The sequence below is a fragment of the Pempheris klunzingeri genome, chromosome 13 (assembly GCF_042242105.1).
Source record: "Pempheris klunzingeri isolate RE-2024b chromosome 13, fPemKlu1.hap1, whole genome shotgun sequence".
Taxonomy (NCBI): Eukaryota; Metazoa; Chordata; class Actinopteri; order Acropomatiformes; family Pempheridae; genus Pempheris; species Pempheris klunzingeri.
The window spans coordinates 15,266,341-15,338,429 of NC_092024.1; the positions used below are offsets into that span (position 1 = coordinate 15,266,341).

The 72,089-nt window shown below is 39.3% G+C and overlaps 3 protein-coding genes across 3 annotated transcripts; all 3 read left to right on the top strand.

Annotated features, from left to right (window-relative positions):
• The first annotated feature begins 22,137 nt into the window (after positions 1–22,137).
• Positions 22,138–46,881, top strand: LOC139212263 (uncharacterized protein C14orf132). The gene is made up of 2 exons (XM_070842773.1): positions 22,138–22,223; positions 44,732–46,881. Exons 1-2 carry the CDS (start codon positions 22,197–22,199, stop codon positions 44,966–44,968), a joined length of 264 nt encoding a protein of 87 aa, XP_070698874.1. The 5' UTR covers positions 22,138–22,196; the 3' UTR covers positions 44,969–46,881.
• Positions 46,882–59,212: 12,331 nt separating this feature from the next.
• On the top strand, positions 59,213–62,761 carry LOC139212041 (B2 bradykinin receptor-like). The gene is made up of 2 exons (XM_070842485.1): positions 59,213–59,301; positions 60,799–62,761. Exons 1-2 carry the CDS (start codon positions 59,261–59,263, stop codon positions 61,835–61,837), a joined length of 1,080 nt encoding a protein of 359 aa, XP_070698586.1. The 5' UTR covers positions 59,213–59,260; the 3' UTR covers positions 61,838–62,761.
• A 2,192-nt stretch (positions 62,762–64,953) lies between these two features.
• LOC139211985 (uncharacterized) lies at positions 64,954–69,950 on the top strand. Its single transcript, XM_070842421.1, has 3 exons — positions 64,954–65,968; positions 66,692–66,723; positions 68,838–69,950. Exons 1-3 carry the CDS (start codon positions 64,954–64,956, stop codon positions 69,948–69,950), a joined length of 2,160 nt encoding a protein of 719 aa, XP_070698522.1.
• The last annotated feature ends 2,139 nt before the right edge of the window (positions 69,951–72,089 follow it).

The window sequence follows — 72,089 nt, forward strand, 5'->3', positions numbered from 1 at the left end:
TTGCTGTGCAATGGAAAGAGCACTTTCAGGAACTCCTGAACCCAACCAACAACTCCTTTTGTGTAGGAGGCAATATCTGAAGACTCTGGGGAAGCCTCACCGATATGCCTGGTATAGGTTTCTCAGGTAGTTAAGAAGCTCCTCAGTGGCAAGGCACCCGATGTGGATGAGATTTGACCTGAGATCCTGAAGGCTCTGGACATTGTTGGGGTGTCTTAGCTGACAGGCCTCTTTAGGGGTTGATGAGGAGAGGCAGACCAGCGTGGCAGATCCGATTTTCAAAAAAGGGGAATGGAGGGTGCGCACCAATTATCGGGGTATCACACTGGTCAGCCTCCCCAGGAAAGTTTATTCCAGGGTGCTGGAGAGGAGGTTATGACGATTGTTGGGAGGACCGATGCAGAAGTGGAGGGGCAGAAAGGGGTTATATATCTCATCTGGCCTGGGAATGCCTCAGGATTTCCCAGAAGGAGCAGGAAAACTTTGCTGTGGAGAGGAAAATCTGGAATACCTTGCTTAGCTTTCTGCTACTGTGCCTGGACAAGAGGGAGAAAAAGGATGGATGGATGGATGGAAAGATAATTTTAGAAAGAATTACATGCGCAGTCCAGTCATGAGTAAACAGTAATCTGTAAATGTTACGTTTCCTCTCTAGAAGGATGTGAAGCATCTGTGTTCAGTGCAGGCTGACCTTGGCTTTAATACACTCTGTTCCATTAAGAATAAAGAAGCAGGGTGTTGAAATCACCCTAAGAAAACTGTTTACATCAATTTCACAGCAGCTCTTTGACCACAAGTGATGTTCTGACTATGATTAATTATGTTAATATTTACTCAGGGTCTGGTGTTACAGAGCGGCATGATTAAGTAGCTCTCTTGTCAACTGTCAGCCAACTTTTGCTTTTTAAATCCAGGCTGATCTTCCTAAGTATTATGTTAGCCGACTGGAAAGTCTTAGAGTAAGTTGGAAGATTTTCACTTGTGGTTTGGAGATCACGCTACGTCTCAGCTTACTGTGCTGCAAGTTTTAGGGTTTATACTTCCAGCAAATAAAATATAAGTCATTGCTTATGAGCAATTAATCATTTACAATCTATATATAAAATATATAAACTCTGACTTAACAGAGTTGTCTCATTTAATGAGTGACTGTAAAAGAATGTACAAACTTTGGAGTAAAGACAGAGAAATGAATGCCTGCATGGGAAAGGACAGATCACAGCAAGCAGTTTTTTTTAATGGGCAGAGGAGAAGAAAAAGTGAAGGGGGGGGCAGTTGCGTTGTCTCAAGCTTAGACTGGACGACTCAGCTTCCAGTATCTGTCACTGTTGTCTAAACAAAGACTGCTGAGCTAATCGATAGAGTGCAGACCACAGGGTTTCAGGAAAACTGACTATTAAGGTGAAATGTCTGTTTATGAGCACAGCGTGTTTGAAAGACTACTGATTCAAATAAAATCTCCTTTACTTTTTGCACTGGATCTTCAGCATTTACTGCAAAGACTGCTGGTCAGAGAGTACAAGCTAGATTTGATCTGGTTTGAAATCAATGCTAGCTAACTACTTAGTTTGTAGTGGATAAGATCAGAAGAATGGGTTTTGCTCTTACTGTACTTCTCACTTTGAGTCTGATTTGTACCCAGAGGAGAGGAATAGATGACTCCCTGGCCAAATGATTAAGGCCGGGTAGACGTGAGGTTTAAGGAGAAAAAAGCCACCGACCAGACACAGTCGTATTCAAGGGCTGAAACACCCCAGTGCACTTCAATCAGTCCAGTTGTTGAGGTGGCACACACGCTGTGCAGTTGCTGAATGTACATTCACTCATTCCTGCTGTTTGAAGCACATCTCTGGTACATCCAGGGAGCATCTTATGTGTGTATGATTTCTGTACTGGTGCCACATCTTCATGTGAAAATGGAGGACAACATATGTGCACAATTACTATAAGATCACTGTAATCAGCCTAGTGAAACAATTTAGCTTTTCAAAACAAAGCATTTATTAAATAGATCCTCAATATGTTATCATTTAGTCCCACTTTCTAATAAGGCACCTTGACGTGACTTTGTTACTTTGTTTGTTCAATAAATATTTTATTATTTCTATATAGATCAGTTAAAAGATGTTAATAAAAACAACTTCACAGTTTGCCAGTTGTGTTGTTGCTACCCCTAAAGTTGTTCTTAGTAATAACTTATCACTAAATTATAAAGCATTACTAGATAAACAATATATACAATATAAACACTAGCCGTTAGCTGTAACTTAGAACAACTAATAAAGGAGAAAGTGGAACCAAGAATCAAGTGATTTTTCTTAACTCACATTAGTTCATGCAGTATGAAGCTTTGATAAAAGTGAATACTTAATAATCAGCTGAATTTAAGTGACAAAACAGAGCTAAATTGCCTGGCAGACTTCAGTGAAGATAAAAATGACAGGCTGATGTAAGCCTAACTTGAAGAACTACCAACACTCTTCCCACAGAAGGATGAATTATATAAAAATGTAAACCATGTTTCAACTTGTAAATATGCTAAATGGTGCTGCACTGCAAGCAATATGTCAAAAATAAAATGTGCTTTAAAGTTTTTTAATGGCAGCAAAAGGGATAACAAGGCTAATATCCTCACCACAGAAAGCCAGAGCACGCAAGCTCACCAGCCAAGGTTAAGGTAAAAAAACAGTGAACCTTACTAATACTACTTAATAGTTTAAAATATATAGAAAATAATACTATATTGAGAGTTTACATGTCTAATTGTCATCTAGACTTTATCAGTGTTTGCAATAAAGGAGTCCACTCATCAGGTGTTTGAGCAGCAGCAGCAGTAGCAGCAGTCCAGTCCAGCTTTGGCACACAGTCACATTTTAATGGGGTCACAATCATCACAGTTGCTGTCTGCTCGTTGGACTCAAGCACCTTCCTCTGTCGAGCTGAAAACACAAAGCTACGCCTGCTTTGTTCGACATTGGACAGTGGTGTAAGGATAGAGGCAGACAAAACAAGCATGCAGATGAATGCCAAGGAACAGGGGGACAGGAGGGGATGTCTTCATTTGAGCCGCCAGAGTAATTTCACAGCTCCAAAGACAAGTCTGTTTTAAAGAGGAGGGGAGAGAGATGAGAGTGAAGAGACACACTGCCCTCTGCCGATGCACACTGGAAGTATTTTTGGATATTCTGCACATTTATTCTACAAAACGCATATTAAAAGCTGTTCTAACATGTTAATTTTATTCAATGTATTCAACACTATTAAGGACCAAACAATGTACAGTTTAATCAATGGAAGAGTCATTAATCAGCTACAAAATACATTATAATCAGTATGAAATTATGCAACCCCACAAAATCAACTTAAGATTGTAAATTTGCCTTTTATTTTAAGCTTGGTTTGCCTTAGATTATAAATTGCTAATGTTTGATATTTTGTCCACCCCCAACACATGAAATGCTAAATAAAATATGAGGTCATCCCAACATTTCACTGTAGTCTTCTAAAATATGCGACCAAAGTTTGCCAGCTGCTGACATCTAGCTGACACAGACGGTAACAACAAAGTCTCCAGACAAAAATGTTTTTCCATTGAGGACACAAACAGTGAAACCTACAACATGACAGGAGTAATTTAAAGTATAATACTTTTTTTGACTTGAGATTTTGGTGACTTCCTTCACCGATTTATATTCTGTTCAGAGCTGTAAACTCTGCTACTGATCTATATTCAGTCTGCTGCTCATGTTGTCCACTCCTCTTGGCATTGATATTCAACAGGGTGAGTGTTTGATTTAAACAGGTGGTGCTCTACTCAGAACAAATCTGCATTCTCAGTGATATTAAACTTCAGGTGGGGATTTGAAAAATCAAACCGTCACACTACACTGACAGCTAAGTGTTTCTATCCACTGGGATGTGGAGAAAAACACATTAAACTGTGGTTTTACCGAGGTTAGGTTCTCTTAACAGAATTGTTTATCACTAAACCAGAACACTGAGGAGAGTGTAGCTGTCCATCTTTTCAGGCGATCATGTCAAGACACCAGCTTACTCAGCCGCCCCTGCTGAACTCATCCTGCAGGTAATCTGTTTTTTTTTTCTTTTTTAATCCACAACAACTCACACATAAACCAGGGGATATAGCCTTTACTGCAAGACCCGATTATTAGTTTGATTGAGGTAATTGAAGAACCAAGCACAGAGCCACCTAAGCTGCAACTTAGCGTTGTGAAATGAACATGTTTTATCTAAAAGTTGTCACAAAATAAAAGGATTTAGGACATGCAGTATTTATGCAAAGCTAAATTAAGCTGTTACACAGACTGAAGACTAACACACACATCAAAACATCATTTAACAGGCAGTTCCCATGTTAATAACACTCAGTGCTATGCAGGATACAAATGAAAAGAAAGACATCAAACATTCAGGAGCTCCAGCATTATAGAGTTTTACACATAAATACCGACAGTAAATATGTCATTGATACCGAGCATTTAGCACCTGACCAATTTCTTAATGAGTCTAAAAAGGATATGACCTTGTTGTTGTCCTACTTTCTCTCTAAGATGTCTGCTAAAATATGAGTTTGACATGAATTACAACCTTTGGAGTCGGCAATTTTCAAGTGTCTGTTCATTTGACTCTACTGACAAAATTAGAGGAGACAATTATTCCATTAGCTTGGGCAGAGAATGTGTCACCTTCTGGGGATGAACAGCTAATGTATTGCATCTTCTTGTACACATGAATAATTCATAATTGTTAATTGCACCCACTGCACAACCTTATCCAACCCCCCAAATGAAACCACATTATTATGTTTAATCTTGGACAATGTACGCTCATGTACTTGGAATAAGGACAGAAGTTATCGTCACAAAATCAGTCTAGAGTAAAGTGTAAAACTTTTTTTACTCAGTGATATTTTTGCACTTGTAATTGCCATAAATTTCTTAACTATCAATCAGTTTAGTGCCATTAAGCAGTGATTTACGAGTTCCTGTCGGTGGTATTTGCTTAGCCACCTAAGTCACCACTTGTCAAACTAGCTATGCTCTGTTTAATCCAAATAAAACTGTTGCTCTGAAGCACAGGATTTCTCCAAGGAAAGTCCTAGACAGTCATAGTATTAGACACAGAGTGATTCAAGGAAAAAAAATTTATGAACTTGATTCAAATCGATTTTTTTCCCACTCCTGTTATGTTTCACTTGAGCTCTTTTAAACATTTTTAGTGTTAATTAAAATTGTGAAAACATCATGTCCTGAGGAGTTAGCGTATACACAGACTGTGAAATAAATGACAAGAATTCTCTAGACCTATGAAGAATAATGACATTTGTAGGTTTTTGCTTGATAACAAACACTATTCACACTATGTTAAACATTTAGACTAAATACCAAATTTAAAATTAAATGTATAATTATTTTTTGTATAAAAAAAACAAAAATAAGAAGCCCTCAGAAAATTTGTGATAATTAAAAGTGGTCATGTGGTCATGTGTACATTACGTTAAATTGTGCATACACACAGTACATACGATGATACAATATCTGATCACATTAGAAAAATGATGAACAATATCTTTCATAGCTTTAGAGCACTGATAACTGGATGTTTTTGAGAGATAATCCAATTAACAACGTGAATACACTTTATGGTTTGGTCATATCTCAAAACACATAATCTCCTTTTCATCTGTTACACACAGCTCAGACAAACCTGCCACTGTTTGAAATGATAGAAGGATTCCTGAGCCTAGTTACTTGACTGACATCCGTGCTCTCTCCATGTTGTGTCTCTCACTCCATGTTGTCCTTGCTTGAGGGAATGGCAGGCGAGGGATGATTGTTATGTTTGTGTGTGTGTGTGTGTGTGTGTGTGTGTGTGTGAACAGACAGGGTTGATGACCTTTTCAGAGAGCTATCATTTAATAGACACTGACAGCCTTTTAGAGACCACTTACCATTCATCTGGTCTACAACATTAGGCCCTCCAGTGAAACTACACAGTGATCGAATCATTTTCCCCAGACAGCATAGTGACAGCAAGAAAACACAAAATCAATATTTCAGTGGTGAGGATTCATATTTTAGGAATTCTGGCAGCAACGTACAGCAGACCTCCATCCATCCATCTATCCATTTTCTTTACCTGGTTAACGACATAGTATCAGAGGGGGCAAGACTCCATAATGCATTTGGCAAGTGGTGGCATACATTCTTGACAGGATACCTGATACCTCCGTCTTTAACAGGCCTAACGCACATGAGCTCCGTCACATTTCAGAGCCTGAACTAAGACGTCTGCCCTCACAGAGACCGTTGTGACAGCCCTCAACTTATGAGGCAGATATTTCAAAGCTCAAGAAGCCACTGAAAAGCCAGGCAAAGCTTAAATGATACATGAGTTTACAATACGAGTTGTCACAAGTCAACATCTGGCAAAAAGTACAACACGTTAAAAGTGTATTTAAATGATTTTACACAAGCTCAGATCACTTGTAGGTACTGTACGGAGTAGGCAAAGTATTCAACTTGTGAAAACAGTTTTCTAATGTCTACTATGGCTCTGGAGGAGCTTTGTCATGAGGGGAAAAAAACCTCTTGATGTTACTGGGGTCATCATAGCTTTGAGTTTTAAAAACATTTTAAGTGCAAAGCGTGCGATACAAATTGGGGATGTGCGGATCAAAAGATGCTGGCATCCATCAGGCAAGGGATGATTCAAAGTTGCATTGTGGGAAGTGTAGAATCCAGTGCTCTGGGGGCTTGACTCATACGAGGGACTATTAAAGTAAGGATATCACATCCTCTGATGCATCAATCTTGACCTCTCTTTTTAAAGCTCACTCTCACAAGTCCTATTAACTCTTAAATGGTAAATATATCAAAATAACTTTGAGTAACCGTGTGATTAACAGCACACTATTTAAAGAAACAGCTTAACATTTTGGAAAACACGTTTCTTTGCTTTCTTTCCTGAGTGCTAAATGAGAAGACTGACACCAGTTACATGTCTGTGCATTAAGTCTGGAGCTGGAGCCAGCATGCAATTATCCTTGCTTAACATATGTAAAACAGGGGGAAAAAGTTAGAATGCTCTGTCCAAAGTTTAAAAATCTGTCTAAGTGCAGCTCTAAATCTAAATGATTACCACAATATATCTTACTTAATCTGTACATAAACAGAGACTAGTTTTCCAAGAGGTTGCCAAGCAACCTGCAAGGAAGATGCACAGAAGTTTTGGGGCTGATGGTTTAACTGTTGGTTGTCAAGAAATCACATCTCCTCTTTCTTGGCCTTCTTGTGTAATTCTCGGCATGAAAGACACAAATATAAAATTAATACACCACGCAGAAAGGTCCCAACTGGCTGAGGAAAGTTTGAACCAAGGATCTTCTTGCTATGAGGCAACATAGCTGCTAACAAATAAACACCAACAGTCCTGCAAACAGACTTCCAGCGTATGGAAAAGGGACACGAAACTGAGATTCAGAAAAAAATTGAATGTTATGTTTTCATTCCATCTTCCAAAAATAGTCAAAGTACATTTCGCTAGTGCAACAAGACAAGACAGATTTTACATGACCAACCCACTACAACTAAACACACACACATTCACACACACACACACACACACATGTTCACACATACACGCCAATGAGACAAGTTCACTGTGAGTGCTTGGCCACAGTCATCCGGTGACACGTTTCATGCACCGCTGCAGCAAACACGAGAAGTGCATACCGGAAACAGGCTGACAAGCATAAAAGCAAGAGCACCAGCACGGGCACGCAACTGCTGCTTTTGTCTGAGGCAGACTCTCACCCACCCGGCTGCATGTTTGTCATATTAAATATGAAGCAATTACACGGCCTTATACAAGCCACACTGCCTCTCAATCTCGCATTTGAAGTGAAAAAACTCCTTCTCTTTTCCCATGTTTCCCTGGGAGGAAAAACTTCGGCATCTCATGGTGGAATCAAACGTTTCTCTCCCCTCTTTTCTTCAGGTCGACTTTTGCAGCGTGTTGAAAGCGAGATGAGGGATAAATTGATGAAGTAACACTTGGATGAATAAATTAGTGGGCCAACTTGTACCAGAATACATTTACATCTAGATGAGATTACAGTCTTGACATACAAGCTCATTACTGGCCTCTGCTGCTTCCTCCAGACGTCATCACCCAATTGCGCCCTAACTCATTCAGCCGGGCCGCTGCTGTGACTGTGAGAACAATACGTACAGTAACTGGCTGATTGATGTGATAAATCAGAGGGAGGGATCACCAGCTACACATTATGAAAGCTGAGTTTTAGATGCTGCGCCAAAGAGACCCCGAGGTGCAGATAAATGTCTCAACATTTGAGGTTGAAGGGTTCGTGATTAAAGGCTAAATAGAACAGCTTCTGTACATAAACATCAGAGGAAAATCCTCATAGAATCCACATGCTGACCCCTAAACTCTTTCCTTCCCTTCTTTTATGAAACAATGGTCCTCAGAGAGTCTTTTATGTCCACAAATAAAACACAGTTTATATGGTATCATAAAGAAATATGAAAAAAGAATTATATGCTTTGTGTGACTCTGTTAGGCAACACGATGAAACTGCTTTGCAGGAAGCAGCAAAAAATCCAGCATAATCTCAACACGTATGTAGTTGAATACATACAAATCTGTATTTAGATTTAGATATTTATATTTTTCCTGCTGTTGTACAATTTGAGAACTTTCTAAGCCATCCATAACTCAACATAGTGAGGATTTATGTTTAAAGGTGTATAGCTGTGGTGCAAATTACATTTACTTTATTGTATTGTGAATTATTGTACTTTTAGAAACATTACATGTATCTGACACATTTACTTAGCAGATTCAGATGTGTACATTTAAAACATTGATTGAGTTTATGAAACGTTATAGCGTGTTGGGGGATGAGTGGGCAGAGACATCCCAGCATGCCTGTTTTTGGAAGAGGGACATTCAGTAGATGTGTTACATGCAGTCAAATGTTGTCAGTTGCGTCTGTTATTGCTTGCTGTTCATGTTTATAGTGTTCATAATGGTTATAGGTATTTGTATTTGTTTAGCACCATGGGTGAGGAAGCTAATCCATTTCATCACGTCCCCCTGAGTACTTAACAATAATTGAGATAAGCTGAGTTTAAGAAAACACATAAAGCACCAATGTAGTAAATATTATCCTCATACCTGTGCTGTATACCTTTTTGTTTAATGTGGTTATTATTTATATATATATGTAGACAATAATGTGAAAACAATGTAACAATATGAAAGGAGTTACAGAGCTTTTGAGTTTCAGCTGATTGCCAAGCTGTCTGGCTTTTACCACTCAATTGTTTTCGGACACAGCCAGCAGCTGTTGTCAGTGAAAAAGACTCTAGAAAATCACCGTACACTACCTGCTCAGCACTAACCAGATGACAGACACAGTTAGTGATTAGCTGGTAAACATGGTGGAGCACTACACATCTGAGAATCTGAATATTTCCTTCAGTAGTTGGTGGAGACCAAAATAGAACTGAAAGGAGTATTGGACTGACACTCATCAGGTGGGCAGAGACACGACTCAAAACAATGCTAATGCTGTTCTGTGTCTGCTGTGCATACCTAGTTAAAATGATTAGAATTAAATTACTATATTGAATTCATCTTTTTTTTTCCTCCACCATCCATCCAATTGGATAAACACAGCAGGCTAGATGGTGCGCAGGATCAAGATGATACAACACGAAATGGCCTGCAGCTTAAAGTGAAAGTGAAATGCTTGGAGACAAAAGGAAAGAGAAAACAACACAGAGCGAAAGGTGGCTCTACTGGGAAATCTGCTGAAGGGGAGGCTCAAGGGGAGGATAAGACCCCTGTCATCAGTGACCCGAGGACTCATACAGTCATCCACATGAGCACATCGACGCTCAGGCTGCTGCTGAAAGAAAGCCTGATATCAATTGTAGAAGAGCCGAGGAAATATTTTTTCCTCAACAATGTTAGAAGAATTCTCATAAGCAGCTGTTTTCTTTTGTCTTTTTCAATTCCATTTTAAAACGTGATGTGGTATAAAATGTTTATTTGAGCATCTAAACATAAAACAATTTTCCAGGTAGCAAATAGAAATAATGACATGCTCATGATGCATTGTGCTAAAAAAAAATAGAAAATAGAATTGATCCTTGTATACCATACATTTAAAGGGCACTGTCTCCAGAGTGGGCACATCAGCACTTCTCGCCTCCAGATGTTCAGTTGATGCTTTGTGATACTCTGCACGTCCCATCTATCACCCAGCACAAAGCCATAACCTTCTGCTTCCCCATGCACCATTACATATTCAGACAGCAATCTGAATATGAGATGCAGAAAGGAAGGACAGTGGCTGTGGAGAATGAAAAGTGAAAGGTTATGTTATAGGCTGCTGGTGACAACACAGCAGGGGATTGTGAATGCATTTTGGCAGGTACACGTTATAGCTCAAAGAAATGGCTGCTGTTTATGGTTTACAGGAGGCTATAAGGACAAAGCAGCGCTGTCAAGGACCTCATGTGTGCCAGCTGATGGACAGGCCATGTTATTTGTATTAAATCACAGAGGATAAGTGTGACTCCATGGGATAAACTGGCTGTCTTGCTGGTGAGCGTTGCCTTGCAGCAAGAAAAATGCATAAGGTGTGTCTGTTTTGAGCAACACTCGTATTACACAGAAATACAGAAAAAGCAGGTGGAAAAACTTTTCTGTAAAAAAAATAAGCTCTCTTTTAGTGATAGTTTCAATATGATAATCCTATGAGTTTTCCATTGTGTGTACATTTTTGCTGAAATATTCTATGGTGGAAAAACTTATTTCATGTTAATTTCATCAATAGAAATGGGCAAATTATTGATGTGTTCAATAATGCTAGCATAAAGTATCAAGGTTTAACCTTCAAGTTCTCCATTATAGCAGGTATTTTATTACAACTGAAGTATGATGCCTCAAATTGTATACCCACAGTACAAAGCTAATGCTACACCTCAGAATCAGCGATGATATTTTGTTCCAGTTTTCAAATCAAATTTAAATCTGTGTAATCAGCGGGGATGGACATGTAGATTTCTTGGGTTAATCAAAGCAGCTCCCATCATCCCATTTATTGTAGAAATTATGAAAAAGTGAAGAGTCAGGTTAGGATTCTGTGCTTCTTTTATGCTACTTACTTTATGGTTTGTCGCATGGTTAATCCTGCTGTCACAATGATTTAGAGAGTGAAGCTCAACCTCTAGAAGAAAAGGAACAAACCTATGTAGCAAAAGAGCTGAGGCAAAAGTGTCAAGGTGTGGAGTTAAGATAATGTGAGCTGTTTAATTAATGACTATGGGGAAATGTGTCATGCAGTTACTTATTGCTGTTGAAACTTCAATGGAGTTTTACTGTTGCCTCAGCTCCATTATATCACAGATTAGAGTTACGTGTTTCATTTCCGAAGTCGTAAATTATATGATTTTGTGATGAAGCAAAAGCCATCGTCATTACACACATTAGACATTAGCCCAATCTATTTATACTTATGTCTTATTTCTCACTGGGAGAGTTTAATTCATTAAAAAGTGTTATTTTACAAAGATTATGCAGGATATGCACATGGTTTTCTAGCTTTTGGGTATACTAAGACTTAGTTAATAGATGTTGCACTACAGTCACAATCTTGTTTTGGCTTTAGTCCAAAATTAAACAAGCTATCCATATTATCCATTCAGTATCAAACAATGTAGTTTGAACTAAACTTAGGATAGGATAAGATAAGATAAGATAAGATAACAGCAACATAGGAATGAAAGTTTGTGCTTATAAAACTTGCAGATTTTCAAATTTCAAAATCAACAATAATTTTATTCCATTAGCTGAATGTTCTAACTGTAATTAATGTTTTATGGGTAAATATGCAATGGAATAACATTTTAAAATGCTCATAAGCATTGTGGTCTATTTATAGGAGTTTACTTTAAATGAGATCATTAAATACAGAGCACTGTGTTTTGACATTTATTTGTACCTTCTAAATAAAACCTGGCTCTTATAAAACGACCTTGAGCAGGTTTATTCTCCACTGCACACTGAGTTATAAAAGAAATGGATACCAAAATGGACTTCTAATCAAAAAACAGCAGATGACATTTACTGCAGTAGATCTGATCAGAGAGACGAATCACCCATTGTCCATGAGTCCAATTTGTGGTTCACTGCGACCTTTGACCTGGGTGTGCTGTGAGAGTGCATTTCTATAGGTCACAAGGGAAGCCTATAACCATGTTGTTAGTAATGACGGCAAAACAACAACAAAGAAACACACGCATATGGAAGCAAGACAGACGGAAACAAACGCAGTAGAGTGTAAAATCAGAATAATACATTTGCAGCAGGCACTGGAGGAGCTGCTGTCCATCAGTCAGTTATATATTTAGAGATGGAGTGCCTGCTTTGATTCATCGCCCACAACACAACACTGTAAGTCCCATAGATGCCATAGTAAAGTTTTCATAGCTAGGGATATGACATGCACTGTAGGAGTGGTTCACTCTAAACACTTCAATCACCCTCAACCCATTTCTGTTTTTGTTTTGTTTTTGTACAAATGTAATGCAGAAGTCCTGCAGTACCCTCTACCTTAGTGGAGGCCATACTATCATTTTTGATGGTGTAATTTTTGTAAGTGTGGCGCTTATGGTGTTTATGGTGCCCAATCCCCTTTTCAGCTCCTTTATTGGATATTTCATAGTAAAGATTAAACTCTGCGTGTGTGTGTGTGTGTTTGTGTGTGAGTGAGAGAGAGAATAACATGCAACAATGATCCAAAGCTGGAATAACACGCAAGACACTCCATCTACATGACAAGCACCTGAGCCGACTGAGCCTCCAAAGTGCCTCAGTTGTCCAATATTCAGTGTTGATTTCATTTTAAAGCATGTTGTACACACACGCACTACATCCACAGAGGGTGGAAATACCACAAAGGTCAGGACATTTGCCCCACATTTACTGCTAAAAGTCAAACGTATGCACATTTACGCACACTGGCAAGTGGCCTAGCAGTGTGACAGCGCGCCGTGGCATTCAGGCATGAGAAACTGTGTGGGTTTGTGTGTCTATGCATGCAGCCAAACCTGTTGCAAAAGCTTGTTTTTATAATTTGTTTTGGTCCAGTTCAGTTTGAAATGATTACCACAAAGAACAAAGCCATCAGTGCCAGGATGAGCACAGAAGTGACAAGAGGACATTTGAAAGTCAATTTTATTTATATTAGAAGACGGGGTTGAGTTGAGCCTTGGGTTAAGATTAATGTGGCAGACAGACATACCCAAAATTAATCAGGTGATCATGGAAGTAGATTTTAGAAGAGCAGCTCATTTTCATTTATTTAAGATGGGTGAAAGCACACAGAGGACAGAGCCAGGCAAAAAAAAAAAGATTTGCTGTGTCACATAGTTTCCCCAGGGTAAAGATGTCATGAGCCTTGCATTAAATGGAAGTAGATGCATTTGAGGCTGGACTAAATATTACTTCAGGGGAAATGAAGCAGATATAACCCAAATGGATCAAAAGGAAAACATTGCCTAAAGGTTGTGTTGACAGTTGTGCTGTGTGTGTTGTGTGATATCCCTTTGACGAAAAATATTCAGTATTTCCAAGACTTTATGGTAAGTTACACTTCATCGATCCCCTCAAGGAAAATCATGTCTGAATTTGACCTATTTAAGCAATTTTTAATTTTTAAGGAAGACTAGTTAGCCACGGCACAACATCTTGGGCACGGGGGAGGTGCGGTAGCCATGAACCCAGGGAGTGATACCCATTCCATCATCCCTCCTGTGGTGCATGTAATGAGAAAGGAGGAGAGTTTGGATGGGAGAAAGTTTGGACATACCTCAGCACAGGAGATTTAAAGTGAGGCGTGATATGTTTGCCAGAGTTTGTTTCATCATATTCTGCACAGTATTTGTTTAAGATATATACAACAAGACAACAACAACAACAAGGAATTGATCAATTCTACTGCTTCAAATTCCTCAGCTGCCCGTGATTGACATTTTCAGGTGCTTTATGATGATGTAACATAACAGTTATCACTTTTAAGCGAACTGACTGGCCGCTACCCGTCACCCCAGGGCTTTACAACTCATCAGACCGACTGTCAAAGCATTCTCTGCCTTCCATTATCACTCCTCTCACCTACTGGAGGACGAGTGAGGGCTGAATCTGAAGGGACATGATCACTGCATTGTTAAATTTATGGGTATTTTTGACCATGTGTGTGTCCCCATTCCAGCTGTCAAAGGCCGTGGTTATACATGTGGGACCTTGATGCTTTTGCTGCAGCAAAAGGAGGGTTCCTGGCTAGACTGATGCAATGAAAGCTGAAGGATGAACAGTCAGGGGTCAAACTACTTTAGATGGAAATCAGCACAGTGAACACACACACTCATGCCCACTCCACCACCACTATCTTAAGTATATAGCAAACAGGGAAATGTGTATGGATGTGTATTGGCCCTTGGCATAAACATTTAATTACCTTGTAAAGCAGTACAACTGTTCCGTATAATGATATTGTTAATGGTGCGAATAATTTGGTGGTTTTCAGGCCACAAACACATTGCTTTGGGCCGCCAAAATAATATTTAGAAATATACTGGAATAGAAAATGAAAAAAATACATAATACAATTTTTAAAAAGCCTAGAAAAAGACCTAAAGGTATTCTCGTCACTCAAACACGTGGAAAGTTAGAGGATTACCTCTGAAAATCCTTGAAGTAAAAGGGAGAAACTCTTCTGCTCTCATCAGGTTGAGATTGGCAGTTGGGTTTTTAAACGTGACTGGTAATCTTCCCCATGCCTGAGAAGTTGCCTGGTAGCATTAAAGCAAAACAAAGCAGCCGCGGCACAGAAGGCGCTTGGCTCATAGTGTTAGGCACACTCATTGTTTTTCAATGTGGAAAAAGGACACAGAGTGTAGTCTTTCTAAGGACTCTAAAAATAACTTGAAACTACTTTGACTAAGTGCAGTCAAAATATTCAGGCAAACACTAGCAAGACAGTTGTTGAAGTGACTGTTTGCAGCATAGTATTAATTTATCAGTTTGACAATATTCTACAGTATGTTCTACTTATTGTCAATGAAACCCCTGAAAATCTAACAATGAATAGATCCTACTCCTACATAAAAACCTTATGTATCTCATTCATCTGTGTCATGGACATTTATTATTGTCTACAAATTTTTAAAAACATATGCAGTGATAGACGTTCATCACCCTTTCTGCTGATTCTGATCTGCTGATCAGCTGACCATTTTCACCCTTCCATGGTGCGACTTGGGAGGGTGAGAGACGTCTGACTTTGAACTTTGAAGAAGGTCTACAGCAACACATGAATGATTTTCTACATACAAGAACATGTGGTCTGGGTACTTCAAAAAGACGCTACAGCATAACAAATTCTACACATAGCTTTAGGTAACATACAAATCATACACTAAAGCACTGTAGTACACTCTGGCTCATAGTTACATATACATATATACAGTATGCATACGTGCATGATGCAAACACATGCACATATTTGTGTATGTATGAGTGTCTTTGTGAGGACACTCGTTGACATAATGCATTCCCCAGCCCCTTACCCTAACCTTAACGATCACAACTAAACCTAGCCCTTAGCCTGACCTTAACATAAACCTAGTTCTAACCTTAAAACCAATTCTTAACCCTAAAACGACCAGTTGAAGTTGTGCGGACTGGCCATGTCCTCACTTCCCAAAAAATGTCCTCACTCTGCTGGTAAAAAGTGTGTTCTGGTCCTCACTATGTGGCAAGTACAAGAACACACACACACACACACCTCTATGTCACCTGTGGGCATCGAGAATTGCAGCAATGGACTGAGCATTTTTATCCAGAACAGTATCACATATATTTGGTGCCAGTGTGCTTTATCACATGTGACTGTTCCATAACAACCGCTGTCAGAGAGACAAAGTCAGGGCGGCCATTGCAATTTTGGACTGTGATACGGCTATAATGCATTCATTTAGCCAGAGCAGATGTGGCGCACGGGTGCACAGAGAGGCTTATCACAACAGCTTCTCCATTTGTATTGTTGGTTGATGAAAACCAAACAGACTTGGCCAAAAATAGTCACCTTGATGTTATTAAATGACTCTGGCCACGTGAGATACAACTAAGGTATCAGTTTCAAAAGGGAGACTGAAACTTGACTGAATGTCTGGAATATAAACTCACAGACAGTTCATGTGAGAAATGTGCAGAGAAACATGGTGTGTAAAGCAATGTTAAGATTGCATCCCAGTGGGTTACCCATGGTCAAACACACACATGATGAATTTCAATATATTCAGCTGAGTATGAATTATGAATCACCTGCCTTGTTGGCTATGCGTCAGTTGAGTAGAGGCAAACTAAGACATACTGTACAGCGAGTGCACGAGTAAAGAGGTTATATAGCAAATGAAAAATGTGACTGTATGATGTGTTTGTGTGCAGATGTGTCGAAGCAGGAGCATGAACGTGGTCGTATCGTCTTTGACAAACAATGTGTGTGTGTGTGTATCTGAGGGATGTGGGGGTTACTCTCATAACATATTGTTTCCTTTGTGGTTCTTGCTCAAAATCCCTTTATTTGATGCTTGATACACTAGTTTTTGATTGATTAAGCATATATAACGGTAATGTTATTCATAGGTTCTGACATGCAGCTGTCACAGGCAAAATCACAACAAAAGTCCCCCAAGATTAAGGATATTTAGGATTAATCAAAGAGCATGACTGATCTCCCACGAATCAACCCAGACACACACACAAACATCGAGTATACATAAAAACATCACACAAATTCAAACATACACATTCTGGGCAACGTAGGCCCAGGTGACAGACCACATCAGTCACACCACAGGCATTCATAAATGCTGAGCAGACCAGCCTAGTAGGTGGCATGACATTATTCCAACTCATTACCATCAACCTGGATTATTGTAACATGACAAGACACAGTTTGATGCTTGTTAATAACCTATTTTTACTGAAATTATACTGCTGTGAATCGGGGCCAGTGGATGCCCACTGGCGTGTCCACAACAAAATGAATAAGGTTGCAGAACAGACAAGGTTTGTTACAGAGGAGAACCACAGACATGCATATTTGGCTAAATGTCACTGTAGGAGATCTTTAGGCTGCAATTCTCTTGGATTCAAAGCAATGGAGAAGGAACATCTAACGTGGTGCCTGTGAAGCTATTGTTGAAGTCTTAAATTTGTTGGCAGTTATGCAGCAAAAATGTCGATTTACAGAACATGAAAACGAATGTAATATTTGCTGATGGTTTTGGAGCACACCTCTTCTCCACTCATGGAACAAGATGATCAGGTTACTGTACACATGGATACTCGTTGTATGGTAACTCAGTAATAATAAACAGGTTTCAAGTTGAAAAATGTATACGGTTTAGATCAAGGTTTAGTAAGTAGGCCATGTTTTTAAATAAAGAATAAAATTATAACATTTTGAGAATAGACGTGATTTTACACGGCAAAGCCACAATATTTCAACAGCAGGTCGAAATATTTTGAAAATACAATTGTAATTTCTCGAAAAAGGTTGAGAGAATTATTTTTGACAATCAGGTCAAACTTTTGGTGATTCATATCCCTCATTTGATGCAGAAAAAAAACGACCAGGTATTGAAATCTAGGAACATTATAACTTAATTTGTGATATTCGTGGTCCCAATACTAAATGTTTTTTCCATGATGAAAAATGTATCAAAGTGCTAATCAGGCTGAAATAATGCTTATTTTGCTACTATACTATTATTAAAGTAAAAACCGAACTGAAAAAAAACTACATCACATATTTTCTGCAGAAATGATAGCTGTTGATCAATGTTCAGCTCCGCCATACATTGTACCAGTATTGGACCATTAATCAATGTAATTTCTATAACTAATTTTGTCAGTAAAATCAATCACAAGATTTAGTGCTACTAATAAATCACAGCATCACTTTGCTAACTGCATCACAAAGTCACTCCAGGCAACGTCTTCCACCGTTTGGGTTAAAGAAATATGACAGTCCTCAAAGTGACTCAATATTACTGAAGAATTCAACATTCAATCTCTTGTCTGCTGAAACCTTAATGTCACAGTAAAGCATTAGTTCAGTTTTTTTTTTTTTCAGATGAAGGCTTATCAAAACATTTCTTCATCATCTTGACTGTATGTAGCACAATGATTGCTTTGGTTTTTAGAAATTTGCCACTCTGCTGCAGCTTCTTAAACACGGCCCAATGGGGAAATCGTTAAGGCTTTTGGCAGCCTTCATAAATCTTGTTTTCAAACACGGGATGTGCACAGCTTAGTCGGAAAGTCCAATAAAAAGGATCACAAACTTTGCTTTCCGCGAGGTTCAATTGACGTAAATTTAATTTTGCACAACTTGCTGCTTTCGGCGCAGATGCAGTCAATAAAACCTGGTATAAAGCATGCCACCCTCCTCACTGGTGGAACACAGACATGATGATCCTGTGAGCTTACTGTTTATGAAAAGGAGATTTATCCTTATTTTTGAAGGCCTCAACCATTTCCCTATTGGACTGTGTTTAATCTCTGTGAGAAGCTGCAACAGCAGGCTAAGTTTATTGAGGTTGTACTATGCATGATTTAAAATGCTGGGAAACAAAATTTCAGTTAGATTTTGGTTGAAAATCTGTGAAGTTACGTCCTAATTTATAGACCAGACCGCAAAACATAATGGCCGCACAGACAGAAATCTTAAGATTCTCTAGATGTCAATGCAATTTGACGTGTGTTTGGACAGTTTTGTCAACAACTTTGTATGCATTTCTTTAGTATTAAACAAAGCACTGTCTTATAGACATGTCTAATCATTATTTTGCATCTTGGATGGAGATGAGTGATCGAGATACCTTGATAAATTCAGGTTAATCAGAGTCTCCCCTAGTCCAAATGTATCAATCACCCAACACACTCGCCAGTTATTGCTTATCCAGACATCTATACGTGTTTAATTGCCAATAGTTCTAATCTTGACAGAGATTTCGCTGTAAACAGTCTGTTGCTGCTATGCTGTATGACTATGCTCCACTCAAACTAGCTGTCCATCAACAGAAACTGTTACTAACATCATTTACAGTGAATATTCCTGTATCTTATATCCTCCAGTCACAGTGCAAAAGATTTTAATCAAACAATCCTCAGCTAATCTTGATTATCAGTCAATTTCTCCCAACATGTGAAAGGACATTCTTTACCACATAAGGTGATGTGGCCTTGGTGCTCGATGACACAGTGCAGGTCTGGCCATTACATTATACTAATCTCCTTAGAATTTAGTGATTTATTATATTACAGAGAAATATAAAGTATTGTGATAACAAAGAAACTGAAAAAAATGTGTTCTCAAAAACTGGAAGTGGAGTGAAATCCCCCACACAGGAAGATTGGACTAGATGTTGTATGGGAATGCCTGCTCAGCAAAAAAAGCCTCCAGGAGGATGGAGTCTTAACTGCTGATCTAGTAGATCTGCCTTATCCCGTCCATGGCAGAGGTTATGGGAAACTATCAAAAATACAACATGGGATCAAGCTTAGGATGTAAACATGAGCTAGGACCCAGCGGTGCTTTCCAACTAATGCCAAGGACAAAGGGCTGTATAGCGATGGTTATGTCTTAGAAAAAAGATTGTGTTTAAGACAACCTAAATTAGAAGAGAACAAACAGTTTGAGACATGTTGCTGTCTGACCACTGTTAAAACTGCTTTGTATGTGGACTCTGGTGTTATTCAACCAAGGGATGGATTTTAGTATTCACAGTGAAGGTCGCCATTAAATGAAACACTCTTCACACTGTAAGTAGAGCTTGTTAATTGGCTTTTTGAGGGGACTCTGATTAATAATAGCAGCATCCTTTATTCCGCAGGCCTAGTTAATTCAAGAGCGTGTCATTAGTTTGAGGTCACAAGTGTTCAATGAGGCCTTGTAAAGGGTCTGGACAATAAACACTCTAGTGCACATGCTCACAACTTTAATATCTGTTCATCTACGGATTCAGTACACCTGTGAACATCACAGTCACACACCTGTTGTGTTCCTGACAGGCTTTAGAGACACAAGTAGGCTTATTTCTGCATGTGACACTACATGGCCTACAGTATGCACAGTAAAGTATGCCAGCACCCAAACATGATCCAAACATTTAGAATGGGAATTATCGTCATTACAATATTGGCAGTATATTCAAATGAGTATATAGGGATTTTTTTTAAAGAGGCACTGAAACAAAACAAAACATAATGGAACAAATGTTGGGTCAGCTATACATTCATATGTTATACTGATGGAAATACAAGTCCATCCATACGGTGATGCATCAATGATCAGTGCGTGCTCACAAACACAATCCATTTTTCCCAGTATTGGAAGAATTTATCAACCCGTAAACAAGTCATTCTCTCCATACTTAAAACATTATTCACATTAAGTATCTTGTTGGTCTGCTGGAGGTTCAGTCTGTAACCATTTTTGTGTTACAGCTTTCTTGCTGGCTGCTAATAATGTATTTAATGGAGATTTGGCTTTCACCAGTAAATGAGCTGCAATATTGCCCAAATAGATTGTACAGCAAGAGCAGTCAAATCCTTCCGCAAAAATGTTCTGTACTGCCCCTATTAGCCGTCCCGTCAGTATGGCTGAATGGCTGAGCAGCTCCAAAAATGTATGGAGGTGATCTGCCCATTTTAACTTTGGGGTTATAAAATATCTAATCACTCAAATCACCCACTTGCACATACCACCAACACTGGAATTATACAAAGCCGGACAAAATTGGCAAAGTATCCCATTAAATGAGAAGAGATTTTGGAGCCTGGCTGCAAGGATTTCCCTTCCATTCAGCAACAAGAGCATTAGTTGAGGTCAGGAAGTGATGTTGAATGATATGTCCTGCAGTCTGTTAGTTCATCCCGATGTTAGGGCTCTGTGCATATTCCTACATTTTTGCACCTTTCATTAAAAAAACCAAACAAAGATTATTGCTCCTTAGACCTTTCCAGGTGCATGATGGCCCTATACCTACCTATATAACCCCTAGGTGCCTGTAGTGCTGCCCAATTCTTACAAAATAAAACACAGCACTGGCAAGAGCAAATAAAAAACATAAATTAATAAGTAAAGAAATAACAAACTTAGCCCCATTTTCTGCCTCTCATGTATCATCATTACTTTCAGTCTGCTAGTCATCTGTTTCTCTGAAAAATAAATAGCTGTCAATCTTTGAAAACCCCAGAGGTTCATTAAACAACACTGCGTTATTTGGAGTTCCAATATTCTCAAAGCCAACACATCTGGATGAAAACTTTGTATGACATGAACCCAAATTAAAACGCTTTATGATCAGTTACATTGAAAACATTGATGTTAATTTAAATTATTCTGTATTTTCATATATATCTAAATCTATTTTCAGCAACCTGCAGAGGAAACTTAGAGACAGATGCTCTGTGACTTGGATGCAATGATAATGCATGAGAGACACAAACTTGGACCAAACTGCTGTGTAAGATCAGAAGTACTAAAGAGTATGGAGAGGGCTCTGTGCTGTAAATACATCATGTGCCTCCACATGCCAAGAGGACAGTAGCCAAGTAGGAAAAAGACCAGATGATGAGCAAATAATAGGAGAAGAGGCAGGAAAAAGCAAAGAAATAAAGGAGGGCAGGGAGGGAGGGAGAGAGAGAGAGAGAGAGAGAGGGAGGGAGGACTCGCACCTCCTTCGTTATATGTGACAGTTGAGCTCCACAGCCTCCCTCCTCTCATGCCGTCCCTCGCGTCCTCATCTCTTCATCTCTCCGTCCGCTCAGCCTCCTCATCCTCTGCTCTCCGCTACATCTCTCCATTTTCTCCTCCTTCCTTCTTGTTGTTTTGACTCTCCATCTTCTTCGACATGCTCCTCACGTGAAGTCCGCCAACTTGCAGCGCCGAGTGGACGCCGAGTTAGAAAAAATAAAGAAGGCGGCAAATGCTCTGTCGGGGAATAAGAGAAAAAACTACGCACGTTTGCATCTTTCATTGAGTGCCTTGGCTTGAACGGAGCAACAGTATGGATCTGTCATTTATGGCTGCACAGGTGAGAGATTTCTCCTCCTATCTGCCCAAAAATGTCCGAACTTTTTTTTTTCTCTCTTACGTCGTCTATTGATTTCATGGGCGTGGCCGGTCAACACATTCACGTGGCTCTTTTAGATTGTCTGCCCACGTTAATCAAAGTGGCATTTGACACGCAGTTCCATACTCTTGGTAATGGGACTTAAACTGTGTGTGTTGTTGTACTTTATGGTACTTATCCCCCTCTACTATATACTGTAATTTAGTGGCCGATCAGAAAATGCAGTTATCTTTTCAAAGTTCATCAGGCTTTATGTCCGTTGGCCACGTCTGACTTGGACATATTGCACTTTAGTGTGATTTTATGTCAGAAACTACAGCAAGGAATGGTTATAAAAGCATAATACATTTAAACTTGCCTTGTTTGTAGAGGATACCTATTTTATTTAATTCTGATGAAACTTGAAATGTAATTTGGCACTTTAATGACACCAGGTTGATAGGACCATGTTGTTGCATATTGTGTTATTTGTGCCTTGCATGGTAATACACTTGAAAATGTTAACTGATTTTGGCTACATAGAGTAATTGTGTTGTTGCGTATCTGTTTTGGACATGCGTTTTGTTCTTATTAGGAGCTGATGTCATAGTCTATCCCTCCCTCCTCTCTCCCAGTGTCTGGCTGCTTATGGTTTAGCTGGTGCCATCTACTTTACCGTTTTCTGTGCAGCTGATATTAAAAAGGGTTCAGAGCATTATCTTCGCTGCCAATGGGTGTTCTGCGAGCCAGACTATGCCAAATGCTCCCAAATCTTTTTAAATCAAGGACCCCTAAATAGAAATGCATCAGAGCATGGAGCCATCTGAGAGCACATTTTTTATTCAATATAACCTGATTGAAAGAGAGGTGGACTAATAACAGTGGAGAGCATTAAACCTATTCATCGGGTCAGCATTATTGACTATCATTGTGCAAACTTTATTGAGTGAAATAATCACAACCAGTGTAATAATCCCATTACAGTGGCGACACATTGTCTAGAAGTACTTAATGTGCTCTTGTGTATCTATAAAATTGCTGATTAGCAGTGCACAGGAGAAAGGCCTACAGCAACAGACAGCACAGTGAAGGAGGCAGACCGCTGTCAGCCTTTGTGCATGTGGGCAGTCAAGTTAGTCATATTCACAACTGGGAATGGTCAAATACCACAGTATTTGAAACCACTCAGCCGGAGCAGAGTATGTTTCTTCCCTTGACTGTGCATGTAGACGCACAGATATAGAGCCAGTGAAACTAAATCCCAATAAAAAGTGGAAGAAAAGGCCTCCATTACAAGTAATTGTGAAACAATGAAAACAGCATTAGACACCAAGTTTATTAATGGGCATTACGAATCAGAAAAAGAGACATCAAGAATTCAAGAATCAAGAATTAGGCCAAATGTGTCAAATGAGTTGCATTGTCCTACATGTCAGATAGACACAAACCTATATTTTTCTGTCAAATGAATTATCAACTTATTTTTGCTGCTTTAAACGAAACATAACAGGAAATAAAACAGACACTTGAATGGCTTCCACCAGCCACCAGTTCAATGGATAACTTAGCATTTTGCAGGAAAACCTCTAAATTACACAAAAATGTTCACAAAACAGCTAAAATTTAAAGTGCCCACAGATAAAGCTCTAATAAGGGTATTTCGAAGAAAATTGTTAAAGGAGATGGAAGAGTCTTGCCAGTATTTGTTTTATCACAGATCTAACAAAATCATGGATGTACAAATGTCATTTAAACTGTTATGGAGCTGTGCCAGTAGCGGTTGCTACTAGCAACAGATGGTTTGGCTGAAACCAGCCGCAGGTGGCAGACAAACTGTTATTATGGGAGACGACACGTGTTTCAGGCAAGGAGTCATCATCTGGTTTAAATAAGGCCTTGGTTTGCTTCCAGTTCCCCATGACCCCATTACCTTATACTGATTTCCTGCTGCTCTTCCAGTTCCCTTTTCCACAGCATCCAGATACCTTCTCGTCAAAAATGCAGCTCTTTAAGGACGGTAATGGATCATTTTACTGAGGTGAAAATCATTCCAGTGCCCTGAGTCATTCTTGTAATGGTGACTTGTGAATGAAGTCAGGCAAATGTCCCTGGAGTTTTGAAGATTGACTTCACAATGGACGATTTTTTTTGCCCATCCATCTCAGTGTGGCTCTGTTGCCTGCAAATCGTTGGACCTTCGTCATCACTTTGTCTCTAAAAGATGACAGATGCTGCCATAACTGTTCTCTCCTAAAGACAGAGAAAGTTTTTAAAGAACTCCAACTTAGAGGAGCTGCTTGCCGATTTTCTCCCTGCAGCAGAGGATAAAGAATTAGTATTTTGGAGAATGCATTGGTTGTGTTTGCTGCAGTGTATTTAAAGAAAACACATTAAACTCATTAGTGATACATGTTTTTCAGAATTCTAATTTCCTGGAGAAACACAATCTCCAATACATGATCATGCATCATTTGTGCAGCATTATACCAGTTCAGACTGGTAACAAAAATGGCTATTGTTTCACTGTAATTGTCAGACGTCTTTTGTTAAAATGGTTCAGTATGATATCATAGAAGCATGCTGAATAGCTCCCTGCGGAACAATGTGTGGGCTTTTGTGTATGGTGAATGATTTGCATTTGGCAGTGATGCCTCACTGGTTCGAAATGAAAAAGGACATACTTCATTAGGTTGAGAGTGGTGGCATCCTCAAGCATTGCAAAACATGGATTAATAGGTGACAATCACAGTGAAGCTATTGAATACTAATCTTTGAGCAATGGGGTGATTTGTCTTTATCTTTGCAAATGGACTAAATTGAGAAATATTCAAATAACTTCTCTCAGCTCCTTAGAAATGAATATTAAGATTAATTTTTTCTCTTTCCAGACCAACTGCTGGGATTGTTAATCACATCGCGTACCATCTTTGCACCTTGTGCAGGCTGTCACTGTTGAAATTATTAAAATGGCAGATGTTAAGGCATAGAAAATGAGCCAACGTGTTCCCTGGTTAGTAACTGATGTTGAGGTCAAGTTTGATGTGTTGGAGACAGGCTCCAGAGCCATCTTGGGCATTTTGCCAGCGTCAGACCTGCTTCAGCTGACAGATCTGCCATACAGGGCAGCAAAACCCTTAAGGCTCTGTCCATTCAGTACACAGTGACCCACTGGCCTTGGCCTTTTACTCTTTTTTGCATGTCGACACATGCATGCACTCACAGACCTTTGTAAAAAGGTATTACAGGCGCCATCCGATCCCCATGTGTAAGAAAAGGGCACAGAGGGAATGTTAACTCATCACTCCATGTGTATTTACTTCCAGTGATTAGCTGTTCATTGTTGTCTGGACATTTAACTGTTGCATGAACGGCTATAGGTGTGTTGCCATGCTCTCACTTCAGATGTTTTGTCTTTTCATGACAGGCCATCATCGTTTGTCATTACTCTATTACTTATTCAGTGAAGCTGTGGCTCTGAGTCATTCTACCTGACAGGGTTTTCCATCTCCGCTCGTGTTAGAAAGGACAGATGAAAGTGAAAGGATGAGAATGGAGCGAGTGGTTGACAGCCTTAACACAAACAAAGCCATCTGTATTTACCCACAGCACCAGGACTCAGGCTCAGACAGGACTTGTGAATACACTTTAATTCCAAATGATAGAACAATACAGCAAGTGCCGTGCCAGAAAACCAATATGAAAGAGTCAATGATTTTAAAGGTGGTAGGTGTGTTTAATTGAATTAGCCTCATGCTATCAAGTCCAGACACAATCATGCAGGTTTAAAGCAGGTTTTATTTGTAATTTGCAGAATTATTTGCAAAAAGATCTTTAATTGTAATGTCAAAATAAAAACAACTGGACCACATTTACTGTGATATAAATGACAGATAATTGGAGAAAGACAGGCTGGAGACATAGAAGACGCGTTTGTGCACCACTGCCCCCTGATATGATGCCAGATATGGGAATGCAAGTTGAATAGTTCACAGATGAGATTATTTTCCTATTAAACACAGTTTTCGAAATAGCAGCCGCCACAAGGCCTATATCAAGACCATCTTTGCTCTCAATTGCATAAAAAATTCAATTACATAATCATGTTATCTCAGTGTGCATTCCTCATGCCCAGACTGTCCCTTTTAAGAAATAAATCTCCTGCTGTCTATAGTGGAGGCTTATTTGAAGAGTGTAATAATGGCACACCAGCCTTTTCATCTCTAGCAGTTCATTTCCCCTCTGGTCTTTTGTCTGCTTCTTCAGCAATTGGTTTTATATGAAAGCAGTAGTGTTGAGATAGTGAAAACTTGCAACAGCCCCAATTTCCAGCCTTCTTCCACTTTTATGACTCTACAGTCTTGTAAACAGGTTGAGAAAATAACAATCACCTTAAACCAATTAGAAGGAGCTGTGCACAAGAAAAATCAATGCTTTAAAGAGATGAAAAGCAGGTGAATCGGTCTTTGTTGGGTCCATTCTCAGCAGCTTTCCAGGAGCTATTTGAGGATTTGAAGCCTTTTCATTTTAGTGTCATACTCACCTGCACATTCTATCCATTGGTGACTAAATTCTATCATCATTTGGATGAACCGAGCTAAAACGGGCAGAGTGATGTTAAAAAAGAAACCACAATGAGTGAAAATGTTTGTTTTGTCCATCTGTGTGTACAATAAGAATGTGTGGTTTCAAACAGATTTCTAAGAAGAGCCAGTGAGCGACACTAACAAGTAGACCCTATTAATGAGGAAAAAAAAAAGGCTTAAAGTGATGAAGATGGAAACCTGCTCGATGATTTTTAGATTTCATTGGGTTGAAGAAGAGTTCAGGCTCTTCACAGCAGGGGCCACTTCATAGTTTACTCTCACATGATGGATGCAACTCATGTAGAGACATCATGGAATATACTGGAGGCAGAAACATTCAGGACAAACACAATGTCCTGAATTTTGGTTGGAGGTCTGGCTTCCTGTTGCTGATAGTGGAGAGTCACTGCCTGGTGATTTTGTTAAATTTAGTCTGTCCTCTCTAAGTGAGATATATTCATGCATTCTCAGTGGGAGCAACCAGCAGGAAATTGCAGGTCTCTATTTTTTTCCAAATTCAATGTTTGTACCCATCCCCTGCACAGTGATTGTCCAGTCTTAGCTAAGCAGCCAGCAAGGTAACGGCACTGCAGACCTCTCGAGCTTTGGATTTCTCTGAAAGTTGGATGTTGGTGTATTTATTTTGCCTTCTCCAGAACCAAAAATAAAGATAAAGATAAAAAATGACAAACTTCTGACAAAAATCTTCTCTAAAGTTAGACATAAAGGTTATAGCCTACTTATAAGACTAATTAGTTTTACATTGCAATGCAACAACTTTGCAGGTTCTTCATTTTCATGTCTTCTGCATGGATCATCAACTGGTGAGGACCTAGCATCAGTCTTGCTGCACAACATCACGCATAATGCCAACAAGTGCATATTTAAGATCTCTTTACAGGGTTCTCATCCTGAAATGAGTCAGCTGGAAAAATCAGCCAGAGGCAGTCCAACTCACTGAGCTTTATTTGCTACCTAGCTGTAGGTTATCAAATCTACTAGCCTTAGTTGTCTTTTCAGCCATAAAAATTGTCCACGCATGTCTGAAATGAAGGACCCATACTTTCAAAAATGACTTAAGAGTTTAGTGGTAAATCTGCCACCATTATCACTGTAAACTGAATATCTGCAGTGCAAGAACAGCAAGCCTGGTCGCCATAGCAATGGGAATTAAAGGCATTATAACTGCTGTTCAGTTACTGATTTAAGTGAGGGACAGTTGACAGGATACATTGATTGGTGAAAATAATCTGACTCGGCTGCCACGACTATACACAATGTGCCAGTTTCTCCGTGCCGTCTTATCTTACAACGTGTTTGCAGTGTAGACACAAACATCTCCCAGCTGGTTTGCACCTGAAATGAGTGATTGCATATTGAAAGAAGTCCTGGGAAGAATGAAAGGGAACCTTAATGGACTGTGACTGCCAAGTATGAAGCAATAACATCTTTCCTTGATAGACCTAACCCTAACTGCATGATGCTTCCTATGTAACCATCTCTCTATGTTATTCAGCAGGTATGAATTATGAATTCCTACATACATAATCTATCCTCCACTCATCCTGAGAATATTTCAAAGCAGCTTTATTCCCTGTATTGATATGTTTCCGAATGGAAACTGAGTTTTGATTTAGGCTGACTTGGCCTGTTCCACGCTGACGCACTCTTGAAGTTCAAATCTGGATTCAGTCCTTGAGCAGTTATTTTGATGAAAAGGAAACATGGATGCGGATTGTGAGAGTTAACCAGTGGGTGGCTGCTTTGCTTTGGTGAATGCTGGCAAACTGCTGAATGGCAGCAGCTGATTACACACTATTAAGGAGGAAGCAGAGATGGATTATGATTATAGTTAAACATCACCATAGCTGCTGTAATTTATTGGGATCATTATGCATTTTTTGAATCATTAGCATGCTAAACATAACATAATAAAATTATATAAGTGTGTTGTGTAGTGAGCATCCAGCACAGTCTCTCCAGTTTGCCCGGAGATGTCAATTAAAATGTTTTCATCCGTGGGTGCAATTTCAACAAACTACCCCTGTAAGTACAAACCGAAAGAGAAGAAAGGATGATCTCATCTTTGCTTGAACACAAATTTTACTCATAATCTTAAAAGGTGTTTTCAGAATTTCTAGTGCAGTTTTTTCACAATGCGTGTCTGTTTTAACCTTTTGAGCGTGAAAACCCTACAGTGACTTGGCAAACGATGCCAAGAGCAAAACTACTTCTGATTTGATCCGTTTCACTGGACTTTACTCTGAGAGTCTGACCTTGGGTTTGTTTAAAAGAAAGCTGCCCTGAAACTAATGACAGTGTACACGTAGACCTCACTTACCTCTTGTTTAATCTGCAAAGGAGCTGAGGTCACATTGCACATAATGTACCTTAACTTCCAAAGAATGTTGTCGTCCTAAAAGAAAAATATTTGACTTGGAGTCCAAAGGCTCCTTTAAAGGTTTCTGTTATGATCTCATTATATAGCCACAGTTCCAAGAACAATCTTACTGTCTACATAGCATCCCATTATCCTGGATTATGTAACACCCTTCTTATTAGAACTCAATTACTGTATTTCAGTCTCATAGCTCATTTGTGTCACATGTATCTGATCATTTAGGCTACAAATGGACTAGTTTCAATTTCCCTGCTGATGAACTCCACAAAGCGTAAATTACACCCTTCCTCTGTGCTAAACCACAATGTGCTGCTGCTGTTGTCTGCTGCCAGCTGCGGATATTTTATCAGATTTATAGCAGCTATTTTTTGCCATACAGAACTATCCGAGCCTCGGTAAATGCTCCACAGCTGTGATGATGTTTCATATAAAACAAATCTGACTGTGATCTTCTCATTTCGGGTGCTTGCAACTTTAATGCCCAGATGATGAATCAGGCATTTACAGCACAGTCAGTTGTGTTACTTATGGAAATCACTTGGAATGCCCACTGGTATGCATGAGTGGTGGAGAAGTACACTAACTAGGATTTTTCTTAAACCGCTGAATTTTTAATGATGCTTACAAGGAGTTGGGAATCAATTCACAGCTAGAGCTTCCAGCTTTTCTTTGCGGATGCCATGATGTGTTTGAGCCAAATACCATAAGAGTGTATTCACCACTGCGTTAATGCTAACCACGCACCAATCTCGGTAGTGCACATGGATCTATTGTCTCTAAGTTGCCGTTGCGTTTCACTGTTCTCCCCCTGAACAATTTACAGAGGAGCAACAATCACATTAGCCATGAGCTTTCTTGTCATGATTTTGGGTATATTGCTCCTGTTGAAATTATTTTAAAAGTATTGAGCTTCTCCGTGTTGCAACCCAGTAGTGCAATATTTATCTGGTGTGCAGTATGTACGTCACATATCCATTTGGGCTTAGAGCTACTCTGTAAGCAGTATGCAGCACCTACATGGTTGATACTGTGTAGGAAAACCACCAGTGTGTGAAAAGCATCAAAACACTTGTATCATTTTAGCTGCTAAGATATTGTTTTTTCCGCTGGAGATACTAATCAAAGACTATGAACATGCTGTAAATGACAAATTTCACACCTAAGAGTCTTGTTTGCTTCCATGTGTTGCTCTCAGCTTACCCACAAATACAAACATAAACAGGCAAAACTCTGTCCTGACACCCACTTCACTGCTCCTTGTTACATAGAGCCATCTCAGAATGTGAGGGGCACAGAAATCTATGCATTATATAGCTGTGATTTATGGTCAGTGTTTCTGTGTGTAAATGCATGTAATCAGATGAAATGACTTTTTTCTTCAAAGGAATAATTAACAAATGGCTGTTGTGTACATGTGTTTTGTCACATTATCTATAAACATCATAACAAACATGTCATTCCTTGGTGCTTCATACTGTACACGCACACACTAAATAAATGCATGTGCACACATATACAGTAAAAATATAAAATCTAGACTGAGGGCATGCAAAGTCTGGGAGCACTGCTGAACTGTTACAATATGTGAAAACACTGTAACTAGGCCAACATGGCACTTGCGTGACAAATTCATAACACCCCACACCGTCCCCCTCCTCCCACAGGGGAAATACATACTGTAACCATTCATAAATGCTAATGCCAACCTGCAGCGGTATATACAGCAGTGTAGCAGCTACACCAGTGTAAGCAGTGACATACTAATTTAATTTTACAGTAGTTGTGTTGTTATGCTGATGGCAATTTACACACCAACATTACACAGAAACATTGGAGCTGATTAAGAAATTCACTTCAGCAAAGACAGTGGGCCTTTTCCAACAACATTTGCCTCCTCTTACCCTAAGCCTTTCTTGCATTTTTCTGAGTGTTCATCGGATTCAGCAAACGCTCTTAACTGGCTCGTTTCAGCCTGATGAATGCACCTGCTCACGAGGAGTTGCCCGTGGTGAGATTTCATCATTAGATTAATCACACCCTTAAAAGATGCCACGTCAGGCTGCCTGTTCCACTCCGTTGGTGAGCAACTTTGAGTCACAAAAGATTTTTTTCCCCATCTTTTTACTTTTTATTTTTTGTCAAAATCACTTCCTCCTCCTATTCCTTTGTGAATTGCATTGTGGGAAAATTAAGTAGTTTTTAGCATGCATACTCACTTTTGAGCATACTTAATTTAGCCTCTTTTCCATTGTGAATAGAAAGACATACTCAAAAAAGGCTTAGAATTAATATGGAAGTGGGATACAGCTTTTACGCAACTTCTTTGCTTTAACGGAGGGGATAATTAATCATGTTTCTCCATGAGATTGACAGTTTGTGACAACAGCAAGCAGGCTATTACACAAGAGAGGAACAGAACAAGGTGAAAATAATTGTCAGGGCGTTTTATATGTAAAAATAGAGTTAAAAAAAACCCACAACAATACCGGAAGGAAAGCTCAGAGGAATTGAAACGTGTTATGCTTAATTTATATTTGAAACGAAGAGTGGTGGGTCATATGCGTCTACAGCATTAGCTGAGGGTTGCCATAAACTGAACAACAAAAAAAGACTGCAGTGTTTGATTGGCTGAACAGAGAAGTGATTTGTTTTATTTGTAACATAAATATAATAGAGTATTTCGGGGATACACACAGGATTCTAATAATATTAAGAGAAGATAGAGGATAAGTTTGCTGATACTAATTAATGAGTGTTATCCATGGATGTATAAAGAGAACGGCGAATGGGCTCAGTGACTTCCCAGGCACCTGGATCTTCTGCAGTGTTGGACCCTGGAACATGCGCACTAGCGTCTTGGCCCTGCTATGCTGTCTAGTTCTCTGCTATAATTAATGGGGATAAAATGATTTAATCGCGTGGCTCCTTTAGAATTTCCAAATGTTAAAGGACCAAATGGATCAAATTCTGATGGGAAAATGAGTAATTATGTGGGGGTCGTGACTCGCAAAAAAATGTATCTGCTGATTTCCAGACGTCTCTTTCACACTATAAGTCTATAGGAAAAAAAAGTCTTTTTGGGCCCAATAACATCACATGACGGACACCATTGTTGTAATTACATGGTTTGACCTCTATATAAAATTGGCTTTGAAACCTGGTTCACTTCCTGGGGGCTTGGTGTTACCCTTTATTAGATGTACTAAACTCTTATTGTCCATCAGGTTTTGTTTTTGGAACATAAAAGTTACCCGACTACAAACACTTTCAAATACTATGCTGCAGCGCAGAACAGTAAGCACCTTTCCTATGTACAGTATGTGTGCCTCAGTCTTGTGTGCACTTTTACTTCAAAGAATACTGTATTTGCAAGAGAGTGTGAGAAATCCCTACCATCTGGCTCTCATTTCTGAGTAACCCCTACTGCCTTTCAGTCACATTTCCCAGCAGAGTTATCTTACATAGAGACGCAGTACCACAGTGTATGTCGCTGTGAATAAGAGCATCTGCCAAATGCTATAAATGTAAATATGTCATGGTATGTGGAGTCATGCAGATCACTTTAGCTCTGGAATACAGGAATGAATCATTCAGGATATTAAAGAAGAGTAGCTGCAGAAATATGTGAATACAAGTAACTGAGTAAAAAAAAAAGAAAGAAGCTGAGGAAGATGTAGCAAATGCTGTCGCACTGAGTGATTTACAGTAAGTGTGGCACTGTAATCATACATATTGCATGCATGCCATAAGAGACTGCAAGAGTCAGCTGTAAAGTTCCTCATAAGGCACCTTTATACCATTGTCTGATCATTTCCAGCAAGATGAAAGACATTAAAACAAGAGTTAAAACTGGATCGGAGAACAGATATAGTAGATATTATACTAGTTATAATTTAAAAAGGACAAGGAGACATGAGGTGTTATACTTCTTGAGGAGATCACTTTTGAGCCTACATGAGATGAGGGGTGACTGCCGGTCTGAAGTCATTGCAGCTTCGGGGAGCCAGGAGGGAAGAGATTTGAGAACAGTGATGACAAGGTCAAGGCAGAGAGAGCAAGAAGAGTAGACTGTGGACGACAGAGTGAGGTCTTGCATCCAGGACTGAGCCACTGAGCTTGGTTTGGGTTGGAGGTGAACACAGATCTCTTCTCAGCCTTGTAGAGTTTTGAGGAGAGAAAAGTTATACGAGGTGAATTTGAGGAAGTTTGGATGAAATGTTGTCGCTGCCATTTTGCTGATGCTAGTCACTCTGTATTTTAATTTGCAGTTGCGCACTTTGATTTTACTTTTAGCTCTACCAATATTGTGTTCACACTAATAGAGCTACCTTTCTTGAAGGTTCTTCAAACAGTAGCTTTCTTCTTTGCCAGTACTAAACCAAAAGGAGTCATATTATGCATTTCAATGAGATGCTGAAAATAGTCTCCAGAGCACATGACAATATTAGCATTATTAAGCAGTGTTGGATGTATTCTTTGCTTCTTTAACTCTACAGCAGATTAGTCCCTATAGGCAGAGCGCATCCCTCTGTGTAAAACCTGCTTTTGATGCTGTTAAAAATAGTTTTCTATACTAGAAATGACACAGAATGGAGTTGAAAATTGTGTGTGTGGTTTTAAAAACCACCTTTATACACAAATGTTTGCTAATGTGAACAGTAATCCTGAATTATCATTCTAAAAATATGATAGTTGTCATAGTCGACACAGTCGATGGTTGAACTGGAATGAGAGGCTTTCATCCCCAGAGCGGCTGGGCCATGGGACGATTTGCCATGATGATTATATCGCCTAATGACTATTTACAAATGGCAGTCGTCTGTAGAATGTGTACATATGAGCTGGACCGAGTGGCACCATCTTAAGGCCTGAGCAAAAGATAAGCAAAGACAGCGAAAGAAGTTTTCAATCATTATATTGCTTTTCACTTCAAAGATCACTGTGAATTGGGATGTTTCTGCTTGCTCTGTACATTGAGAGTGGGTGCAAAGCAGGGGCACCTCCCTCTGAACCAAGTCTTACATGAGTGGAGATTCAATTAAGGGCTTCCATCTCTACGCCTGAAATTTCTCTGTATTGCACAGTGAATGAGCTGGGATGGATGGAGCCTGGGGGGGGGGGGGTCGGCTGACACAAGCAACAGATACACTTAAAGTGTGATCTTTTCCCCCACTAAGGCAGCTTTCTTACACATCTTTTGAAAAGCTCCTCAGATACTACATCTCTAAACAAATTGGCTATAAAAAAAAAAGTGCATGATTAGATACTGTATTTGTTTGTATGCATTAGTCTCTAAACAGGTCTTTATTTTATGTTTTTACATTTTTGAGAATCTCTGCAACACTACGAGACTTGTTTCCATCAACTCCCTTATGATTTCCAATGCAAAGCAAAGAAATTACTCTAAAAAGACATATCCAAACACACAATATATTCATTTGATTTTGTGACATTTGCTGCTTGTTTGCACCTGTTCATGTGGTTTTAATGTAGACAGATTTTTAAACCCCATACATGTTCAGCCATATTCAGCCCATATTTGTTCAGTTACTATGCTTTGATTTTAAGTTATGCCAATTTTAGTATCAGAGAGAATAAACTAAAGGCAAACCAAATATAGCAAATAACCCAATTCCCACCAAACCACAAAGGTGTAGACCAGCCAGGGGAGACAAACAGAGACAGAGCCTGACCCTGAGCTTATAAAGGGTAGTGTGTAATCAGCACAGGTGAGCCAAATCTTCCTGATGAGCGTCAACTCTGCCCTCAGGCTCCTGCAGGGGAGAAGCACATTTATTAAAAACCTGCACTTAGAATGAAGACTGTGTAAAGAATAATCAAACTACAGTGGATTTCACTGGCCAGACATTGAATGCACATGAGCCAACAAGTCCAAATGTCTCCCATGAATAAAGTCTGTTCGCTGTTTGCTAACATGTTTCTTGGCAGAGGGAGAGCCAATGAAAAATCTTCCACTGGGGCCCATCATAACTAGCAGCTGCCACTGACGCTGAAAAGACATGAAAAGAGGTAACATGTGACTCCACTGGGTGTGTTTTAATTTAAATTGCTCACTATGTAAAATATATGAGCACGCTGCATGGTGTGCAATACTGCACAGCAAGAAATCTCTGTTGCTATAGTATGATGTGTACTTTGGTGTAAACTGTGCCATGAAACACATGCTGCACATAATCCAGTTAATGCATATTTAACATGTCTGCTTCTGTGAGCAATAAATGGCCCAGGCTTCAGTGGAAAAGCATTTATCTTGAGATTTTGAAAGGTATCTCGAAATAAATATGTGAATAGTTAATATATATTGTCAAAGTTTAAATCTACCAAAATAAAATAGTAATTCATTTTAGTGCAGGGATTTGGCATTGCAAAAGAAGCATTTTCACGATTAATCAACCTGTTAGATGAGTAATAACCCAGAGTTTCCTGAAAAAAGAGCCCACTAAAGGTTATTCATCATATCTCTGACACTATTGTAAGTTATGCACGTTTTTAAGTCAGTAACTCCATGTTAAAAAGCTTGAATGATTGTCCCCTACATTGTAGTTGTATAAAGCAGGAGTAAGTCCTGCATTTTAGCCCAGAAATGAAAATTTTAAAAATGCATCTCTTCAAACAATTCTTCTTAAAAAACACCGCACAGATGAAGAGAGAAGACAACTCCAGAGGAGAAAGAGAAAAGTTTTCTTGTCAGATACTTGATATTTAAAATAACAGAATAAATTAATGAATAAATAGAATACTTGAGGAAAAGACTTTCAGGGCTGACAGTTTAATGCCAGTGGTGCAGAGTCTGTGATCTGGGCTTCCTAATGCCTTGTTTTGGGGAGAAAATGCAGTCAGTGCAACTTCTGGAAGATAAAAGACCTGAATCGTCGTCAAAATGTCAAAAGTCATTTAATTTTCCAGTACCATTTACTCTTCCCTCTCTGTAGGTCTGTCTGACTGTCTGTCTGTCTGTGCTGTGTTTTAGACACTGCTGACAGTTGTAATGTTCAGTTTTTGTATTTCTGTCTTTATTCCTGTGTGAACTTAGTCTTTGCAGCTTGGGGAGTCACAGACCAAAGCACTGCAGACTCAAACATACACTTACACATGTCAAGAGCCAGACACGAGGACAATAGAGACTTCAGCTCTCCAGATTTGTTCTCTCATCTGGCACTGCTTCTCATCTGGCAGGAATAAGGAATCACTTGTGGTGAATTTTAATGTTACATCGCTGACAAATTTAACTTCATCTCAATCTTCATTTCAAGTCATCACGCAACTGCTAATTAGCAGCGTATATCTGTGAATAACCAGACCAGATGTGAACATGCATTATTTTCTACACTTGTCATGTTTTATAGAAATGTTTTTTGTAGCTTTCATTCTTCATTCCTATTTTTTTCACAGCTATGAGTGGAGATAATGTATGAAAAGTGAGCTCTGGTACACCATTGGGAAAAGATCCATGAAGGTTATACATTTACCATTCATAATATTAAAGAAGTATAATAAATTCTCCCGTGCTTCACAATTTTCACTGAGCTGACAGATTGACCAGCGTGTCAAGCAAGGATCACTTGGTCTAAACTTGTTCTACTGAGTTCTAAGATTTATTAAAAAATGCTGCTGGGCTACTGAGACTGGGAAAATCAATGAAGGCACAGCTGTAAATCTGACCAGCAGGAACCAAGCCTGAATACTAGAGGTTTCACCACTTCTGTGTGGGTGAACAAGCCTCCTTAAAACCTGAGTAAATCTCCCTCTAGATTTATGGCAAGACAAGGTCAATGTGCTTCACACCAAATCTATTGTTTTCACTAAGTGGCTGCTATTGTATAGAAAGAGTGGCTACTTTGTTCTGCAAGTCGCTGCCTTTACATGTAGAGATTTGTTCCTCAATACTGTAATCCCCTTTTATTTATTTCCCTGATCTGCGGTGTCCTGAATTGTACGTCCACTAGGTTATAGTTAACACTCCTGTCAAAAAAAAACTGATGTCATCTCTTATCCTTTGGGAAAACTGAGATGTTGTAACTTTGTGTGTGTGTGTTTTTTTTCTCAACACAGGAAACAAACAAAAAATAGAGATAATGTTTGTTGTTTAATTTGAGCATCCAAATTGAGAGTTGAGTGAGGTGTATGTCTGCGTGTATGAAGTGCCCTCTCAAATTCAAGTAGTCCGTTGCACATACATTCTGTCTGTCTCATTTTATAGATGTGAAAAGCGATTTGACACTACAGCATGTCAGTGGTGACGCAAAATGGCAATGATTTATAAGTGTCCAAACTTAACGAGGGAGTGATTTTGGACAAGATGTCTGTGCACACCAGACATAAACCAGGGAGACACCAGACAGACATCAACCAGCCTAGTGCGGTATGCATCCATTTTTTAAAAAGCAGTTATTTTCCAACTCCCAACTCCACACATGAATTAAATATAAGATATTTTGTTCAGTGATTCTCTTACAGCACCACTGTGATACCACAGCACTTACAACAGGAGTTTTTCCAAGTTAAAATAGTTTCTCCCTGCATTCACACAAGCCCACCTGACCATTAGCCCAGTCAACTCTTGGACACTTTGATGTCTTATTTAGGTATGATTAGATTTAAATATTTCTATCATATTAAGATTTCCATGATTTAACTGGCTTTTTTGGTTGGATTGGTTGTTGCCAAATGGGCTTCCTGTGATAGCATAACATTTTCTAATGTGGTACACAAATATGTGGTAGCTACTAAGAAATGAGCGAGGAACGAATCAGGAGTGGCCTGATAATCAATTAATCATTTATGAGTAGTTCCTGAATAACTCAATTCCTCATTACTTCATGAATTCTTCTGCTTGCTTACTTCAATCCACATTTCACATCATAACTCAGTTACTCGGTATGATGTACCATTGACTTTGGGATGCACAATCATTATCATTATCTGCAGTTCTCTATTCAGAGTTATTCAAAACTCAATGATCCATTAATTTTCTATCCATAAATGATCAATAATTTTTAGTATCGTTTAAGTGTTTCACCAATAGTTTTCAATGAGCATTAACTTGGCACTGCAAGTTTGATTTGATGTTTTGATCTACATAGTGAATCACTACTGTGACAGCAGGGTGGTGATTGAGTGCTGAGGCAGTGAGTGGACAGAGAGCTCGTCAGAACAACAAGTTACATCTGTGTGCAATTACGTGTGTGTGTGTGTGTGTGTGTGTGTGTTTTGAGTAGCTGCTTTCAGCTGGCTGAGAAATGCCTTGTTTGGACAGGATGGGCCTTTATCTTCTTCATATTTTTTACAGAAGACATTTTGACATGTCACAATAAGAAAAGCACAGGTGTGTGTAATAAGATCAATGATGGCTAAATTCCATTTATGTGCTTTGTTTTCAGTGTCCTGGTGTTGTGCATGCTGGCTCATTGTCACACTGTCACGACTCACTGGGATACTTAAATTGTGCAGAAACATCATTATTTGTCAATAATCTCCTTGCTTTTTTTTTTTTTTTGAGGATGATGTGTGTAATTGAATATTTTCATGGCTCCTTTAGTGAATTCCACCATTTCTTAGTCATAGACATGTTCTGTGTTGTTTTTATGTGTTTGCTTGTTTTTATGAAAATTGCCAGGGCTGTGGTGATGTGGCAAGAAAAGAAGACATAATGCAAAGAAAGCCATAAGAGGCTATGGAAAGCTCTGGATTAAAGCTTGCATGCAAATAAAAATGTGTGTACATAGAATACAGTTTGTCACATTTATTTGAATAACTTCAACAATTACAAAGCATTTTTAAATCACCTTGTAGTTCAGAAAGTTGAGCTAACACTCATGGATTATACATCTTTTTCGAACAGCAGTGACAATGAACAACAGATGCAGCTGTAAGGCATTAATAATGATGTGTAGTGTTGGGAGGACTAAAACTTTCTAACTTGCCCTCGAGAGAGAACTACTGTTTTACAAATATACAGAATATAAATTTTTTTTATAGCGGTAAATATTATCAACACCTGAATAAATTCAGAAGCACAAAAAAATCAGTTCATTTTGCGGAAATTAAACCTCTTTTTGTGGTTTTTCATGTGTTTCTATTTTATAGTGACCTGTTATATGGCTAAAGTATGATTTCAAAACAAAAAGATCCTGAAAAACCAAAGATGAAATCAAATGAAGATAAATGGAAAACCCACAATAGCACCCGCCCGAGCAGTTCTGTCAACAGAGAAGAGATGGCTGTGACAGATGAGAAAATCAACAGCTGTGTGTTTTCATTGATTGTGCGTGTGGTGTCGAACACAAAGTCCATTCTTTTCACAACAGGGGTCGCCCTCTGTGCCTGTTTTCCCCGATACAGTTTGTTCTTCTGAGAACATCTTAAAGTTTTGTTCTCCACAAGGACCCAAGTATCGATTCAGATTGGAGACTGACCACATCTTATCCCTGAGTGCTCCAAATCAACTTGTTCTCTCTGATTTTGTCTTAACAGTTTGAGTGATTTTTGTGGTGAGATATATGTTTTGGTTTTCACCGCCATCCAAAGACGTTCATTTAGGTTTTGCTTGTTTGTTCCAAAGTCATTTCGCTGAGCACTTACTGGTGGTGTCATCCTACAGGAGGCAATTAAAGTCCATTCTTTTTCACAGTTACTGCGATCATCCGTCTACAATAGCACAGCTCTAGGAACAGCTGCGACGAATAAATCAAACCTGTGAGAGCAGAGCAGGTGGAATCGCACAGTGTATCTTCTACCCCATAGATTGGGGTTTTGCATTGTGGAGCATTGCACAGGTGTAGGCATCGCTCAGAGCCAAGAAAGCTTGAAATATGCAAGTCAGGAAACATCTCTGGTGTGAGATAAGGGAGGGAAGTTAGTTTCCAGATGACATCACACAAGTGATTGAACTAGCTCTTTAATCGCTTTCATTTCACTCATCATGTACGATATCAATTCCGAACTTCAGAGATGTGAAGTATGGAGGATATTGATGGATTGCAAATATAAACAGTAAATGCTTACGTTTACTGATATGCAGCCATGCAGATACTTTGGGACTCCTGCCGCCACCCCACAACAATGGAGTTGTTGCCTGTAATTTTGTGCTGCTCAAAGAACTGAAAACAGTACACTTGAAAAATTTAGTGGCTGCATGTCTTTCCAGAAACAATGTTCTGGTTACCTCAAATAGTCCACAGACCTCACTCTCAGTACATTTTTAAAGCTTTCCAAAATCAGTGTTTGTACTAAAGCTACCCTATGTCCACACATAACACAATTTTTTGTCTTACATGTAGTCTTTGGCTTTGATTAACCTGTGAACACTTAGTCTCTTCATGCATCTTGGGTGCACCTGGTAGCTATCGGCTATCCAAAGAGTCAAGTGTAACACATCCAAGAAGCATTTGAGATGGGCTGACATCCAATTGTTCAAATCCTGTGAAGACAATAAAGCTTTTGTCTCTGTCATGGTCTTAAAGTACAATTTATCCATAAGGTAATGGATTGGTTTGGCTAACTAGCTAAACTGTTATAGTTGTAACTAAACTGCAAAAGAAGAAGTTATTCTTCTGTCATTTGTGGCAGCTGATTTGCATGTAACCTGGGAAAACCAAGAGGATCGGCTAATGGTGATCTATGTGGTGTAAATGGGGCCTCTGTAGTATAAGTTAGCGCTACCATTCCACTGTTTAGCCAACTAGAGTAATCAGCTACAAATGATCACTAGAAGCCAGTATGGTCTGTTTCCAATTAGGGGCAGTAAATTAAGGACATTTCTAATCTAAAGACATGGAATCACAGCTTTCTCCTTTGTTTACCTGTTTGCCTCATTTCAGCAGGCAATTCCAACTGCTAGGTGGACTGATTTACACTAAAATTTGTCTCCTGAAGTGATTCCTCCCAGAGCTGGGAAAGCTAAGGAAGAAATTTATTACGAAAGAATAAAAGGTAAATGTGAACTTCAGGAGACTCATCTCAAACAGACTTCCCAAGCTTTCTGTGTGGATGTGCCTGTTGAAGCCATTTAGCCTGTAGTTTACGGTCATGCTGGATAGGTGAGAGTGTACGGTTTCCAGGAAACTGTGGTCAGTAGTGTAACTTTATTACGGAAGTCACTCATCCATGTATGTCAACAAGCATGGGTTTACTGGCAGTAATGCTTAGGGCATGACCTTCGCTGCCCACATAAGTGCTCAGATGCTTTGGGATGCTCCCTCTGCAGGTCTCTAGTTCCCTCTTTTCCATTAGTGCTCAACTGCTTGCTGCACTAACCTCATGTGCATGATTGACATGGGAGTTGTGGGCTTGGATGAATGGATAGCGGAGCCAGTCCCTTGAAGAATCATGATATACTACTGAAATGTAATCAGAACACCTATTTATATACATAAGCACATCATCTCTGCCAAAAATAGCAAACCTGGGCAATCAAATATTTAGACTCAGGCTTACTACAAGAATACTTTTGCACACATCCCCTTCATTTCATATGGTACACTTCCCCGTCTATGCAAACAGCTCACTCCTGTGGACAATGAGCTACTTATAAATAAAACATAAAAATAAAGAATGCAGACAGGGTTGAGAGCTTCAGTTATCGTCCGACTGAACGTTAGATTAAGCAGGATGCAGCTCTGAATGCAGGATGAGGTTTTCAACATTGTGGTGTTTGGAGATCACAGTGTGGCATGATTTTAAAAAATAGAAATAAGATCAGCAGCATGTTAATGAGAGAGGTTACACAAGCTCTGTCAAAGTAACAGGTAGAGTTCAAAATTACCTTTTTAAAACAAGATTTAAATACGGGTAAACATTACAATGCAAACAAATAACTTTTCCTGCCCCTATGTATAAAACATAGCCAATATTTCGTAATCATGCATCCAGAAATGAAGGACATTCCATTAAAATGTGTAGCATTTTACATTTTGATATAATTAGCAATAAAAAACAGATATTTAGATTTGTAATTTTAGTTTTTTCTTGGGTATAGCGTCTTGTCAATAGTTGTCCATATAATTGCAATAATATATGTATGTGTGTTTTATTGATGATTGAATGATGATGATTAAATATGTATGTTTTTTTGCTGTGTCCAATATTTGAATATTTGACTTTCTTGTTTTGTGTTTTATTGCCTCTGTACGCAGGGAAGGAACCATATGTTGTTGAAGAAGGTTCTGATAAACATTTGCATTCACTCTGCCATGTAGCTGTATAAGAGGCCCAACTCCTGCTGCAGAAAACATGCCCCAAACCATGACACTTCCTCCTCCACCTTTCACTGACTTCTTTACACACTTTGGGTTCAGTCTTTCTCCAGTTTGTCGCCGAACATAATGTTTCCCATCGGACCCGAATAAATTAAACTTGCTTTGGACTTTCAGTCCAAATGCTCTTAAACGTAGAGACACTGTATGACGAGACAGATCGTTACCCTGTTCAGCGCTGAACTTGCGAGCAATTCAATTCAATTCAATCAAGGAAATTAGCACCAGGTGCCAGATTAACACCAATAACTGGGAGGTATCTGAAAGTGTTCTCTAATTTTGATCAGTGTGTTTTCTGCAAAATAATGTTTTTTGTTGAAATGCCTTAGTTATTTTGTGGGAAAAGTGTTCTAGTAGCATGGTATAGACACGACAAAAAGTCCTTTAACTGTTGAGCAGTGAAGATGACATTATTTCAGAAAAAATCAGTTGTTTATAAATTGTTCTCTAATTTTGATCTCCAGTGTAGTTCTCATTGTGTATTTCTTAATTAGTGATTGTTTTTTTATGTTTCTCACCCGGGGAAGATTAACCAATCTCATCTCTTTGTCATCACAGAGCCTGTCAGCCTGTTGGTGCAGTATGCTTATGTGTGTGGTGACCGGTTTTAAACATGATGATGATCCAATGGGAAATATATTGTCCATTCAAATACATTTTGGGTCTCCCATTGAAGCTGAATCCTGCATGTGATGTTGGATTCACTTTTTGATATGAACCTGCTATATTAGAGAAATGTTAAAGCAGATGAAAGAGGCTCTGTTGCGGGAGGAATCATCAGTTATAGTGAGTGAGTGGGGGGCAGGGAGACCTAGGTTGCTGGACTTCATGCATGCCTGTCTGCCTTCATCATGCTCATGTGAACAGCAGGCGCTCCACAGGATGTGTCATGTCATTATTCACCACCAGGGGCCAATGAGCGCAGAGCAGCACAGTGCTTTCTAAACAGTGTTTTCCCCTGTGCGAGGGAAGACCTGAAGAGTGTGTGTGTGTGTGTGTCTGTCTGTGTGTGAGTGAGTGAGTGAGTGAGTGAGTGAGTGAGTGAGTGAGTGAGTGAGTGAGTGAGTGAGTGAGTGAGAGAGTGAGTGAGTGAGTGAGAGAGAGAGTGTGAATGTGAGCAAATGAGCAAGCAAGAGAGAATTTCTGTGTATGTGAGCGCTTGACATCCCTCCGAGGTATTTTTAGCATTGTTTTCAACATCTTCAGCAGAGTCTGTTTTCCAATCTGAGTGAGGTACGGATCTCTCATGCATTTCCCAATCCTTATATGGAGACACACACACGTAAAATACTTGCACACAAACACACACACACATGAGAGCATTCAGTTGCTTCTGCTCTAATGGCTAACCCTCACAGGGCTCCAAATGTCCCAAGCAATAAATCATTTTCACTTGCCACATCTGAAATATTCATTCCATGTTAATCAAGCACTACCTCCTAAATACACACACATGCTAAGACACACACGCGTGCACACACACACACAAACACACTCACACTCGATGTGTGTGAGACTGAGTGGGACCCCGCATGCCTTTGTAGGAAACCTTGTAACCATTTACTAATGATGCCGTGATGCAGTTACCTCTCATTTCTTTTAATATGGCACTCAGACTTGCTAATGCATGACCAATAGGAACAAATCGCCCGTGCCATGATTGTCAGGAAAGGTTTGAATCACTGCACTATGATTATAAAGTGGTTTGTTTTTATCAAGTTTAAATGATTCCTATTTCAACAAACCACCACCGTCAAAAAATGCAAAGTCACTGAGAACAGTGTGTTGCAGTGCTTTGAGCTAACATTATGTTAACATGCTGCTGTTTAGCAGACTAGGTTCACATTCTAAATTAAGTTAAGTTAACTTTTTAAGGGAATCAGCTTACAATGAATTATAGTGCAGGGAATTAATGACCCATGAAATAAAGGTTTTATCAGTCTATTTCATGACAATTTATTTGCTGTTTTAAAGCCTCTCCCCGCTGCCAGGAATAACATTTTGATAGAGAAATACTGAATGCATCATTTTGTTGGCCTTAAAAAGTACTGGAATAATAACTACCACATGTAAGTTTTTAACTGTAGATTGTAGCCAGTGACTGGAAAAATGAAACCTGAATGACAAGATGTGAAATGTCTCATGTCTCATACTTTCTTCCTCTAATGCAGGGTCACTAGAAGTGCCAAAATTGAAATATATTTTAACCATTCTCCTTTCTCTCCCACCTAGATCCCAGTTATGACTGGAGCCTTCATGGACTCCTCACCAAATGACGATTACAGCGGCGAGCACTCGCTCTTCAACTCCTCGGCCAGTGTCCACGCCGCTGCTTCGGCCGCCTCGGTGCACGGCCAGCAGGATGAGTCGCAGTCCATGTCCAGCGATGCCATCTGGCTTTGGATCGCCATCGTCGCCACCATCGGAAACATTGTGGTGGTTGGCGTTGTCTACGCCTGCACTTTCTAATGAACATATGCTTACAAAGACAAACACGCACACACACACATTCTGTTTTTTGTGGAACTCTGGACCCCTGAGTGAGGCCACGCTTTGTAAAATGACACACACCCCCTATGTCTCTCTCTTTCTCTCTCTCTCTCTCCCTCGCACTTGGCTCTTGGATCAGTTTGGGCCCCTGAGGTTGTGGAAGTTGTGATGCTAGACAATGACATATAGAGTACCATATTTCTTCGTCAGAGGGATGGACTGGGACTTGGCTGCATTTGTCAGCACCAACTGCTTTTGGATGCTACAACTGGAAGATTGAAAAGAAGCTTTTGTGTTCGACGGCTCCTTAGTTAAAAACAGAAACATCAGACCTGCACACTCAAGCAAGAATCAAAGGAACTTGTTTTTTTCATTCTTAAGTTTGTTTCCATGTTTCTCCTCTGACAAGACTCTCACTTGTAATGCAGAGATGAGAATGGAGATTAAATGGGGCTTAAGATTCGGGTTGATCCAGGCCATCTTAAACATCCACCAGATAGTTGCTAAGCAATTTAGGGCAGGGCTGTTTAATTATGCGGCTGAACAGAGATGGTGAATGTTAAAACATTTAGAAAGTACTGGAATTACTTTCATGTCAGACAGCCCTGAGGCCCAGGACGTTAGAGCTTATTTAAGAACTAATTTGTGAATGAAACATGGTAGGGACACTGATCATCAGTGTATATAGTGTGTTTCTAAACTATTTCACAGAATGAAAACAAAAAGTAGGACTCTATCACTGAACTGCTTTTGGTACACATTAGAAATCTCATAGATCTCATTTCTGCAATGCTAATGCAATTATAAACAATAGATGATGACTTCATGATTAGATGTGTTGTGTAAAACTAAGTCAACCCCTTGGAAATGAATGGTCTTATTGTCAAATATTTACAGAAAATCTAATTGTATTGTCATGGTCTGTTCATTTCTGTTCAGATATTATCTACAGATGTTAACAAAATGTAATTAGAAGCACAAATTGCAATATGATGTAGCCTATACAATGCACCTAAATATTTTTTGTAGTTGTTTATTTACAAGTTGAATTAATATTGTCAGCAACAGAAGATGGAAGTTCCAAATAATACAAATACGTCAGATCAGATGTGGAAAATTGGTAAATGTGTGTGTTCAAAGGTGATTTAACATTGACAAGATCTTTGGTGATATTGTGATACATGTACGCTAATGTGAGTGGGGAGAGGATGCCTTATTTTGAAATGAAATGTTGCAGTATATGTAAGCTGTCTCTCCAAATTTGTCGCTGTTCAGTAAATTAGTTTTTTTTTTTTACTTTGGAATCTGGGGGCAGCTGTCTGTCTCCATGGCAACTAATCTTAGGTCCTAATTGGGAACAACAACTTTGCTCTGAGACTCAAGCATTAACCTTCAGCCACAGATGCAATTTATTCGGGGCATTTAACAGTTACTTCCACACAAAGAAAATAACACATTTTACTGCAACAACCACAACTATTACATCTGATAACCTTTGAATGTTTGAACTTATTAATTAACTTGTTAATTATTTGTGCTTTGCTTACACCGTTTTATTTCCCTTTTGAGGACAGCAAGCTCGGAGAACTGATATAAATGTTAATTTTTCCAAGTGTGCATTCAAAGTCAGCAAGTACTTCTTATTTGTCTGCAAAGTGATCATTCTTTACCTCACAAAGGGACTGATCTGTATATCTTAGACAGAGAGGAATGGAAAGAGAGAGCTTTGTTTTCTTATATTTCTTCTGGTTTTTAGGAAATAATATTAATGTGCTTTAGGTTAAAACATACAAACCTGTCTTGTAAACACCATACATGTTCAGATGGTCGTACACTGCGAATTACAATAATAGCTTACTATGTCAACTGTACCAGTGTAGAGAGAAATTCAGACACACAATAGTCTAATCTCTGTTATCATGAGTAAACTTCTACAATGTTCATAGAAGGACTTTTGAAGTCTGTTATTTTTACTAAATGGTTGATGTGGAAATACTGTATTTAGACATGTTGTAAACCACATACACAATACTCCTTTTGTAAAGACATATGCTATTAAAATTTCTGTATGAATGCATTTTGTTTTGTCTGTTGACAAGAGACGCACGTGTCCAAAGAGCACAGCTCATCTGGACCCAAAGTGTCAATTGAAGAATGATTCACTGGAACCATTGTTGACTGAATGCAAACTGTGGCTTTGCACATGCTGCTTGATCATGCGCAAAGGTGTTTTAGCTCCATCTTTTCTCCGCCTGAATCACCTGGCGTCGTTCCTGGTGAAGCTAACCCACTGACAGACATCACCAGTCACTGCTGAGCCATCAGGTAAGATTGATGCAAAGCTTAGATAGTGCCATCTGTCATTCTGACACAGGCACAAGTTGTTTAGAAACCACCTGGATACACTCCTCTGTGGACCCCTGCACCCCTCCATCTCCATCTCTCTGTCTGACTTAATACTGGTTTTGCTGAACCAACAGACTATGTAGGACGATAAGACACTTACGAAAAAAACCCATAAAAGAATGTGATGTGGTCTTGCCTACATAAAGAAAGGAAGGTTAACTACTATAAAGATGAGATTTTGTGCCACAAAATGTCTACAGCAATGCTGTAATGCAAACAAATGCCAACATCGGCATGTTGACACCCTCATAATGACAATGCTAACATTTGGTAAGTAGCGCTAAACACAAAGTACAGCTGAGGCTAATGTAAATGTCATTAACACAGGTATGTGGTCATAAACCAAAGTACTGTATGAAATTTAAACCTGACGGTGGACCTAGATGATAAATGTTAGATGTTAAACGATCACCAAAAGTATTAGAATTAATTTCAATGGAAACATGAATGTCTGTATCAAACTGATGTTGAGCTGGATGTCACCGACTTCATGAAACTTTTTACCTGCTGGTGGCGCTAGAGAAAATGTCAGGGGATCACTAAGATCGGCAAGTCATTAGGCGACATCCACTGGACACCAAAACTATCTGCGCCAAATTTTACGACACTAGTTGTTGAGACATGTCACTAAAAACTACCTGCTGGGGGAAATGGGGAAGAGTCGGGGTATCATTAGGATTCATCCATCACCATGAACGTTTGTACAAAATTTCAGTGACCCAGCTGAACTTCAAATACTTCAGTGTGGCCCAAAGTAGTCAGCCGAACAACAATGGGCCGACAGACTAGGACTGCCATGAGCCATGGCTCTAACATGACTGAAAACCTCAATATGTAAACACAATGTAAGATGGTTTGTATACTTAAAAATATGGCTAAAAGGTTATTTACAAAAATGTATTGATTGTGTTCTTTTCATGGGTACATTCAATACATGGTGTGTTCTGTATGTTAGAGATCCACTACTAGACAAAATTACTGTGTCTGAATGAATAATTAGGTAATCTAACCTAGTCTGAAATTGACTTAACGCTTATATTGAAATCCACAGCATGGAGGGGCTTTTTATAACTGTAACAATCACATCAAAAATGGATTATTCCCAGACATTTGGGGTTGCAAATCCCTGTCACCCTGGGGAGAAGTGATGACAAAAACATTTGCAGATCACATTCATAATTCCATGAAGCTGGACTACTCAACCTTTACGCTACCTTGCAGATTGAATCAGTCCCTTCCACACTGAAACGGCAGCTTGGTTTGATAATGTGTGGATCACCTCCCTTCAAATTCGCCATGGGCCCTTCTGATCCCCCGAAGCAGAGGAGATAGAGCTGAAAGTGAAGACGGCTGCACATGATCTTCGAACAACCTTCACATTGCTTCCGCTGCCTGTTGTGCCTTTCCTCTTTATCCGATCAAGCGACTCAATTGTGGGAAAAAAACAAAACTCCCAGGGGTTTCACTGTAGCTGCTGACTCCTAGAGGCGATGTAGTCTCAAAAAATCCCCAGAAAGAGGAAGATGAAATGGATAACAATTGACCTTGCCTGGGCTAATCTATGCTAATGCATGGTAATTATCAAACTTTCAGGTGATGGTTTGAGAGAAATGTACAGCGCCTAAGACTTCATTTATATGGGCTGTGCAAGATGAGGCTGATTTTACCTGTGAATAATGGATAATGTCATCAATTTAAAGCCTTAGAGATTTATCAGTCTGAAAGTATGAGGAGAGGAGAGGAAAGAAGGAGGACGTGTGGAACAGGAGGATGTGAGGAGAGGTTTTCTTGCCCCTGAGTCTCACAGGATGTAACACTTCAGCCCAACTCCTGTCCAGTCGAGAGTGACAGCTTGGTGATGAGGTGCTGGGTATGCTAATACATGCCAAGCCGCTTAGACACATCTTGTCAAACTGTCACTTCAGAGACACATGAGAATGTACAGTGTGGGCCTATACTTATCCTCAGACCCAACAAAGGCCTTACATTACCATCTATAATGTGTCACATAAATATGCCTATAACAGCAAATTGCTATTTGTGACAAAGCATTGCAACAGCAGGAGGAGAAGTGGGAGCTGATGTCTGCCACTGTGTGCAAGTGTCTGGGCTTATGGTGTGTGGGTGTGTGAGGAAGTGAGTAATACTCTTGACCATCATCAGGAGCCTGCACGTAGCTTCAACACATATTCATCCATCAATTAATGTGTGCAGATCATGCACAAAAACACAATACAAGTCAGTGTCATGGGAAATCCTAAAATCCTGGTTTTACTTATTTTACAATAATTTTACATTGATTATAACATGATTAGACCAACTTTTGGGAAAGTTAGTCACCCATCTCACACAGATCGTCTACCCCCATTTACCATTTACAAGCAGTACATTAACATTTAACACAAGTTTTATAACATGCTACAGTTGTGTTGTAAGGAGATATAGCTGAAGTGTGTCAGCAGCTATTGCTCCTCCTGTGGGCACTCATAAGGGGAGGAGAAGTTATAATTGTTGACAATTACTGTGCATTAATAAACATTTAAAAGTCTGTATATGCTGACAACTACATTGCAGTGTGTTATAAACCAATTGTAAATGTCTATATAGTGTTTATAAATAACAAATGTGGTGTAAAGTTTTACATCTGCTGTCCCAGAAGTTGACCAGCCAAAGCATCAAAAAGTTGGCTTGTTATGGTCAGGCTCTAAGATGATGTTAGAGCTTCCTAACTTTCACGCCTCACCAGATGCATTAGACACAGAACTTTATACATTACATTACTAGCATACATTATAAGCCATTACAGTGATGCGACCAGCAGACAGAGTGCATCGGCCTGGTTGTGCAGCAGGGAGCCGAAGTCAAAAGTTTAATGGCAGTCCCAAGATGAATGAGCTCATGGCAGCAGACCACAACGGAGGAAAGATAATGGAGATACATTAGTTTGCTGCAGGTTAGTGTTAATTTGTTTTGCTGACTCATAAGATTAGGTTGTTATCAGAATCAACAATGGGCTTTTGATGACAGCATTTCCTGCTTGAGGTCACTTTCCAAGATGAGGAAAAGAGGACTTGTTCTCATCACATCAAAAGACTTTCTCCACTCCACGACATATTTGCCTGATTGAAAGAGGCACTGATATGGCACAAGGAATCAGAGCATAGCAGGAATTATTCTGTGTTTGCGTCATCTGTAATCAAATCTGACACTGTTTTTGATGGTAAGTGCTTGAACACACAAGTAGCATAGAGTTTTATTCTCTGGTCCGATGGCTACATGAGTAACTGGCAGCTGTCATCACTAACAGAGATTTTATCAACTGACATTGTGTGATTGCCTCTTGGTAACATACAGTAATAAAAGGGAGGAAAGGTTGGTGAGAAGAGGATTTTAGGTGGGGGCTGCTACCATGGCAACAGCAGGCTGTAATGGATTTGGACAGCACCTTTGGCTTGTGGTCGCCATTTCCTGACCTCAAGTTTGTTTGTTTCTTCCTTGGGTTTTCTTCTTTCCACTTTTCTCTCTCACCCAAAAACACACCCTCTAATGATGCTGCAGATGCAGATGCCTGTCGATCCAGCCGATATCCTCTGAGGAGCTCAACACCCACAGTTCTGGTTAATCAGATCGACTGAAAAAGATTATTGTAAGCAGGATCATTTTTTGATGAGTATTCACAGTCCTACAAAAACTGACACAGAGCAGTTAAACCGATTTGTTAATTTCCTTTCCTAACACTGAATGATGACTGAAAGCTTTCCCACTGATTCATTTAGTTCAGTTGTCATTTGTAAGGACGCAAGATGCAGGTAAAATGTAAAAGTCACATGTAATCCATTTCTGCATTAAGCTTTCTTTTCCACCTCCAGTCACATGGGATCGTAAATACTGTGCCAAGTGTGACAGAGAACAGAAAGTCTTTAATGCAATCCCGGGGGCTCCACCACCCCCTGATGCTGCAGCAGCCTCAGTGAAAATGCTTCATTACTGTTACTCCATGATGGGAGCTCAGCATCACCCATCATCCAAAAGGCAGGAGCCCTATTCCTTTGATTTAGTATCACTGTTGAGTGGATAGCTGGGTCTCTCTCTCTCTCACATGCACACTCTTCTATGAGGCAGGAGGACAGACAGTATCTGTCTCTGCCTGTCATCTCATATAGAAAACATCCTCAGAAAGTGAGCAGAATTTATGTGAAAGCTGCCCTTTGAACAAGATGGATACAGCCCTGCCCACCTGTGCCCTGAGCCAAATCTCTAACATGTTAAGCTTATTACTGTTATCTTTTTTTTTTTTTAAATATAACCGTCATTTTTATCAAGCATGTTGACATAAAGCTGTTTGATACAGTATTTACACTATTTACAATGCAGAAACATACAGAAACAAGGCTACAGCCATGCCAGCAGCTCTGCGGGGCTGGACTTAGGCACAGCAGGGGATCACTAAAGTCAGTAGGATTCATCCTCTAGGGATCATGAATGTCAGTACAAAATATAATGCTAATCCATCCAATAGTGGTTGAGATATTTTCGTCTGGACCAAAGTGGTGGACCAACTGAGTGACAGAGCGACTTTGCCTTTCATTGAGCCACACTTCTAGTGTAAAAGATATATGTAGATCAAACTTCTTTGGTCACAAAGCAGATAAGACATTCCATCTGTAAGCATCTACTCCGTGCAGCAGAAACATTAGAGGTAAGTGTCAGAGAGTACAGGAGGAGTTGGGGGAATAAGACGCTCTTCCCTCAGCAGACCACTGCAACAGCTCTGTCACTACACTGGATATGATTGGATATCAGCATGCAGAACATGCAGCCTGTCACCATGGAGACTGACATGTATCACTCCAATTGCCTGGCACACTCACATTGGCAGACAGTTGAGTCTCACTTACACAGTTGCCAAAATTCTAGTGGAAACCACTCCAGGGGCTAATGGGGGATGCCATGAACAGAGAGCGGGACAAGTAAAGAGACAGATGGACAGATTCACGGGCTGACAGAGAATGACAGGATGATGGAGAAGAGCAAAAATGCAAGTGATTGGGGAGGAAAGGGATCAGGATTAACAGTGGAAACCTCTGTCCATTCCTCAGTGTTGTGATGAATGTCTGACAGGTGCTCTTTCAGAGCAGAACAGAGATTGACTGATGCTGATCTTTGTCATCTCTTGCTCTCTCTGAAACATGGGCAAGTGTGTGTGTTCTTTTTTTTGGCAACTCCTATATCTAACATGTTATTTCTGATGCATGACAACTGTAAGGCCATTTCTATGTGACCTAAAGGCAGTGATTTATTCAGTGTCTGCAGTGTATGCAAGAAAAGTACTTGCATGTAAGTACAGTTAAGGCGCACTTCTACATTTCTGCTACTTCTACTCCACATACTCCTACTTCACTTTTAAATCAAAGTCAAATAATGCAACTAAAATATGATTAAGCAGAAAATGGAAACACTCAAATTAAGTGCATGTACCACAACATTTTAAGTCAAGTACAGGACCTCAGTAAATGTATGTAGTTACATTCCACCATTACTTAAAGGCAAGTCACAGTGTATGTTAACAGATTTTAGACACACCCTTATCAATCCAAATATGTTTTAGCCTTTCATAAATATCCTGTCTAATGACAGTTACATGGAATGCAGTATGTACACGTATTGATTCACACATGTTATTGCGTGCACATGTTTTCAAAAAAGGAGGGAAGGCTCTTTATTTAGTATATTGACTTTTTTATTTCCTAGGCTTTGAACACTTTATATTTCATCCAGTAGAGGGCTCTGTATCCAGGTTTTTTTTCAGATAGTATCCCAAGACGAAGAGGGTTTGAAGTCCATGTGTACATACTGTATAGTATAGAATCAGAATCAGCTTTATTGGCAAAGTGCAAACATATGAGGACTTTGACCTCAGCTTTCAGTAGTTCTAAATATACACAGGATGGTGCCAGCACAGATTAAAAGTGTAAGGAATAATGCAAATCAATATTGGAGAGATGTGTAATGAATATTACATGTATGCACAATGTATACAAGGAGGTGTACTATACATACACACAGCATATGTGTGTGTGTAAGTACAGTAGACGTTGCTCTGTAACATAGCATGGCTGATTTAACAGTTCATGAGTGTGATGACGTGTGGAAAGAGACTGTTTTGCATCTGGAGTGGCATACAGTGGCATGTGGCACCTACCAGAAGGTACGAGTTGAGGGAAATAGATTATGTGCATCATTTTAGGGGTTTTACCTTCCCACCTGAGTCTATGTGGAACAACACCCTATTGGATTATTTTGAAAACGCAATAATTCCAATTTAGTGTTTTCTACTGATATACAACAAGTTATACTGTGTTCTATAATGGTTTCATATTTGTATGTAATATTTACATGGATTAGAAGCAATTTGATTATTTAAACAAAGGCTGAAAGGGTGAAGGTTTTAACAAAATATGCCCTCACGGTATTTTTTCATTCCATCAGGTTTTTCTAAATGGTTTCCTTTTTAGATAGAAGAGATGTTTTTAGGAATGTAGAGGAGACACGTTAGTGATACGTTGTGGCTGCCATCTCTGTATCATCATCCCGTCAAAAGCCATTCGGTAAAACAAGCAATCATCTTATTTGTCCCTCTGAGGTTAACCTTGGCCTTGTAGCCTGTCAGTCAGCATTAGAAGAAAAAAGAGTATTCAACTATCTGAGACAAGACATTCCTGTTATCTGTTTGTTTTACAATACATTTTATTTTTCATTAACTGGACAAAACTCAAAAGATATCAGCAGCAGAAGCTGAGTTCTGTCATAATAAACAATCTTGGTTGTGTCAAATGTTATGCTTTGGACTTGGTCTAACGGGACTAATTGGTGTGATGCATAACACTGTCAGGAAAAGCCATTTGCAGTTGTTGACAAAGTGGATGCTCACTACATAAAAACATTTGAAGTCATAAGCAAGTTTGTCCATGCTGCCTGCGGCTGGACGATCAAATATTCATTCCCAATCAAGTGACTTTCACCCACATAGTTTACCTCTTGCTCAGTTCTTCTGTAAACTATTAACAACACATCCACAACCGTAAACTTTCAGCTTGGTCACTGCACATAAAAAAAGTTCATTTCACCATAAATGGCAGATTTCCTGGTGTAACTAACATGTTTTGTTTTTGTTCTGACGTTCATATTACGAAATGAAAACTAAACAAAACTAAAATTCAGACAGCAGATGTTTAGATTATGGTCGCCCACCGATTGCTGACTCAACGTATTGCACAATGTCTTGTTAAAAGCGTAGATTTGCCTTTTCTTGAAAACAAGATGAAAATGGTACATCATACAAGCATTCACAACTTGAGGAAAGACACAGATCTTTTTCCAAATCCTGACTGTCGTACAGAGACAACTAATTTTACAGTAAAAACAGAATGTGGTTGCCAGGAACATTTGAGCAGTCAGACGCAGAACATTAAAAGAAAGGATTTGTATTTAACTTTGATTTCTGAAGGAATGGCTTTGTGTTCCATGGCTGGCTGCATTAGTGGTGTCACACAGTGCTCATCAAAGTTGCATTAGTGGTCTCAGACAAGAGTCAAGGCCCTGGGCCACTCCCAACATCAGACCCAGGGGCTGGTTTGATTCCATCTCCTATGAGCTCTCACTCACGCTTCTTTTAAATGCCCTGATCAAGCCAGACAGCTGTGAAAACAGCATATAAACTGCACGAGAGGAGCTTTTGTCTGAAATCTGCGAGGATTTATGAAATAGGGAACAGGGGTGAGATCGTCCCCAAGTAATGGAGTTTGCAGCCTGGAAAAATGTTAACACACAAGCAGAAGGAGCCAGGAAATGAGTATGAGTATTTTTGAAGAGAAGCATGAGCCTTGCCACCCCCTCGTCCAGACATTTTTTTAATATCCCTCATTAAACACCACTCAGACATAACTAACGCCAGCAGACAGAGTTGTAGTCTGTTCTTGTGATTATTCCAGAACTATTCAGTTTGCCATGATAAATTACTTTATAGTCTAACCAGTGAATAGAGTGTGTCTCTATAAACTTATGAAGGACTGGGTCAGGGGAGGGGCTTTAATCACACACATTAGGCTGAAGTGACAAGGCTGCAAAATGTAATAAAAGTTATGTGTGAATATAGGCACAGTGTTTTAAAAAGGTCACATTACAACAACAATAAAAGCCTTTTCACTTACCCAATCTAGTCATGCAGATAGTTAAGGTTTTATTTACAGAGGTTTTGAGATAACCACCGCTTAGACTTCTTTTGCCAACTCAATACAGTGGAGGTGATGGTGTTGCATTTGTGGTGCTCATATCATTGGAAACTCACATTTCAGCAGCTTGTCTTTCCAGAGACAGTGTATTGGCTTGCCAGGATAAACCACAGAGCCTACAGTCAACACTTATTTTTTCTATGTTCAGTTCAGTTTTCTAACGGTCGGAAAACAGTCTGCAACACAATAGAGACAAACTGTGCCATTTTATTTTAAGTTTAGTTCTTCACCAGACCATAATATACAGCACCAGGAGATGGGAATGTGTTCACGGCTTCAGATGACAAACCACATTCAAACTCCTTACAGAATTGTTGGGAAAACTGTTTTCTGGGCAGCAACAGTGCAGATCATTCTGTTAAAAACAACGCAATAAATAAAACTTTTTACTGTGGGACATCATTCTTAGGAAGAGAGATTACATATCTGTAACCTGACAGGTTGTGCAAGTGTTAAGTGCCAAAACAATGATTTGTTGCATAAGTTGTCAAGCTGTCAAGTTTTCGCGTGTGTCTCATGTGTGTCTCAAGGGTTAGGGTTAGGCTAGACATCACTGCAGACAATTTTAAACAGCCGTCTCACATTTTAGATTCAGCCACAGATGTCTGGGGGAACATTTTAGAATAAAATCAAATAAAAAAATCAATATTTGATTACATAACATGCCACAAAGACAGCTCTCTATGTTCATTTTGTTGATGTGAGGTATTTCATCGATTTATGGTATATAACGATGAGGGTAACAGGATTTGGATCAATTGTTCTTAAAATTGGAAATGAGGAGCCCAGATCAAATATTGATCCATGTCCCTTAAGCAACATGTTACAGTGGACTTCAAAAATTGGGAGAGCAAGTGTGCTGCAGTCTGAAGTGAAGGTCTCTTAAGGAACTGACTTTGTCAGAGCAACAACTGGGAATGTCCTCAAATAAAATAAAAATAACTTGATCAGTAAAGATATTTAGATATTCTGAAATCAAACCTGGTCATTGGAAAACTTCCTTTGTTTATAATGACAATGTTATGTAATTTTCTTTGTTCTATTGTTTGGATTTCCCTTAATATTAATTTGGTTCTAAGGAAATGTCTTGGAAAAGTGTCTTGAGTGGGATGTCAGTACAATGCACTCACTTGTGCATAAACCAATCTATCCGATTTTGATTCTTATCTTTTCAAGAAACAAGTGAAGGCAAGTGAAGATAAAAGGAGGAAATCTCTCCACTGTAGCACCAGGAAGTCTCATTACTGTTATTAGATTGTATAATAGAAACTTGTTATGATCTGTCAAGGGAAACTAATTGTGGGTGATATAACCGCGCCAGCACTAACTGGAAATCTACGGCTGAAGGCTAAATGCTTTAGCCTGAGTACTGGGCTCTTACCTGCTGGAGGTTATTTCAAGGTCACAGATCTTGGGTAAAAATACTTATGATAGCATTTCTAATGTATACATAACAGAATATCATAATAGCTGTGTGTGTTCAGGACCAACCAGAGATGGTAAAACTAAAATTCATCATTGCAATATTATTTCAAGGAAGCTCACATTCATGGTCATGCATCAGTTTCCACACATTACTTTGCTTTTGATTTGAAGTACATTTTCCCTATTTAGCTTCGCTGTGAGATCTTAATCTCTCTCAAATTGTTGTTCACCCAAAGGCTGCGTCTGAGATCAATGAGGATCTCCTCAAAGTCCTCAGCTAACAGCTGATAATCACAGACTGGAAGTCCATCTTCCTGTGTAGATAGTATTACACACAAAATGACACATATGCCTATTTGAGTAGGCTACAATGTAGAAAATCTGATAGCATAATTTTTCTATTTTAAGTCATTAGACTTTACATTAGAAAGAGACTGGAGAGTCAGTGTTGACATCACACAGGGGGGAAGGGTCTGAGTCCTTGCCCACAGTACAAGTAAGCAATACGAGCAACAACTGATGAGGGCCAGTGCGAGGACCAGACCTGTATCCTACAACTTCCGTTCATATGCAACTAATTTGCAACAGTAAATTCATTTTGAAGGAAGCATAATGCTGACCGAATTACATTTGCCGTTATTATGATGAGGAAATGTTATTAATCAATGCATCTGATAAATGTTAATACTGAATGCATCAGTAAAATGTATTTCATTTAATTCATGTATTTCATTTCATAGGCCTTCATATTTCATTTGTTTTCATTTGTTTTTTGCCAAAATAAGCAAAATGATCTTTCCCTTATCCTAACTAAAGTGCTTTTGTTGCCTGAACTTAACCACAGACCATAGTGTGCACAGAACCTCTGAACTCTGGTACAGTCCTGCACTTTTCATGCCCACTATCAGCCACCTTCTTATGACTCCACTGCAAAACACAAATGTGGTGTTTCATTCACTGAGCAAATCGCTGTCTGTGAGGATAATCCAGGTAGGCGTTACGCGTCGTGGTGTAAAAGACCACCGAGGCACGTTGTGATCCGATTATTCAAAACATTTTCTGAGGTGATCTGGAACTCATTTGACCACATATACTTTGTAGCATAAATGCTAATGTGTCCTGACAAAGGCAAATACAGGAAAGTACTTCATTAATGCAGGATGTGGTGGTTAATTTGGTGACAACCTGCCAACGCTCGACAGAATAGAAGATGAGCACTAATGTACGTGGTTCTTGTAACTGCTAGTAGAAGTACTTAACACATTTTTGTTTTTTCAGCTAGCCTGGGTGAAACAAACTTGTTCACTGGGCCCTTTGACCTTCTATCGTAGGTGATATGAGCAGTAACTTGGTCAGCTGGACGCCTTGGAGATACATGATAGACACGGGTATAAATGGCAATGTGTCTACTCAGATCAGACACGCATTTTAAAACCAAATTTAAACTGGGTCCCTGAAGCCATTAAAATGTTGAGCTGGCAGAGATCATCACTGTAGTGCAGTAAATGGATTTGGTTGTCCCTAATGCACAGAGAGCTGAGCACTAACATCTCTTCGCCATAACATTAAGTGGCTTTCGTCTCTGTCTAAATCTACTCTAATACTGAGGAAATATCATTGTTCAGCATCAATATGCTTGCGTGTCAGAGGTTCCATTTTAATTAATGGGATGGTTTTTGTTCTGATTATTTTCAATCATAATTGTTATTCTCAAAAGTGTGGCTTTTTGTGTTGACAACAACACCTAGCATCACAGTGCACAAGACAGACAACACTTTCCCTCTTTGAAACTTTTACTTCCAGCTCAAATGGCTGCATAATGAAAATAAAAAAAGATTAAAAACAGCTAAATTACAACACATTTTTTCAGCGTTGATGATACAGGAGCACATCTTTTAACACCTCTGACAAAAACTGTGGTGATTCTGAATTTCATAAGCCATTAAGCAAGTAAAAATGTACTTTGCTAAACTACAAACAGCTTGTAAAGAGAGAAGAGGGGGGAAAAACAGAGGCATGCAGTCTCAAGTATGACTTTTGGCTGACATCACTTTAATTACAGTTTCCTCTAAGAGAACGAGTCAGAGACAGACTGAGCAGAGCAAAGGAGGACACTAGCGCAGTGTGGCCGGGCATCTGGATAGTTCACATGTGGACTTACTCAGAAGGAATGACTCTTCAACCCACAAGGTATGTATGAGTTTCATCTGGGTTATAGAGGGTTATAGTAAAAGCAGACATTGAGAATTACCAACTTACAGTAGTGCTGGGCTTTATAATCAAATGAATGTTATACAGAAACATGTTAAAAAGAAGTGACGTGTAAAGAAACATGTTATTCACACTTATCATACATCAAGATACGTTGGGCGACAAAATATGTTGGTACATATTTGAACAGTACAGAAATGTTTTGTTTTGTAGCATCTAATCTAATTCTATAAACATGTTCAGTGTTATGTGTCAGTCAGCAGTAGACCCTTTCCTTTTTGGTATGTGCATTTTAGTTGAATGTGTTGATGGAATGCAAAATTTATTTAAAATTACATTGATCACAGTGCGTCGCATCTGAGCTCAGATTTGAGAAGTTACAGTAAAGACCATACATTTTATTAATGTCAAACATTTGGTTGTTGAATAGCACATATTGCATCTTGCAACAGTTTCATATGGGTTCAATTTGCCCACTATCCACTTTTCTGTAATACATGTGATGTAGACCTTCATTATTAAACTGAAGCTCTACTTGTCGTTATCAAGTCTCTCTGTGTTCAAAACCATTCTCATATGTGTTGAGTACCATTTGAAACTTTGATGTAATGGTTCAGTGCAAAACAGGCTTCTGGATCAGTAAGATATCTCATATTGTGCAGATCAAAATCAAACATCCCCAGGGAAATTAGAAAGAACAGATCCACGCTGTTGTTCATTACTGGAACATGACAAACGCTGTACATGACCAACACACAGGTACAATAGAAACATGAATTTATCAGTGAATGTAGGGCTGGTAGCTGGTGTATGTAACAGTTTGTCAATTTGTAATTGCAATAGCAGTTAGATTTATAATATGGAGGTTTACAGTGAAAACACAGCTCTGTTTTTATGATTGGAAGCGTAGCTGATGTTTAAAAACTCAGCTGATGAATTACTACAGTAATTGTTCGGTCTTGTTGATATGGTTACTTCTGTTATTTTAGTGCAAAGCGTGTTGAAAGTAGCACTCTGTGCAAGCATTAACAGTTGTGCAGTTGCTGCACCCGTGGAAACATAAAGGCCAAGTCAGGGGATGATCCTATAATAATCATTTCCACAGTCCCAACAATCCCCAGAAATCACACAGCTGAGCCCAACAATGACAGAAAGAAATACAAAGGATATTCAGTGATAAAACAATGAAATGTTATAAAATAGTTAAATAATAAATCATTTCAATATTCCATTAGAAGTTTGATTTCAGTTATATAGTGGCGTGTTTGTTGTTGGGTGAGAGAATCACTACCACTCTTGTGTGTTTAAGTTAAACTAGTCTTACCAGCTGCTGGCCATAGCTAAATGTTTACAGTGTAGTCATGAGAGTGGTATTCTGTTACTTATCCAACTCTCAGAAAGAAAGTGGAAAAGCCTATTTCAGTTAAACTGCTGCTTAATTTCAGTGTCTAATCGCCTTTTTTATATTCTCCACAGTGTTCCAGACTTCACCACCACAGCTTTATATGGAGACCAAAACAAAACCAATGGCACAGAGTGTCCAGATTCGGATGCCTGGGAGTGGCTCAACACCAGCCAGCCGGTGTATACCCTGGCCATCACTGTGCTGGGAATTGCGTTTAATGTGTTTGTCCTGATGGTTTTCTGCCTCCACAAGAAGGCCTGCACCGTGGCTGAGATCTACTTGTGCAACCTGGCTGCAGCTGACCTTGTCCTGTTGTCCTGTTTGCCTTTCTGGGCTGTCAATGTATCCAATGATTTCAACTGGCCTTTTGGTCAGTTTCTGTGCAAAGTCGTCAACCTGGGCATTAAGATAAACGTCTACTGCAGCATCTACTTCCTCGTTCTGGTTAGCATAGATCGTTATGTGGCACTGGTGCATACAATGTCCTATGGCAGAATGCGAAGGCCAAAATATGCAAAGCTGGGCTGCCTAATGGTGTGGGGATTCGGCTTGCTCCTGAGCGCCCCCACGCTCTTCTTCAGGGAAGTGAGACATTTCCCTGAGTTTGGCATAAATGCATGCTTTCTTAACTACCCAAACCAGACTGTGGAGCTGGTCTGTGATGGGATGTTGATCATTTTTAGTTTCATCATCCCAATTTCAGGTATCTCATTCTGTACTATGAAGATTATTCAGGCTTTGAAAATCCAGGCAATAGAGAGGTTCAATGCTGAGAAAACGGAGCAGAAGGCCACCACTCTAGTGCTGGCTGTCCTCCTGGCGTTCCTTATTTGCTGGGTGCCATTCCATGTGGTGACCGTGCTAGACGTGCTCTTACGAGCTGATGTCCTGGGAGGGTGTCACCTCACGACTGTTCTAGATATCTGCAACCAGATCTTCACCTACTTAGCTTTCTTCAACAGTGTTCTCAACCCCATCCTCTACGTCATTGTAGGAAAGAACTTTCGCAAAAAAGTTCAGGAAGTCTTCAAGCAGTTGAGCATTAAGAAAACAACAACCTCTGACTCCACACGTTCAAACCAGTCCTCTACACTGAAGACTTTGGCATAAAACACTGCATTCAAAAGCAATGTTCCCCTCAAAAAAAGACTTTGCTGAAAGATGACTGTGGACAGTAATGCAATAATCTTGCACCAATATGATTCAAATGATTCTCAATTCATGATTAGATTTTTACGTAATTGTGTAATTGTAATTTGGATGTAATTATGTAGTAATGGGACCAGTTACTCAGATCAGTCTTTGGCGAGACGTCTTCTTTGGTAAAGAGGAGGTTTTACATATTGCTCACCAAAGTGTTATTCTGCCATAATCATGTTACTGTAGAATATTATATGTCACTTATAATAAGCTGGAAAACCTGACCAAATTCATTTGTTTTTCTCACTTTTATGGCAGTTTAATTGCATGCAATACAGCCGGGTCCTTGTTACAAACACTGGCAAGCATCAGTATCTTGAATGTACAGGTGGTGTTATCTAAAACAGCCTGGTTGCTGTAAAAGAATTCATGTAAATCCAGTTTTCATATTGTATCTTGTATTACTGATAACCCAGAATGTAAATAGTACCAGTATTTGTATTTCTATGAACATAACCATCAAACAAAAAATATATATGGTTTTATGGATGTCTGGTTGAATCTTTATAATTCAAAACCAGAATGTGAGAGTGCCCCAACAACTGCTTGCTGAGTGTTTTCTGGTGTTTCTGACTCATTGTCTGCAGAGTTAAAAACAGGATTCTGTCAAAGAGTTTCCAGTGGTGACACACAAACATGCTCATTTTTGTTGGCTCTATGCACATCAGTTGTCTCATTATAGATTTCTCCCCATTTAATGCTCCAGTGTTGACTCACTGTGGGCTGTGGGCAAGGGTACACCCCTTGTTGTCCCCAAAATGAAGGCAGGCCATGCCAAACAGGAAATCTTTGTTAGGATTCAGGATTTACCACCAATGCTAGGGCTGGAAATTTTTGTGGAATAAAAAACATGCAGGCAGACAAAGTTACCTCAAAGGGTAAAAAGTGTGCCAAAAAGTATACAGTGTGAACTTGTTCCATGTATTTTTGTCTGCCTTTCAGGATTATACTACCATAGATGGAAAGACTACCAGAATACTACACTCAAATAAAAAATAAGAATGTAGAATGTAAAAATATAATGTAGAATATAATGTAGAATGTCTGAGTAAACTAAACAAGTACATTTTATGTGTGTGTGTGTGTGTGTGTGTGAGTGATCAACAATAACTAAGAGGTCTATGGACACCACGGTGGGTGCAACAAGTATTATTAGGCTACATACATTAAATAATCAGCGAGGCAACCAACACAGAGGTGTACAAATGATATAAATTCCTGAGCATCTGCAGACACAAATACACACATTAAAGCAAACACAGCTGCACAGTTTTCACCAGGTAACACGCACATAATGCTATGTTGTCGTAGTTGCTACTGTAAGTAAGCTAAATCCATCACAGTGAGTTGTTGTACTGACCTGTCTTAATGGGATTTTCTGAGCATTGTGCGTCAAACAATCTGCTCCTGGTTCATCTCATCCACTCATTCATTATCAAAGCATAATGTACATAACCAATCGACTATAGCCAGTCCACTCAGCCTCTCTCTCCTGCTGGCAATAAGTCCCGCCCCTGCTCTGCCTCTGATTGGCCTCATCCTGATATTCTTGTCTTACCCCAGACCATGTCTAGCCCCATGCCTAAACCTAGCCAGCCAATGGTTTGATGTGTGGGACTAGCCTTCGCCATCCTCACACCTTTCACAAGGTGTCAGATACTGTCACAGAAAGGCCTCACACACCTCACTGAAGGTACAAGTTCCAAAGCAAAGCAGTGAGTGTAAAAATCACCTGGAGGATCCACTGTGAGATTTCCAGCAGTTAGCATGTTAGTCAGACCTATCATGCACCTCTTGGTCACAACATCTTGGTGTTTGATTTGGGTCACTTAACATGTTAGCTGTGGTGCATTCAAGTGATTAGATAAAGTACCTTTTTAATAAAAGGGTACAATAATGCTAACCATACCCCAAAATGGTGTCTTCCTTAATTTCAATGCAGTAATGCGCATTGTTACACTGTTCACAAGCCACTAGGCCTGACCTGCATGCAATCCCCTGACCCGCAACCCCCCTGAGCGTACACATGAACATGTGCAGTATTTTTCCCTGACTGTCAGCAGGTGCTCACTGCCCTCCTGAGGCTGCAGACACACAGCATGCCATCTGACATTTGATTTTACTCTGTTATGGGTTTGATTTTAAATGTAGCGAAGTACAATGCTCTTGATAGAATTACTTACACACAAGAAGAATTAAAAACGTTTAAAATTACTAGGGAAAGTACAAATACACACAAAAAAACCAACCCTGTTACAGTAGCAGTAGCAAATGTTTTTCAGAACCTCCATCCCTGTATGCTACTATGATATGTTATGCTTTGATTGAATCACAACCCAGAGCCAAGTAGTTAGTCTGGCTTTCTAACTTCCCCTTTCTGAGTGGAATAAACGTGGGCTTGTTGAAAAGAGGAGCAAAAGCATCCTCTGTCAAAGTCCAAAGGCTATAGGCCTACAAGACGTTGATGTATTCCTGTCAGTAGCATGCCATGGAGGTTGACAAAGCGTCTCCCAGCAACGCCACCCCTCAAATATTAGTCAACAGCGCTATGTGAGACACATCATCAGGCACCTGAAGCTTGGTCCAAAAATTTTTTTATTCTCCTTTGAAAAATAGGGAAGTATGCACAATAGTAAAAAGTGAGCAGGCTTCAAATTTCAGTTGGATTTCTCATTGTGTCATTCTGCATGTGTTTGTATAAGTTCATACAGGTGTGAATGTATGTGGCCGGGGTCTTTTTCAAACACAGACACACTCCATAGAGTATGTTGCTAAGACTCCCCTCTTTGACAACGACATATGCATGCTGTGTGCCCTGACTGATAAACCATTATCCACACTCCATTAGATCAATTATCCCTTCACACTTTAAAATTCAAATCATAATGTGAATTTAGCAACAGGTCCATTAAACCCGTGTTGACATAGCTAAAAGGTTTTACTGGTATATGTGCCCTTATTTTTCAGCCTCTAAAATCACTGTTACTTTGTTGGAGCTTTCACAGTGATCAGCAGCTGTGTTACTTATGGAGAGTGCTGCAAGAGATGAGCTTGTCTGCAACCACACGGATGCATGGGACTGGATTTACACCATGCAGCCTGCCTACATGTCAATCATCTGTATTCTTGGCGTGATGGGCAACTCCTTTGTGCTTTGCGTGTTCTGTCTCGAGAAGCGGCGCAGCTCTGTGGCCGACATCTACCTGGCCAACCTGGCAGCAGCTGATCTTCTCATGCTTTCCTGCCTGCCGTTCTGGGTTGCGACCATTGTCAATAAGTTCCACTGGAGGTTTGGGGAGCCCATGTGTCAGCTTATCAACATCGTCATTGGGATGAATTATTATTGCAGTGTGCTGTTTCTTACTCTTGTGAGCGTGGATAGATACCTGGCCCTCACTAGACCCCTTACCCAGGGGAGGGAGAGACGGGCCTTCTGGGCACGGGGGATTTGCTTCAGTATCTGGATTGTTGGGATATTGCTCAGCTTCCCAGCCATCCTCTTCCGCTCCGTCCAGTTCTTCCCTCATCTCGGCATTGACGCTTGCTACCTAGAATATCCCCATGAAGGCTGGAGACTGCGCTACAACATGACTGTCAGCATAGTAGGCTTCCTTATCCCTGTTCCCATAGTATCCTTCTGTAGTTACCACATCATTAAAGTCCTTCGGAGCAGCCAGAAGATGAAGAAAGGCAGCAGAGGCAGTGTGGAAAGGAAGGCTGCGTATCTCATTCTCGTTGTTCTGGCTGTGTTCATCCTCTGCTGGCTGCCTTACCAGATTCTCATCTTCTTGGACACCCTGGATCATTATGAGGTCATCTCTGGGTGTATGTGGGCGTACGTGTTGGACATTGGGAACCAGCTGGCTACTTACCTTGGTTATAGTAACAGCTCATTGAATCCTTTCCTGTATGTGATTGTGGGGAAGAACTTTAAGCAGAGGGCAAAGGAAATGTTTAGACTAGTGCTGTGCAGGAGGAAACGACCATGGAGGAAGTCTGGTCACTCCAATGCAAACCTCAACTCCACTAAACAAACTGAGAGTACTAACAGTTAAATCTATAACAGCTGTTAAAGCAATAAGTTTATTTGAAAGCAATTACTGTCTTTTGTATAGACTTTCCATTATCCACTCATTTACCCACTGCCTCTTAAAGAAGTAGTTTGACATTTGGGAAATACACTGATTTTCTTTCTTGGCAGGAGTTAGATGAGGAGTTTGATGCTACTCTCATGTCTATAGGTTAAGTATGAAGCTACAGCTAGCAGTCCCTTATTTTAGCTCAGCATAAAGACTGGACTCTGTCTCGAGTACTGTCTCTGTACCTCTAAAGCGCACAGACTAAAAAAATATCTTGTTTGTTAATCCATACAAAAACCAGTAGTCTGGATCATAATCCCCTCTAAAAACCACAATATGCTGTTTTAACATTTCATGTTTGTACAAATTAAACAAATGAGATGTAGCATTGGTTGGTAGGTGGATTTTGATGCTCTGAACAGAGTCTAGCCAGATGTTTCATCTTGTTTCCAGTCTTTATGCTATCCTAAACTAACCATTATCTTATTTACCATATAGACATGAGAGTGTCAATCAAAAACATTGAACTTTTTCGAAGTAATTTGTTGTAATTCAAAAGAACCTCAGACATTCTCTTGTTAGGACTGACATTTCCTGGATGAAGTCTATTTTAGTGAAAAAATTCTAGATGTAAGAGCATAAAAGTTACAAGTGAAATATTTTATGTGAAATTTATGTTCCATAGTTTTGTTTGGCATAAATAACCTCCAGAACTATGTATGTCTGACTGTGGCAGTTATATTGTGTTGTGTGTTTCGTGCAAATCTTGTACTTGAACCCATATTTTCTCATTGTAAACAGCAGTTTCCTTTCAGAGCCGTTCCACTTATGTTGTTCCTGCTAAACAAAGCCATTGTTGGCCGTCTTAACAAAGCTTAATTTGATGCCATTTTCCATGACTGAAATCTGAGGCCATACTTTCTATTTGTATAGTAACTATCAGGAAGGCGGGTTGTTTTTCAAAGACGTTGTGGTTTGTTTTCTTGAACAATGTATCATGCGTTGAAACTGGGTCCCACTCCAACAGGTGTAACATAAATATATAATATTTGAAGTAATAAATACATTATGTTTGTGTATTAGCCTGCCACTACATTACTGTATGTGTACAGTGAAATTCTATGGATTTTCTTTAGTGATCAGTATAATTAAGCAGTGGAGTAAAATAGATATCAAACACAAGACAAGAAGACAAAGTGTCCACTCAGGCATTAAAAAGAATAATGTTAATGTTTTTAAAGATAATTCAACAATTTGTGAGTGTTATTGTTGTCAATAAAGTCTATTGAGAATTAGTATGGTGTAATGTCTTTGTTTAGATAAGAAATGATTATTTGTACCAGGTGACAATGAGCCAGGTTTCTTTTCAGAACGTCTTGATGGACTAAATGATTAATGTGTGCTGTCATCTTGTCATTTTGACCACACTCATTTGTAGATAACACTTTGAATTGCGCACAAGAAACACTGTTACATTTTGTTTTCTGTCCCACTTGATTGTTATTTTGTTTTAAGCCATATCAAGTGTGTTATTTTGGCATTTTATCAGCTTGGTTGAGGATGAAATTTAGAATAGATTAGGATAGGATTACATAGGAATTAAGGATAATTTGCAATTTATCAGTTTTCATGACTAATTTAGTTTTAAAAAAGAAATTATCTACTATATGAACACTGTAGTGATCATAAATTGAAAAGCAATGTATCAACTTACTGATATGTCAATTTCAAAGCATAGACAGAGGTATTACAGGCTGAATAAACAGGAAATAATCCTGTTAATCTGTTAAATCAGATGGATGGGTGCCACATTTATATGTAATGGATGTAATGCAATGAGTTAATCCTTCCTTTGGCCTCGAGGAATGTTGTTATGGTTACATAAAACCACAGTCAGTATCACTGAAATGTTTTTTTAACTTTTAACTTAAGTGATGAAATATTACTTCCTTTAAAATATCATGAATTAAAACAATCTTTCTTAATCTTTTCTTAACAGTCTGCAGTAGTGCTGTTGAAGTCAACATTTGCTGCCTGCAGTTTTAGCTTCTTCCCACACATTTATTGTACTGCTTGACTCTACTTTGTGCATGGACTGAATTTTGACTCTTTTATAAACAAGTTGATATATTGAACTCCTTGGCCAAGGGTGTGGAAGAATGCAACTATATACAGAAACACTCGTAGTAGATATCCCCTCTGCTTTGCTTGCTCTACGGGGAGCTCAGTGTACACAGATGAGCTCTGTTCCAGATCGGTGTTTTATCATTAGCTTTTTGACCATATGAGGAACATTTTCACGAAACGTACGGTAAGAACATTTCATGCTTTTTGTTTGGAACATCAGAGTCTGTAGCTACACAATCTTCAAAAAATACAATGCTTGATAAGAAATAATGTAGTTAGTTGTTACCCCTTTTCAATTGCAGATCTCATTTAAGGTATTAGGTTAAAAACAATACAAAATGCAAAAGGTCTTACAGGACATATGAATGAATGTGTCATGTGTTGCTAAACTAAATGAAAATGAATAGATTCATTAATTAATGGACTTGTAAATGTGTGGCTGCCTAATTGTGAATTAACAAGTCATCACAGTATCAACATTTGTATCATTCATGTATCATTGTAAAATATTTTATTAATTTCAGTATGTGTAGAATGGAAATGATTAACTTTTAATATTCAGTCTCTAAATAAATAAAGTACTTTATACATTAAGCTGTAAGCTTAATTGGCAAAATAACATAGCATCGTGCATTTTAAATCAAATCGTTTTACTTTTATCTGCATTTTACTGATGAGTTATGTACAATTATTTTGTGTCCTAGCCCATGGAGTCAATGAAGCTTGTGTCTGTGGCAACTCTATGGTCTGAAAACAGCAGTGCCACCCTGCCCTCCGGTCCATCACAGACTCCAATTTCTGCAGAGTGGAAGATCATCCACACCATCATTCCCCCATACATCTTCACCTCATCCGTGTTCGGCCTCCTCTTTAACAGCTTCGTCCTGGGGGTGTTCCTTCTCCACAAGGATCGATTGACTGTAGCTGAGATCTACCTGAGCAACCTGGCACTGGCTGACTTTATTCTCCTGTGTGGCCTCCCCTTCTGGGCCATGTACATACACAACGACTTTAATTGGCCATACGGAGATGCCTTATGCAAACTTGTCAACTCCATCATCATCATCAATTTCTACACCAGCATATACACCCTGGTCATGATTAGCGTTGACCGCTACCTGGCACTTGTGAAGACCATGAAGGCCAGGTGGCTGAGACGGACACTTTATGCCAAGGTGATCTGTCTAATCCTGTGGATATTAGGGCTCTTACTGAGCATGCCAACCATGGTTCACAGAAAGGTGAAGTTTATCGAGGAGTACGAGACAATGTCCTGTATACTGGATTATAGCCATGACAGCTCTTGGAAATTGGCCCATCAGATTCTGATGAACGTGGTTGGCTTTGTACTCCCTGTTCTTGTCATTGTTTTCAGCAGTGGGAACATAATCAAGGTTTTAGCTCAGAGGAGGGAGAGCGTAGGTTTTCATGACATCAGTGACAAAAAGGCCACAGTACTGGTGTATGCAGTCACGCTACTATTTCTACTATGCTGGGGTCCCTTCCAGGTGTTCACCTTCCTCGACACACTCTGCGACATCCAAGCACTGGATGAAATGATGTGGAGCCACACTCTTGATATAGGAGGTCAGGTTTCAGTGTATCTGGCTTTTCTCAACAGTGCCCTGAACCCACTGCTGTATGTCTTCTCAGGGCAGTACTTTAGGAGGAAAGTCAGTGCCATCTACAGGAGGACTAGATATAATCGCAGGGGATCAGATATGACCACATATCAGCGCTCTGTTGTGTCCACTCACATCAACCGAACTGAGCAAATTAAGACTGTGATGATTTTTAATGCAAAGGATCACATGTGATTCCATTGCTGCTTATGATAAAAGCCTTGCAACATACCGGATATGAGTCTTAAAGTGTTGTTGTGTTTTTATGATACTTAACTCAATAATAATGCTGTTATGTGTTTAAACAGCACCAACGCAGGATGTTAAATGCTGTGCTTTGCAGAAATAATGGACACAATCAGAGATAATGGACATAATCTGTAGAATAAAAGGAGGCATTTTATGTTTGCAGTCTTCATAAATGCATTTAGGTCTTAATCTGCAAACATACAGTATTCATCTCAATTTGTTTCTTGAACTGTTACGCCTTGCAGGCTAACATGGGAAAATGGCCACCCATGTGCTTTGTGTACATTTACATTTACAATTCCCTTGTACAGTGTATCTTGGCATGTAAACAAAACCTGTATTCGGTAGTGACATACACCAGTTTCTCCTTGGCATCAACCCTCATAACTTATAGACATTTTTGTCTATATCTGGAATAAACTGTAAACTCAAATCAACTCAACTGATCTGCTGAAGACATGATGTAGGGGAAAAACCTGGCGGAGACACACACTTCTTGTTGAGTCAAAGCAAATGCAAATGGTCACAACTTGATGAATTTATCAACTCACATTACTTTTGAGTATTGTGGTTTATATCTATAGAGAGCAATAATAATGGTGCTTGGTAGGTGATTGGAGGGTCTTATTTTTTGCCTTTCAATATGTCAGGTTGACATTCAACAGTAACAAAACCCATAACGCCCCCATTTGTCGGCCATTTGGTCAACTGTGTTTTCCAATTTGACATTCATTTCCAGGGCCCTATTATCCAAATCTAATAGCATTAACAATCACAGCTAATTACTATTTTGGTTTAATCTCGTTTCTGCCCTTACATCATCCAATTTCCCTAGTTTGCTACGCCTTTCATACTGTACCAGACTGTAAGAAAAGACTCAAGTGTATTTTACTGAGGGAGGGTCTGTGCTGCATTTGTGCAGTGCTGGCAAAAAGAATCTGCAGAGAGGTTTCTGTGAATTATGATACAATTTGTGCGAATATGTTTTTTTCTTCACATTGTCAGCACAGATGAATTTCAAATGAATTTTTCAGTCTCATTGTGCCATGGTCAGATTAACAAGAAGGAGGAGGCAGGAGAGGAAATAGCGTGGGCATTGTTGCAAGTTTCTGGAGATGTAATGCCTCCACCTAACACTAGAGCTCCACCAATTGCAAATGATTGTTGGTTTGATTAATCACTTTAAAGGGTTGATGTATTGTTTTTTTCCTCACAGCAGCATTTTTTGAAAGAACATCAAAACGTCTTGATGTTGAAAGCTTCAAGAAGGTGCCCTGGTGGCCTGGTTAAGGCACTAACCATTAATCACATTGTCCCCGGTTTGCACCCTTAAAAATTTTTCATTAACAAAAGGCTAAGAGTCACATCTGTTATAATCATATTTACAAAAGGACAGTGAATTTTGTGCACACAGGAACTGTTTTGTTAAAGTTTGATTCCGCAACTTCAGACTTGTGGCAAGCACTGTCACTACTGTTAGCTACAGTAGCAGCTCACTGTCTCATAATAGTAATAAGATACTATCATTAGTAATAATATAATAAATATATCAAAGTCTTGTCATCCCTGGAGGTTTATAACTATGGTATGAGTTCTTTGTAATATCCCGAACTGCTGCCCCCTTACGCCATAATAGAGAACATAATCTTGTTCTCTAGTACTTACTTACTTATATGTACTGTTACGTACTGTAGTGGTATAACTTTGGAGTAATTCAATTGTGTTGCTGGCTGAAGTGTGACAGGAAGGTTCTCGTATGCACCTCAAAACTCTTTGCTGTAACAGCAAGAAAGGAATGTGGATCTGGTTTATGCAAACAGTTCACTGAAGATTAAATCCATCTGTTGCTACAGTCTGTTTGTAATCTGTAGCATTCTTCAGCATCACAGTATGGTATTTACAGAGAGACGGATAAAATGCCCCCCAACTTATTTTAGAAACTTCCACATCTAAATTACGTATATTAAAAAAAATATTTTTACCTTAAATTAATGCGTTAAAAATGAAAACCCTGCAACCTGAATCGAGAGTCCTGTGACTGAATCCCTTATGCCGACCAATGACGTAGACAAATTTCCATTGTCA

Coding starts and splice junctions, on each gene's coding strand:
- LOC139212263 (XM_070842773.1), top strand. CDS start 22,197: ATGGATCTGTCATTTATGGCTGCACAG. Junction 22,224..44,731: donor TGTCATTTATGGCTGCACAG/GTGAGAGATTTC, acceptor TCTCCCACCTAG/ATCCCAGTTATGACTGGAGC.
- LOC139212041 (XM_070842485.1), top strand. CDS start 59,261: ATGTGGACTTACTCAGAAGGAATGACTCTTCAACCCACAAG. Junction 59,302..60,798: donor ATGACTCTTCAACCCACAAG/GTATGTATGAGT, acceptor TATTCTCCACAG/TGTTCCAGACTTCACCACCA.
- LOC139211985 (XM_070842421.1), top strand. CDS start 64,954: ATGGAGAGTGCTGCAAGAGATGAGCTTGTCTGCAACCACACGGATGCA. Junction 65,969..66,691: donor CTCCACTAAACAAACTGAGA/GTACTAACAGTT, acceptor TATGTTCCATAG/TTTTGTTTGGCATAAATAAC. Junction 66,724..68,837: donor TAAATAACCTCCAGAACTAT/GTATGTCTGACT, acceptor TTTGTGTCCTAG/CCCATGGAGTCAATGAAGCT.